This window comes from Schistocerca serialis, unplaced genomic scaffold (genome assembly GCF_023864345.2).
Source record: "Schistocerca serialis cubense isolate TAMUIC-IGC-003099 unplaced genomic scaffold, iqSchSeri2.2 HiC_scaffold_1251, whole genome shotgun sequence".
In the NCBI taxonomy this organism is placed as follows: Eukaryota; Metazoa; Arthropoda; class Insecta; order Orthoptera; family Acrididae; genus Schistocerca; species Schistocerca serialis.
Genome location: NW_026047460.1, coordinates 650947 through 716844, shown reverse-complemented (window position 1 = coordinate 716844; position 65898 = coordinate 650947). Strand labels below are relative to the sequence as shown.

At 38.5% G+C, this 65898-nt stretch overlaps 1 protein-coding gene across 1 annotated transcript; it reads right to left on the bottom strand.

Moving 5' to 3' along the window:
• Positions 1-7196: 7196 nt before the first annotated feature.
• Positions 7197-49043, bottom strand: LOC126436887 (membrane-associated protein Hem-like). Its single transcript, XM_050090477.1, has 7 exons — positions 48906-49043; positions 48685-48827; positions 46546-46707; positions 35764-35879; positions 21630-21840; positions 14116-14212; positions 7197-7316 (listed from the first exon to the last, which is right to left on the bottom strand). The coding sequence occupies exons 1-7, from the start codon at positions 48933-48935 to the stop codon at positions 7302-7304; spliced, it is 774 nt and encodes a 257-aa protein (XP_049946434.1). The 5' UTR covers positions 48936-49043; the 3' UTR covers positions 7197-7301.
• Positions 49044-65898: the final 16855 nt, after the last annotated feature.

Genomic DNA, 65898 nt, shown 5'->3' with positions numbered 1-65898 from the left:
AGTAACTCAGAGTATATCAAAAGGGAAAAACTGGATATGTCCATCAACTGCCTGAAATTATCTGGAAAATCAAGCAGTCTACTGGTGTGTAGGGTGCTCATATCAACAGTCACATGCAATGTGTAACTCAATTCTAGAGCAAGTGCAAATTTCAGGCATTAGCACCTTCTAAAAATCAGTTCTGTTTCTGGGATATTGGAGCCATTGTAACAAGCAACATCCAAGTGCACAGACATTTAATTCATTATTAGCAAGTTCACTACTTCTTATGTTGTTCTGTGTAATGCCATTGTGGGCAATTCTAAATCCTCCACTGAATATACCTTAATCCTTTCAGATTAAAAAATGCAACATACTATGCACAAAAGCTAATAGTATTCTTAATACATTAAGGACTTCCTGGGAGATGAAACATTTGTTTCTATCCTTTTCCATCCCCCCTGCCCCCCCCCCCCCCCCCCAGAAAAAAGTGTGTAACCATCAACGTCATTTTTCTCTTCATTAACAATCTGCTTTTGCTCCACATGTCCACCCGATTTCAAGCCATGATTTAAGCCTCACGTAACATCCATAAAAGATGCAATGCAGCCCTTATGTATGTAAACATTAAGCTTTAAAGTGTTACTACCACTATAAAAAAGTGGACAATGGTATTAAATGAAGCAGCACTAGAAGAGACCATGGAGCATTTTGGATAATACACTTTAGATGAATGAGCAGTTAATCATTTTTTTTAGGAGTCTTTTGTTTGACATCCTGCAGGCAGTGAGACTGGACACTCCTTTGTGGCTTTCCCAGCGGAATCATCCTGGCATCAATGATTATGAAAATCACAACACATGTACTTCAGGAAGGCATACATAGTTCATATCAAATAAGAAGCTAGTCTTTTCAGCACAGTAATCTAGTTGACAGTTTTCCATTCACAAAATTTGAGTTACATTACAAAAGATACTTAGAAAAGTACTAATTTTTTACTGTTTTGGAAGCAGGATTAAGATTGCATCTCAAAAAGTTGAAATTTCAAACAACATTAACCATTACACAAAAGTTTAGAATTAAGTTATTTTGGACACTAAGCTGAATCTTGTTTGAATTTCAGATACCACAGAGATATGGATCAGTGGTGTGTTTCTTGTTAGTCTGGGGAGCAAATGTGAACCTGGGCTTAAGATGTTGACACCATGTTGACACCAAGAATGTCTTCTGCAATGATCTGTACTATATCCTTGGAAACAGGAATTACGGCTCTCCCCCCCCCCCCCCCCCCCCCCTTCTCCAGGAATCTCTCTTACACACTTGTATACTACTTTCAGCAGTAAAGAACTCAAGCCAAGATATTCTACTGCACAATCCAAAAAGCCTCCAAGTTCAGAACTACTTTTAAACCTTCACATTAGTACTTCAAGTCCATCACAGCAGAACACCACTCATAAATCAATTACACTGTCACCACAGAAATTTCATTGTCTCATAGGAATGCTATAGTGATGTGGTCTACCATGAAACCAGTGCTACCACCTATATTAAAAGCATTCTAATGTTACATAGCTAATAATATAGCAACCAATTCAACTTGACGATCATACACTTTTGTAGCTTTCTCTTGGAAGAAAAATGATTGACAAATTGAATGTGGTGACTGGGACATAGTCATTTGTTACCTCCAATTAAGGAGATCTGCTAGGCAAAAAACACAGTGACTGATGATGATGATGATGATGATGAAGAAGAAGAAGAAGAAGAAGAAGAAGAAGAAGAAGAGGAACACCACAAAATTGCATTCCAACTGCACTTGGGAAAAATTCACAGCAGTAGTGAGAACTCCAATTGACACAAAAGTTGATCATTTTGTTGGTAGTGGCACATAAAATAATCACATGGAAACCGGAGGTCCTGCAATTCGCTTGGGTCATCTACTTATAGTAAAAAACTTCCATCTGCAGTAGTAAGACAGCATTTCTGTGGAAAGTTCCAGGCTCAGAGGCCATGGTCAATGTATAAAACAATTTACTAAGATTTCATCCCCATCTGTAGCAGATACCTTCAGAGACAGAACTGGCAATTGCATTGATAGCTTAAGAAAGCCCTGAATTTATACGTGCATTATAAATCACATTGCACTACCATTTATCGAGTGATGCTGAGCCTGTGATTATCTCCAATGACACCATTCTCAATTAATAGTGATCAATCATTTAAGCTGATTTCTTGGTGTGAAGTTGGTGCCCATATTTCATTTTATTTACCTATTTATTCCTTTCTGTTAAAATTATCATGTTGTTCATAAATTTCTATTGCCTCTGAACAGGTGCACGTGATAATGTGTTCTCTTGGCTATGATGCTTGACTTATAAAATTTTATTTTGTTGTCTCTACATAGCAAAGCACATCTTTTGCAGTTCTGAAGGATCACTTTAGTTTCCTAATAGGTTTCAAAATCATTTAAACCCCATTTTACCCAATTCCATCAGTAATCCTGACAGTGCAAGAGAAAAAAAAACTTTGAAGTTATTATTCCTCATTAGTCCTGTAATTGTCTTTTTGTAGTCACAGTGCTCATTCCACCTCCTCACTGGAGTAACCAATTTTTTAAATGCTAAATGTAAGTAAATGAGTTGTTCTTGTGAGTGAACTGGCTCATCAAGTGGCCAGATATGTAGCCTCATCAGTGCAACCTTATGAAAATAGAACTGACTGAATGACATTCACATGGACCAGAGTTGTTGGAAACTTCAGCATCGACTTCTTGTTTACAATTATTCCTCTGAATGCAGCTATTTTCAATATATAAAATACTTCTTTCCAGTGAATTTAGTAGCTCTGTTTGGACTAGAGGTGGGTGATCCACTCCTAAATTGACTAAAGGAGCTTGAGCCTTCTACAGAGTGAATGATCAAGGACTCAAAAAACAATGAGCTGTTGCCCTTCATGTCTAAAATACCACTCCTATGTAGCCAGTGAATGAAAATTCTAGGGCAGGCTGCTGCATCAGTGGGCCCAGACTTAGCCGCAGAAAAATATGCTACAGATGATGTGTATGTCTTTATTTATATACCTAACTGTTGTGAGTAGGTTTTGCCAGCCATGAAAATAACAAAGTTCTTTAGAACACTGCATTAATGCAGAAAACATTTTCTTTCCTCTTTTCTGCTATTGGTTTGAAGATACAGCTTGCACAGAGCTGCCATGGCAGCCCATTTGATGCTTCATGGTGAGATACAATACTTTGCAGAGAGGAAGTAGTTGGCAGCTTACTTAGGAGCTAGCAAGCTGCAAGGAACTGACTCCTCACTCCTGACTCAGGAGTCACTCTGTTCTTTGTGACTCACTCACTGATTTAGTTCCCAGCGGTGGCTCACTGCTCCCATACCATTCCCGACATCACAAAGAGCAGGTCACAAGGCAACTCTGAAGCCACCCCACCACTCTTTGTACTCTTGGCTGACTCACTGATTCACCTCACAGCATGTGCTCTCCATTCAATATTGGTCCTCCATATATGTTCATTAAATAATAATGTTATGTACATTACATCATTAAATTTTACACATATATTAGTGCATTTAGAGATTACAGAATACACTTAATGTACATTTGTTCTCATTTCAAGTTTTTGTTACTGAAAAAGTGCTTTTTAATAGTAAGCATTTTAATTTTTCCATCCAACATATTTTAATGTTTCAGGATATAAGTCAACCACAACTCCTTCGACTAGAAGAGATTCAAGCTGTATATGTATCATTTTACCAAACTGAGTAAAAAGAGGAATATGTCATTACTGCCAATAGATAACTTCCTGTTTTCCTGGCTTCTCATCAGACCTGAAGATATGTCCAAAGTCCAAGCAGTCAACAGTAACTTTCGAACAATGTGGGTTATGAAGCCAACGCAAATGATTTTTCTGCAGAAATCTGAGAAATTGTTCTAGTGAATTGTCCTCACTGAGGTCTGCTTCCACTTCAGATGAACTTTCCCTTACAGAAAACTGAAGTGACTCTCAATCTGTATTCAGTCTGCCATTTTCATTTGGTTCCCTATCAGATTATCATTTATTTTCTTTTGTGACACCCTCATCCTAAACTTATTTTCATTTGCAACAACCCATAAGTAAACCTGTCAAGTTTATTACATTAAATAAAATTATGATATTATATACATACAATTTTCAAAAATTCATAAATATGTTTTGCCCTCTCTCTCTAATGCCCAGTTATCCAACAAAATTAAAAACGACTTGACCACCGCAGGCAACAGTGGATGGGCAACTATAAATAATAGTTTCTATACATTCATGGCGCATTTTATCAATCACAAGGCTCAATTGAAGTTTTATTTTCTAGAGTGCTCCCAATATGAAGAAGGAAACACAACCCTTACCAAATTTGAAATGTTATCCCCAAATGTAACATCAAGTTTAAAATCACTGCCATAATAACGGAAAATGCTTCAAACATGAATTCACTGGATGAGATTTGAAAACCTGAGAGTTTTAAAATATCATCCAGTGCAGTCCCCAACAACCAGTCTTTCCTTTTCATCTTGTCTGGTAAGTCTCCCCTGACCTGCAGCACTTGGAAACTTTCCTGAAATCTACCTCTTAGTAGACATCTCCAGTCATTTTCCTTCACCCCTCTTCTTTCCCCTTCAACCCTTCTGCCTGAAGAAGAAGCCATTGTCTCCAAAAGCTTGTCTAATGCATTTTATTTATTTATTTATTTTTTTTATCAATCCAATTACCTTATACACTACACCTGTATGAACTTACACCTTCCTCTCTCTTCTGTTTTAGTTGGAGAAGTTTGGCCTTCCTCCAAAGTGATCATGAGTTTCTCATGAATGAGTTGAAAATGTTGCTTCAGGTGGTACACCTTCCATACCAGTAAAATAACATTAAAAAAGAGCCACTGAAGGCTGGTTTGTGTTAAAAAAAGAACTTAATATTCTTCTCACTGTGGGTTGAAGCGAATGGATTTGATTGACTTTTGTTTTGAGGATCTTAACTCCTCAGCCTCTCACTAACTTTGTCCTACAGCGAATACAAAAGAGACTTCGATACCGACAAGACTAAAGACATGAAGTGGTCAGGCCATCTTGACACACACACACACACACACACACACACACACACACACACACACACACACACACACCGGCAACAAATGAGTGGTGTTAGCAGAGAGGTGGAGGGGGAAGTGCTGGCTGATAGTGCCCATGAGCAAGCAGTGTGGGAACTAACGAGCGCCCACACCCGCAATATCGCGTTTGTCCACCCTTGATATAAAGCTTATAATGTGCCTATAAAATCAGGGCCCCTTGAATTACATATGTAGTTGCCAGTTTTTATCTCTAAAGATGCCTCCTGCAGATGGGAGTGAAATGCTATTACACAGTTCTATATATTGTCCATGGCCACACAGCTTGGCAGTTTTAACATGAGCAACATGGACAGTGAAAACCTGTGTTAATAGGACAATATTAGTGCAGTGAGAGAGATATAGCTGCTGGTGTAGTGAACTTAGTCACATGACACTGAGGTATCTTTTACTGAATGAATGGCAATTGGCAACCAAAGGCTATATTAATTAAGACAGATTTAGTCAGATGGTTATGCGTTCATCCTATGCTAAGAACTTCTAATCTTAGGTTTGGGATACAATAGATTCATCCAAAGATGCCTAAGAGCTATGACACCCACTGGTTGCTATACACTTGTAAATTACAAGCTGGCAATTGGTAGCTTGGTATTATCAAGCAGTAGGCACACAAGGTACCATTAAGTTGGTATGCATGTGACATGACCAGCCCATGTGTATCAGCCACAGAAGAGTGAGGAGGAAGAGAAGGAGAAAGCACAAGTCCCACATCCTGCTGCAATTCTTTACAATTTAACATCATTCTGGAGAAATGTCTGTAAATTCTCCTACTTCTTTGTCCAGAAAACTATCAATATGGTCTTAATAAGACATATTAATCCCACTTTGGATCACAGTGTGTCTGTAAATCTGTGGTTATCACCAAGACTCACACAGATCTATATTAGTAGCAATCAATGCTAACCATTAGCCAATGAAAATCACTATTGTCTTATATTCTTTTATTTTAATCTTACTGAATATCCTTCATATAACAGCTCTTTTGTTCCGTAAACTGTCTCCATTTCTTATCTTACTGATGATCATGTACCCTAGTCTGATTATTACAAATTTCACTTCATGTTCCTGTTACATGCTCTCATTTTAACATTGTCTGGATTCCTGAAGCATAAACTGGAACAGACATATAGTAGGCCCAACAGATTACATCACTGTTTTCCAGTCGAACACCTCTGTTTTCAGTTATGCACATGACATTTAGAAGTAATATTTTCTTTTTATTTCTATGTGACTTTTATTCCTTCCACTTCCCCACTACTTTTTTACAATATTCACATCTGCTCACACCCAGGAATTAATTTCCTGATGGTCACAGTTTCCTGACAGCTGCAGCAAAAAAATTCCTTTCCTTTCATCAAACTCCATTCTGAATTCTTAGATAACTACTTTTGATGTCTGTACCTTGTCACAGCACTTTAATTTCTCTATTCCCCTACATCAAAAAGTCAACAACAAATGTCATTATATGCACAGTTTCTGACACATTGGTTCTAACATCCATTTACAACAACAATGGTTGGTGTGTAAGAGCTTATTTCCTGGTTATAAACCATATATTTACTCTGATATCTGTTCCTTCTTTCACATTTGAAGCATAAAACCATGCTATTCTTTAGGACAGATACATAACACCCACAAAGCAATTAAGAACTATTTGACCTTTATGAAATACACTAAAGCTGAAACAGCCTGCTGAGTTACTTCCATAATATAATACACATCAAATTATAGACTTAAATACAATCTTGTGCTTTAACAATACTGAGTGAAAATTTTCAGGCAATATTTCAAACAGTCTAACTAAACCATGAATGACTTGTCTTACTCTCCTCTTCTCAAATATACAGAACAACAGGTTAAGGCATTTGTACAAACTATAAAGGAATGGGAAAGGGTGTGGGGAGCACAAATATAAAGCACACATCAGCAAATAACATTAGAAAATGCAAGATGCAATATTTCTTAGTGTGTTATTGCCACCACAGGTAAGACAACAAGAATGTGAGACAAGTAGGTGTTTGAACTACTTAACCTTTGACACCTGACTGCTCACTTTTTCTTCATAGGCTTCATCTCTAAGCCAATACAATAGGTAAAAGGGTTTGAATCAGTGAAGACTGATGTGCTTGATGCCCTTTCTTTCAGTCACACTGTAATAACCTAAAACGCATGATATTTTGCGTTATGTGCAACTCAATCTTGCATCAACTCATGATAAAATCCTTCTAAGACATTGCACTGCTACAAAATCTCATAGCTGTTTCTTAAAAAAGACATAAAATTACTCACACACAAAACACTGTATTTAAATTTTAATACAAAGATCTACACATTTTCTTCTACAAAATGTTAGTAATTTTTTTGTTGTTGTGCCAGTGTTTGTTTGTTTGTTTGTGTGTGTGTGTGTGTGTGTGTGTGTGTGTGTGTGTGTGTGTGTGTGTGTGTGTGTGAGAGAGAGAGAGAGAGAGAGAGAGAGAGAGAGGAGAGAGAGAGAGAGAGAGAGAGAGAGCGACGGGGGGGGGGGGGGGGAGGAGGGAAAAAGAGAGTGGTGAGGAGGATGGAGAGGATAAAGAGAGAGCGGATGAGAGAGTTTCACATAAGCAAAAATGCATATGTTTATGTACATGCAGCTCCACATACATTTGTGATACTTAATAAATTATGAGACAGAATTGCTGGCCTGTACTTACTTTCAGGAAGCTAAATGTTTAGTACTGCCAGTCAATACATATCAAAGCAAACAAGATGACACTATCCAAGCTTTTGGAACTATTAGTTTTTTCCTCTGGTAGGAGAGAGGGATAGATTGGGAAGTTTAACAAGGTAGGTCACTCAGACCTCAGGATGAGAGGGGCCCACCTATAGCAAGGATGAGGGTAGACAAAGATGAAGTGGGAGAGTAGGAGGCCAAAGAGGTCAAAAATGGTATACTGATAAGAACTGTGAGCTTCACTCCAGAGATGATAAGGACAGAGTGAAAAGTAATAATAGATTAGGAAGAAGAGAAATGCATAGTGCAATTAGGGCCTAGGATATTAGGAAAAAAGAGAAGGAGTTGAGGAAGGAGAACAAAGCTGAAAAAAATAAAGTAATAAAGAAAACAAATAAGACATAATATATAAGAAAACAAAAATGAAAGAATAAAAAGTAAAATGAAAAAAGATTTTTTATTGGGGGGGGGGGGGGGGGGGGGCAGATGGATGTGTTATTGCAGATAAAACGATAATTAAATGGACACCCTCGCTGCAAACAGGCGTTTATATACTTCATTGGGGACATGTTGAACATGTGTGTCCCGACCGGGACTCGAACCTGGGATCTCCTGCTTACATGGCAAACGCTCTATCCATCTGAGCCACCGAGGGCACAGAGGATAGTATGCCTGCAGGGACTTATCCCTTGCACACTCCCCGTGAGACCCACATTCCCAACATGTCCACACCACTACAAGTGGTATATCAGGGTATATACGTGGACAAGGAAAAAAAATTCCCGGATTTTTCCCGGATTTCCCGGTTAAAAATACATTTTCTCCCGGATCAAAATACACTTTTTCCGTGTTAAGTGACAGTATACTCTTCCTCGGTACTGTAAAAGTCATCAATCCTTTAAATGTTTATGGTTTTATATACCAACGTAGAATTTCCAGGCACTTCAGAAAATGAAACTCAGGGGGAAAAACACGTTTTGAAAGACTTTTGGTGTGCAGCAACATGTACGCTGCATATTTTCGTATTACGAAGGTATAAATTTAAATTCCACCAAATAACGCATGTCACTTTCTGAAGCACTGCAACTGAGATTGCGATGCACTTTTGTAAGCATCATAGCTCATTCACGTGATCTCGCCAGCTGATGACAGCAATAGGACATGTGATGTAGTCAACCAATAGCAAGATCACTCTTAAGTAGTGCGAATACACAAATAAGAAAAGTTAATGGCTTAAATTAATATACACAGCATTCACATATAATATTGGTCTCGAAGATTAATAAGTTGGAAGAGAAGCCACTCTTGATCTTTCTTGCACGTGTTGTACTTTAAGATACACACACAAATGTGCCAGTAAAATTTTTAATAACGACGCAAATGTTTCATCTTCTGGGCTCGAAATACTTCTAAATGGTCGTCCTCAAAGAGTTGATTTTTAAATGAGAGTCAAACGCTTGGTGATTTAAGAAATTCATTGTACATTCTCGCACATAATTCAACTTGCATAAAAGGAAACCTGTTTTGAATGTAACGCTTTTCAAACTACCATTAGCAATATTTTCCCACGACCTGTTAGAAATAGGTTCGTTTCAGCAGTTGCAAGAAAGTGCCAGATAATGCGTCACGGCGCTTGTGCAGCTAGGATGACTCAATAAGCCCATATGTTCGTATGTGTAAAACATTAAAAGATCTTACATTATGTCATAAAAGAAACAAGCCATCAGAGGATACTTCAAGAGTGTCGGGATTTCGTGAACCATACTAAAGTGCATAATTCAGCTTAAAATACACATCCGCATGTAAATTTTCTTGGAGTACCAGTACTCATGTTTGGTTCTTTATTATAGCATAATTCCATACGTGCACTTCAAATGCAGCGAACAGTTGAAACTAGCCAATAGTGCGAAATTAAACACTTTGTTTCAAATAAATTGACTGCCTTAGTAGAAAGGATTAATAAAAGCTAAATCTCTTTAGCAAACCGCAAAAATAACTTCATTGTTCTGTAAGGTGATTACTGCTTGATTGTGGAAACAAAATCTGAAACTATTAACATATTTTAGCCTGCCGTAATTATACGAACATATTTTAATTCATTTGATAGGCCCCCCCCGCCACAAAAATCCCTTTTGTTATCATTTAACGTGAGGGTAATAAATGAAGAGGAACAACAAAATCACTGAACGTAAACACAGGTCACGTGGAGGGGACCCACCTCCCCACCACAACTCGGACTGCTCTGTGCATCAGCCCCGGATCTACGATATTTCCGAACCAGGGCAATATTAAGTAGTAGTGCCCAGTCACACTTGCGTAACCGGAAGTGGAGACGGTACTACTCATACGCGACTCAACTGCGCATGCGCAAGAGCCCGCCTGCAACTGCTCAAACGAATCTAATTTAAACAGTTGTCACGTCACGCTCATCGGAGGCAATTTGTTATAAAGCATTGCATAGTGTTCCTAAAGCCTTTGACACGCTTTACTGTTGGCAGACACTTGTATGAGCACTGTTTTGTTGTTGTATATGACACATTTCCTTTGCAACTTCAGTTTTATTTTCGTTTTTTTTTTTTTTTTTTTCCTCCCATTCATGTTTTGTTGCTGCAGTATCATTCTGCAGTTGTGGGATACAATAATATCCTTTGTTAGAGTATTGGTTCTTACCAGTCAAAATCACAAAAATTTAACTGAAAACTAAAACAAAGAAAAATTCCCTGAATTCTAAACAATTCCCGAGTTTTTCCCGGTTTTCTCCCAGATGGAAAAATTCCCGCGTTTTTCCCGGATCTCCCGGGTCGTATACACTCTGTATATAAATGCCTGTTTGCAGCAAGGGTGTCCATTTAATTACCATTTCATTCTAGCAAAAGCTGCATGGTCATCAACGGTAACTGTTCTTTCGGGAACAGATACTACCGTCATATATAGTTAAAATACGGCTTCCCAGCCATTGGCCTTCTTGTGCAAACGCACACACTATGCCTGAACTCGTACAGGACTTGGTAGATTACTCTGCCATGAGTAATGAGTATGATGGGCAAACATCTATTAGGCGCACTACGAATGTAGTGGTGTGGACATGTTGAGAATGTGGGTCTCACGGGGAGCGTGCAAGGGATAAGTCCCTGCAGGCGCACTATCCCCTGTGCCCTTGGAGGCTCAGATGGATAGAGCGTCTGCCCTGTAAGCAGGAGATCCCGGGTTCCAGTCCCAGTCAGAGCACACATTTTCAACATGTCCCCAATGAAGTATATAAACACCTGTTTGCAGCTAGGGTGTCCATTTAATTATCATTTCATTCTAGCAAAAGCTGCATGGTCATCAACAGTAACTGTTCTTTCGGGAAGAGATATTACCGTCATATATTGCAGATAAAGTCCAGGAGGGTGTTGAGATGCAAGGATATGTTGGAGAACAAGTTCCCATCTCCAGAGTTCAGTGAAACAAGTATAGGGTGGGAGGATTCAAATACCCATGTAGTATAGGAAGCACTGAGATCCCTCGAGTCATGCTGCAGAGCATGCTCAGCACCTTGGTAACCAATCAGAAAGTTCTTGTATGGCCATTCATGTGCTCAGTGAGTTTAGTAGTGGTCATGCCTATACATAACACTGCACAGTTGACACAAGTTAGCTGATAGACAACATATGTAGTTTCACAAGTTACTCTGCCTTTGATATTGTAGGATTTATCATTTGTGGGGCAAGAGAAGGTGGTAGCAGGTGAGTGCATGGGGCAGATTTTACAGAGGAGACAATTGCAAGGGTAGGTATCTTTGGGTATTTATAATGTTTTGGGAATATCATATGGTTTGACTAGGCTGTTACAGAGTTTAGGAGGGCAGTGGATGGTTTGGGGAGAATATGAAAGAGAGAAGATCTCATTTCAGAATTTAACTTGACAAAGTTATAGGATTGACAGAGTAAAGTATTAAGTCATTCAAGGCCTGGAAGGTACTAAGTGACAAACAAGATGCGTCCAAGTTTTTTGGTTGTGGGTAATTGTATTAGTCGGAGGGAGAGAGGAGAATGTTGCAGAGGGAATTTGTTTGTGAATGGTATCTGAGGCATAACTGTAGTGAAGGAAAGCCTGAGAAGTAATTGCTGTTGGTGTAGATGGATTTATTGGTGGGGCAGACACATTTGCTGCAAATGTCTAGGCTGTAGGGAAATGACCATTTGCTGTGGAAGGAGGAGCGACTGAAGTTTGAAATGGTGGAGGTCAAAGTTAAGGAAGGTGGCTTTGGAAAAGTATTAGGTGAATTCAAGCTGTAGAAATAATTAAGTTTTTGCAGGATGCAGAGGAGTTCTTCCTCACTACATACAGACCACAAAGCTGTCATCAATAACTCTGAACCAAGTTAAGGAGCCAAGTTTCTGGGTGTTGGGGAATGGCTCAAGAAAAGATTGGCTTAGGAAGGGCAATCCTGCTTCCCACAGCAGTCCCTGATTTGTTTGTACATTTGCCACTCAAAAGTGAAATAGCTATGGATAATGACAAAATTGGCTTGGGTGACAATAAGATGATTTTCAGGTGGTTATTGGGAAAAGTAGTGTTCTAGGGCTGTGCATGTTGGAGGTTTGTGGAAAGTGAGGTCACATCGATGGTGACAATGAGGTACCAGGTGCCAGATGAATGGGAATGGATTTGAGACATTCCACGAAGTGACTGTTGTCTTTACGTAGGACAGGAGGCTCTGTGTGGTGAGTTAGGGGTGCTGGTCAACCCAGGACTGAGATGAGTTTGGTGGAAGGTTATGAGGCCAGCTACTTTGGGACAGCCAGGATGGTTGTTTTCGTGTATTTTGGGAAGTAGGTAGAAAGTGAGGGTTCATGGATCAGAAAAGGTAAGGAGTTCTATGGAAGTAGTTTAAGTCATTGTGTGGGGGCTAAGGTTTCAGTATTTTCTCTATCCTAGTCTGGATGGAAGGGGAATGGGACTATCATTAACAGTTTTGTATGATGAGGTGTCCAAGAGCTGATAATGTCCCTCTGCCACATAGTCCTCACACTCACGTACTACAGCAATGGAGGCTTTGTCCAGAGGGAAAAGTTGATGGAGCAGCATGCCTTCAGGACACGGATAGTTCAGGAGTCAGCTTGAGTGAGGTTTGAGATTTTGGTGGTATTTTTCAGGAAGGATTAAGAGGCAGTGCTGGAAGTGAGAAATTATGGTTTTGGGCAAGAGGAGAAGGATCACTCTTGGATGTGAGACAGGGCCTGTCTAGCCAGAATTCAATGCTCACTCTGTTCATTGTTAGTTTGGAGTGGGTGATGAAGTGGTATTGCCAGGTAAGGTTAGGGGTTCTTCAACTAGGGCAGTGTGTTTGAATTTTGTTGTGGGACTGAAAGTTAGGGCTCTGAAAAGAATGGATGTTTCAAGATCAGGGAGTGATCAGGATAAGAGATAAAGGACTGAATGGACATCAGGGTTATGAGGTGTTGATGATTGATAACAGTTACGGTTGGGGGTTGTGGGAGATGTGTTGGGACTGGGATGTGGGCTTGTTGGCTAGGACGGGGGATGTTGTTGGCAGTGTTGTGGATGGTAGTTGTGGAAGCAGGGGAAAGAGAAACCTTTGCTGAAATATTTGATCAACAGACTGGATAGCTTCTTTAAGTAGCATGAGGCATTTTGCTCATCTTTATTCCTGGCTTCAAGAAGATCTGCACTGAGTATGTTAGCACAACCAGGTGGAGGATTTGAAAGAGAGGCAGCAGTTGTTGGGAATAGTGGTTGGCAGAGGCAATATCTTGATCAGGGATAAGGTGCATAAGGAATAAGGATTGATCAATCTGGAATTTAATGAGGTTTGGTAGAACGATGGGTTGCAGCCACAGATGGGGACTTTTAATGCAAGGTCTTTGGGAGCAATGCCAAAGGTTCTCACTCAGTTCTTGCTATCTTTGGAGTGAAGTTGGCACAATGCTTACAGCCTCTAACCTCCTACTCTCTTTAACGCTTCCCCCTTCATCTTTTGTCTAGCCCTATCTTCACTAAAGGTGGTCACTCTCATCCTGGGGTCTAAGTGACCTGCCCTTCCTTTTTAAACTTTCCTAACCTCTCCCTCCCTCTTACCCGAGGAAGGAATTAACAGTTCCGAAAACTGGGATAGTGTTGTCACTTTGACTTTTATTTCTGCCTACAGTCAGTATTTAAAACTCTGTCTCCTAAAGGTAAGAATTGGTTAGCACATCTGGCTCATAATTTATCTGTGATAGTTATGCAGTTAAATAAATTTACCTTAGGACCAAGTAATCCTGGCTGGTCTGTAAGTATCAAGCCGAGTTCCTTTAAAGTTGTACGCAGAAACTTCCTTCTTTCTTGGTGTCGGTGTGCCCTGCATCACAACATTTTTATGTGAGGAAATAAAGTAATAATTTATTCCTATAAAATGTAAACCTACATATCAGAATGACAGCAGATTAAAACAACAGATGGATAACCCATTTAACAAAGCCTATAGTGAAATTAAAGTACATATATGAAACAATACTAAAGTACAATGATAATGGGTAAAGGCTATTTTAATGCACTACTATACAATATAAATTACATAACCATACAATAAGTTTAGATTTCAGTCTAGACAATTCACAAATTTTAAAATGCTTGCCCTGCAAATCCCATTATCAATTAAAATAGAGGGCATGTACCCAAATAAGTTTGGTTCTGTCCTCCATAAAATCTATTTCATTAAAATGGAGCATACGGAAATGTATATTCTACATACATGACCAGCAAATGGCTACTTTTGCCGGTGTAGAAAGCTATGCTTCAGAGAGCATTTCCTTATACTGATACAAGTCAGTGCCACTGCATCCCAAATCTGTGGCTGGAAGGAAGGAAGAATCAGGTTTAATGTCCCATTGATGACAACATCTATAGAGACAGACCATAAGCTCAGATTTGAGACTTTTGGGGAAGGAAATAAGCCATGTCCTTGCTCCTGTCTTCCAGTCACAGATATATATGCGGCCTGTTTCCATACAAGGCACTGACCTCTGAAACACAGCTTTTTACACAGGCCAGAGCACCCACTTGCTTTTTGTGAATGTGGAATATGCACTTCAGCATACCACATCTTAACAGAACACATTTTAGATTCTGATGAGAAGGCAGAACCAATCTTATTTGGGTATGTGCCTTCTATTTTAGCTGATGATAAGACATGTGTAATATGTATTTTAAAATTTATGATCTCTATGCATTTATCAGCTTGTTTACTAGTACAGCTCTTATTGTCTGTATTAAGCAATTTTTTGAGCAACTGTCTGATTTATAAGAACTTGCAAGCCTCTCCAATGTTTAGTGTATTTAAAATGATGACAGTTTGTCAAAGGTTCCATCATTTATTTTAATATCAATAAGTACACTGCATGTCATGCATAAAATGATTTGTTATTACTAAGTAGCACAGCAAGTATGGCCATATCTTTACAGGTAGGCTAAAGCACATGGACTTGTTTATTTGGCATGGCGTGAATAATCTCTAATGGATCAAATGAGCCACTGGGAGAATTTTTGTTAAAAACCGAAAATTGAAACAATGGTAAGTCCAGATTGGAATATCAACAATTATGAAAAAGATAAGATTGCTATTCACCATAAAGACAACACATGGAGTTGAAGACAGGCACAACCTACGATGACCTACTGTCCCCACACCCACCACCAAACAGTCTCTGCCCGCTCTGTCCTATCACCTTCTCCCAATTCAAATTTCCTCACCCTCATTATGCACTACTCTCTGCCAGCGAACCCACCAGTCTTTGCCCCTGGCAGCCTTATTCTGCCGTATTCTAGTCACAGCACACTCCACCAGAGATATCTCTTCTCTACCCCAACTGCGCCTTGCTATCCCTCCCCCTTCCCTGCCCCATTACAGATAGCTGCTTTTGCTCAACGCAACACTTGCAGTCTGGTCATGGTGATTGGAGACAGCACTCATGTGTAATTAAGGTGTGCATGCTTGTGTTCATCTGTGTGTGTTTTTCTTTCTTTTCTGACGAAGGCTTTTTCCGAAAACTTAAGATTCCACATTCTCACAAGTGGCTAGGGAAATGAATATCAATTCAAACAAAGACTAGCCCTAACTAGAACGCACTTTTTGCCCAAACAGTCATACCCCACTGGTACACCTTGAAACTGACTCATCCCCCCTCCCCTCCCCGATTACACTTAATAAAGAGGAGCTTTTACCAACATCTTAATCCAAACGGTTACGCAAAATCACTGTTCTCTGTGACATAACAATACACTGCCATGCCACAATGTATGGTGGTTCCTAAAACATTTACAGATCCTACAGTTACAAGAAATGTTGGAGCTGATCAGTTCTATAGCCCAGGAACCCCATGTTCACAAAATCCATACCCATCCAAAACTTGTTGAGTTCCCTGCAATGATCACCATTTGGCATGACCCAGGGAACACATATAATTAAAGAAAAGCATTTTTTCAGTACTAATCATTTTATGTTTTCTCTAAAGATTCCCTTTGAAAATTTACACACTTTTGCAAGCATTCAAATCAATTTTTGAAACATTTTTTCACTCCGATGTTAGTACCCAAAAACATGGTTATCAAAGGATACAATGACTTCTTGAGGTGCATTTTTTGTTTGCCATAAGAGAATGAAAAGAATGAGTTAAGTGACACATCAGGTGAATATGAGCATCATTGCTCATATTCACCTGATGTGTCACTTAACTCATTCTTTTCATTCCCTTATGTCAAACAAAAAATGCACCTCAATGGCAACTTTTCCCCATCAAACAATAAATTGTTTGACATGCCATAGTTTTTTCCGATTTCAATGATGACTTTTGCCAAACAAATTTTATACCATTCAGCATTAACTATTCTTCAATTCCCTAAAGCTATGGTCATGACATGTGCCTTTGTAAGCAAAGAAACAAGTTATAATTTTCTTGGAACTGCTTCACAAACAAATCACTTTTATTGGTTTCAGTTTATCTTGAAACACCCAAACTGCTGATTACTGCTTATTCTCCAATTCTTATGAATAGAGCAAGGTTTCATCTCCTATTGCTATATTGTTCACATATTTTGCATTTCCTAAGAAGATTTTTTTGAATATTTCCTAACACTAAATGACATGAGCATATTTCAAGATTCATTTAGATTGTATGGCATTCAATTTCACTTAAACTGTGTGGAATTCATCAGGGACAGCTCTTTTTCACAGCTAAATGTTCATGCAAATGTATTGCAGTCTTCAGTATGTCTAAGGATACCTTTTTCACATCAATTATGCTGCATTCAGCATCAATGTCTTCTGGAACAACAACCAATTTTTGTTGGCCTTCACACAATTCATTACTGATGAAAGCAAGGCCACAACAAAATTCTGAAAGTCAGTTGGAAACTGTCTTTTCTTAAGGTGATTGATTACACTGTTCTACATACAAAAAGAACTTTTTTTTATATTTTTGAGAGAAATGCTGTGATTCTTATAGTATTTTCCCATGGTAGGTATGTCTTTGTGGAACCTTTCTCAGTGTTTATTTGATACATCACTGCAACTCTCTAAGAAGAAGTCAATGTAAGAGTACAGGAAATGCACTTTCAAAGACATGTTGCAGCCAAGATCCTGACAAGTGTTGGTCACTTGATTCACTTCCTTGTTATTTGCAGCTCATCTTCTTCTAAGGAAGTTTTCTGATACTTCATTGAACTTGAACTTATCCCGAGGATTGGGCTGGGTTATTTTGGGGAGGAGACCAGACAGTGAGGTCATCGGTCTCATCAGATTAGGGAAGGATACAGAAGGAAGTCAGTGGTGCCCTTTCAAATGAACCATCCCAGCATTTGCCTGGAGCGATTTAGGGAAATCACAGAAAACCTAAATCAGGATGGCCGGACATGGGATTGAAGCATCATCCTCCCAAATGCGGATTCTTCATTGAAACAGTGCTATGCTTGCAATTCTTCATCAGTCGGGCATGTCTCAAAATTTTGATCTAGCTGAAGCTCCCTGATCTGAGAGCCCACAAATACAGTTTTTATTATTGCTGAGGCCAGATGAGGAAATTTTTCAGCAAAGTATGCAAACCCACTGCCAGTTTGATCCCTCACCTTTAAAAATCGTTTAATTAATCTGATTTTAATGTGAAGAGGTGGAAGAACAATAGCTTTATGAGCTACCCAATTTTGACACTGAACATTTTCTTCACCCACTTCCCAATTTCATGCGGGCCATTTCTTTTTTAGAATTCTCTCTAAATTTCAGGTGAAAGTGGTTTTCTGCCCACCATCTAAGACTGCAGACCTTCTGGGATCAGAGATGGACAACTTGTCAGTGCAGACAGGTGGAATTTACAAAATACCTTGCCAATGTGGCATGGTTTATGTAAGCCAGACCAAGCGTACTGTGGAGAAACATTGTACTAAACATCAGCACCGCACTCACCTTTTGCAGTCAAGCATTCAATGGAATATGATAAAACAATAATTCTGGCCACAGTAACATCTTTTTTGGATTCCATTATTCAGAAATGCATGGAAATATGCCTGAAAGAAAATCTGATGAAGCATGACAGCAGCTACAAGTTGGATAGTACAGAGAAGACTATTATATCCACGATCTGCTTTAATCAAAGACAACAGAGAGCACAGATGACCACAGTGAGTGGCAACCCTGAGTCAGTTGAGTTCCACAATCCTGCCAGTAAGGATGCTGCCTCCCAAGTAGTTTGGTCAGTCTGCCACCACGATCTTAATGCATGTGCAGAATACTCACAAGCACAATAATAAATTGTGTTGCGGGGGGGGGGGGGGGGGGGGGGGTGTACGTCTTTATGTGTCTTCAGTGACTAACCTTAGGATGAGTGGCAGATGCCCAACCGAAATATCATGGAATGTATTTCATGACAACTGGCTTCAAGCCCAAAATTTCTTTGAACATATTTTATATGGGTATCTTATACTGCAATAGTTATAGCAATATTATTTTGCTCCTTTGTGTGTAATGCAAACTGAGAAAAAAATATTTACAGTAAAAATTAAGACCAAAAAAGCAAAATAGTGAGGGAACTGAATGCTGTCTATATACACCATCTTTAAGTACACCCAATTACAATTTGCTAATTGTAAGTCCCTAAAATTCAGAAGTATACAAAAATGACACTTTTAAGTATAATTCAAACTCATGTACCTGATCCTGCCATCTTGATTCAATTTTCAAGATTTTCCAGAATGCTGAGGTGGTTCCTCCTAACAGGCTTTGGTAAAGTCTTTCCCATTCCTTGTCCATTATTATTATTATTATTATTATTATTAAAAGCAAAATTGGATAAATTCTTAAATTCTGTGTCATTATAAGATTACTAGCATTCTTTTCATTGTTATTTTCACTTGGTATTTAAATAATTCAACATTCACGTTATGACTGTAATAAGTTGTGGATATGATGCAACTTCATCTAAGACTACATGTAATTGACATTACCCCACTTAAATAAACATAAACGAAGATTTTACAGTGGTCTAAGGTGCACAAGAGATTTTGTTACAATGTACCCAAAAGGTAAGACTAGACCAGCTCACACTTTTAATGCCCAGAATGAAACTGTTCACTGCATTAACAATGACAGGTTTGCTCACTCTCAAATCCACATATAGTTTTAGGTGGTTCACCACACCAGTATAGGTATATTTTGCCTGGTTTACCAAATAAACTAGCACACCCTTCAACGCCTTCTCTGATTACCAAAACTAATGCATGTTAAAACAATAATTTGTATGAGGAAAGTTATACAGACAAAGAAATGTGTACCACATAGAGAGATACAGAAATATTCATCACTGCGAAGCAATATTTATTGACTCACAGAAAGTCTCCTATTTAGTTCCACTTCATTAGATAAAACATCCACTAATGGAATATCAGAACAGGTTGCAATTGAATTGAAACAAATATATCTTTCTTAATGGGAAGACATTATAAGAAGTGTGACTGGCCTATTACTGTTCAGTACATGATATATATCGCCCGGCAGACAATGTTAGCAGTTCTTTGAGGCTGTTGGAAATAATGCAGTTGTATACAGTAAGGTCAAGTCATTTGAAATTTGTTGTAAAATGTGTGAATGTTTATAAATAATCAGTGCTGATATGAAATTTGACACCTGACTTTCAACATTAAACAAATGTAATATAATGTGGGAAAATTTTAAGGAAATGTAATTTACTCCTGACAGAGTTTGATTGAAAACCCTTGTTTGAACAATTCTTAAGTATTGCTCATTATCCTGGGACCCAAAGAAAGAAAGAAAGAAAAAGAAAGTAAGAGAGAGAGGTGCACAGTTCTTCACGGATTTGTGGAACCTGCATAAAAAAGTCACAGAAGTGCTCAACAAACTGTAATGGGAGACAGTGTAAAGAAGCCACTGTGCATCATGGAGAACCTTATTCTCAGAATTCCAACAGTTCTTGTTCCAATATGAGTCAAGAAGTATACTATTATCTCCAACACATATCTGGCATAATGATCATGATGGTAAACTTAGAGAAATTGCGGTTTACATAAGAAGTGCTGACAATTAGTCTATGAACTTCCATCATGCTGGAATAATTGTAGGTCAGAAACTTCTGTTAATCAGTACAACGAAAAACCAGCCAGAGTTGCAAATTTCACTTTTTTTATTCACTTGATGACTACTTTTGGGTTGGGACCCATTTTTAGATCATCATAACAGATAGTCAAATTTTTATTTCTGAAAATGCAAAAACCATGTCAAAAATGTGAATACGAACAGTTACAGTGCATAGTTATCTATATGTGCTGCAACTGTTCATTTGCACAATTTTGACACGTTTTTTGCATTTTTGGACATACCAATTTGACTATCTGTTACAGTGATTTGAAAATGGGTTCCAGTCCAAAACTAGTAATTTAGTGAATAAAAAAAAGTGAAATTTGCAACTTTGGCTGGTTTTTCATTGTACTGACGATTATTCTTCCTGCACATCATTTGCAATTGAACAGAAATGGAGCAAAATGGTTTTGGTGCACTATTTAATGTCCGCCACACACCATACAGTACAGATGAGGAAATCAGCTGTGCCCTTTCTAAAGAAACCATCCCTACATCAAAAACTGAGTAGGACAGCTCTCCAACAGCTTCTGTGAAACTGCAAATAACCACTTGTCATAGACAACACCCCAGTTTGCTACCAGCAGTTATAAATGAAAATTCTTTAAAATATCAATTACTCACACAAGAAAAACATTATTACATCACTCAAACAAAAATTGTCAACAACAAGAGATTCAGTCTCACCACTGATGGTCCATGTAATGTTCAACAATTTCACGATTTCTGCCAGTAGAATACTTCACACTAATTCAGCAGGTTACAGTCAATCAAATTTATGGGAAGAATATTAAGGAAGTGTAATTTACTCACGAAGGAGATGAATTACAAAATCCTTATTTGATCCAGCCTTGAGAATATGTCAGTGGCCTAGACCCCCACATAGCTTTAAACATGCTGTATGCATTCACATATGAATAAGACTGTCTTGAAATTTATCTGACAGGAAATGTTTAATAGCAGTAAAGAATGGAAAGTGAGTAAACCCCAAATTTGAGTACTAAAATAAGAAATTACAGTAGCAAAGTTACCAACAGCTATGTAATACTGTTACCAACTCATAACTTCAATGATATGAAAAACAACAATTGTTTAATAAGTGCCATCAAAACACATTTAAGTGACTTATGAAACTCACGCTTTCTGGACAGCTTGATTATAGCACTCTTTTACTTCTGATATTTTCTTCCCATATCCTTTAAGAGTGTCAAAATAGCTCTGAATGTAGGAATGAATGTACAAAACCTCATCTCGGAATAAAGCTATTACCCAGCTTGACTCCAGAGCACTCAGCCATAGCTTATTTGCCTTTTCTTGGTTGAGGGCTGAATGGCATAACATGAAGCCAACTGAAAAAAAAGCAGTACATTACTGAAAAATATAAATTTCAAGTGTGTATTATAAACTAATAACTTTAACCTGATAATATACAGCAGATTTCTGTTTCATGATACACATTATATTCTTTTTCTACAGAAATTTAAAGGTATACTTCCCAGTACTTTACATAGAAAACAAAAGTTTTGAACCACACTGCCAACATAAGAACTATATTTATATTTACAGTTGGCGGCAACTTCAATCTATGCTCGAGATATTGGCAAAAATACATGTTAAAAGTCAGTGGTAGGCATCAAATATCACCCAAAATTGTACTAAATGCCTTCTCAAAAATTATTTTGAATAATTAGTTCAGGTGCAAACTCAAGTGTAAATGGTTGTGAAAACATACTTGACCCCTTAGCAATACATAATCATGAGATTTATAGATGGCTCTTGACACTGTTCCTCACAAGCAACTTCTAATCAAACTGCATGTCTCTGGAACATCATTTCAGTTGTGCAAGTGGATTCATGATTTCCTGTCAGAAAGGTCACAGTTTGCAGTAACTGACGGAAAGTTGCAGAGTAAAACAGATGTGATACCTGGTGTTCCCCAAGGAAGTGTTACAGGCTCCCTGCTGTTCCTAATCCATATAAATGATTTAGGAGACAATCTGAGCAGCCCTCTTATATTGTTTACAGATGATGCTGTTATCTACCATCTAGTAGTCACCAGAAGATCAAAACCAATTGCAAAATGATTTAGATAAGATATCTGCATCATGCAAAAAGTGGAAATTGAATCTAAAAAATAGGAAGTGTGAAGTCACCCATATGATTACTGAAAAGAATTTGTTAAATTTTGAGTGCATGATAAATCACACAAATCTAAAGGCTGTCAATTAACTAAATACTTAGGCTTTATAATCACAAACAACTTAAATTGGAGCGATCACGCAGAAAATGGAGTGGGGAAAGTGAACCAAAGAAGGTGTTTTATTGGCAGAACATATAGATGATAGAACAGCTCTATTAACAAGACTGCCTGCACTATGTTTGTCTGTCATCTTCTGGAGTACTGCTGCATGGTATGTGGTCCTTACCAGACAGGATTGTAACAGACATCAAAAAAATTCAGAGGACGACAGCTCATTTTGCAGAGTAGCCATGTAGATGTAGCTGTATTTAATTATATGTAGAAAATGAACCTCCATCCATTTCAAGTGACAGATCCAGATGAATTTTATCTTGTAGCTCTCAACCTAGTTGGATCCTGCTTGTAGCAGTATACAGCAATTCTGATTGTTTTTACCTCTACAAGCATTTCATTAACCCACCCGCTCAATTCCATTATACAAATTAGTAAAGTAGGTAAACTCAACATAAGTGATTATTTTTATACGTATTGTTTATACACATACAGGGTAGATCAAAAGATGCATAAATACTTTGATAAAAATAAGCTTACATATTATCATCAGTATTACAATGGCTCAAATTTAAATAATTACAATAAGTGTTGAAATTGCAAAGCACCCGCCCTCAAACACTTCTGAGCATGATGCCGTACATTCAAGGACACATCTGTAGTAGCTACAGGAATTGCCTGACAAGCTGTTTCAATTTCATGGCGCAATTCTGCAAGAGTGTGTGGCTTCCTGATGTACACTACATTCTTGAGGGTACTCCACAAGCAAAATTCTAATGGTGTCAAACCAGGAGAATACGCGGGGAACTCAACGAGAACCCTTCATCCAATACAATGACCCAGTGCATTGTTATTCAGCTAAGCATGCACGTCCCTTTGAAAGTGGGCTGGATCGTCATCCTGTTGTAAGAAAAAACGTTTACCAGCAAACAAAGCACGAATGGATTGTAAAATTAGTGAGTCCAGCATCTTCAGGTAACTTCTACCAGTACCATACCTACAAAAAAGAAAGGTTCAATCAGTCCCCTTAAGGATAACTCCTGGAACACTGGCCGCTCGCTTGACATAAACATGTGGATTTCGTGGGCCCCAGTACTCAAAGTTATTCCCGTTTGCGTGCTGTTTAATTTAAACTGTGCCTCATCAGACCACACCACTTTGGAAACAAAATTAACGTCACATTCAACCTACACAAGGAACCATTTAAAAAACTAATTACTTCTATCTTGTTCATCCTCAGTCAATGCATGTAACAACTGCAGGATGTAAACCCTAAATTTTAATCTGTGCTAAATATGACTTACGCTTGCCCTACTCATGCCTGCTTCATGTGCACATTGTGGTGCCGATTTTTGTGCAAAGTGTGTGAATGTCCTTCACCTGCTGCTGTGCGTGGCTGGCCTGATCTTCCCTTATGCATATCTATAATTGTTCCAGGAGTTTCAGATTTATCATGAAGTGAGCAATACTTATGTGTGTTGGTAGTTCAGTTCCATATTCTTGCCTCTAATGTCATCGTGCTTCACAGATGCTCTCGAACTTCCGATACCATTTGAGAATGCTATTTCGCTGCTTGAATATCAGTTGTGTTTGTACTGTGGCCTCACTGTGTACACTGACACTGACGCATCACAACACTACAGCCATCTGTTGCTCAACCACTGTACTACCTGTTCAACCCATGTCGATTGTGATTTCAAAGCATATGGTTTGAATAGCCAGTCTTAAAAGTGTGTATTTTTTTTATCTTGTAAATAAACTCAAACAAAATTTTAAAGTTACTGATAATACACAGAAAGTCACTTTCAAACATTTCTCCTTATATCGGCAGCATCTATCACACAAAAATAGTTTCAGCTGGTTTTTACAATTATTTTCAGTATCTTTCAGTACATTTAATTCACATTGGAAGTGGTCAAACATCATCACAGCAGTCTAATTTACTCCTTCCTGCTGACTGAATGTACAAGGCAGGCAATACCTAAGGGCCAAGATTAAGGTTGAACACCTAATTGGAAAATATATTGCTGATCACAAATGGTCGGCTACAAACCCTGTTTCACAGTTCATATCTGCACCTTACTCATCCTAACTTCAATTTTTCTTTATAATTTTAGTTTGCTTTATAATTCTGTACGTCTATCCTCCCACATAGAACTCTCTCATCAAGTCTCCCTCTATTCCAGCCTGCTCCATCCCTCCTCCCCCCCCCCCCCCCTCCTCCTCTGAATTTCCATCTCTTACAACACCACCATATAATACAAAATAAAACATATGCCTGCACCAGGGCAGGCTTTCTCTGGTGTCACACACCTATCACCTCTCCTCGGTGCCCCCCCCCCCCCCCAATCTCTCTCTCTCTCTCTCTCTCTTTCCCCTTGTCTCTTCCTTGTTCACATCATCTGCACCAAATAACACAACCCTTCCCTTCTGAAGGACCACTACAGCAGGACTATGTAGCCTTGCATACACGTGCTATCTCTATGCTCTCGGGATGATTTCTACCTTTTTTGGCTGTAATATGAAGTCCGATTTCTTATTTGTGTGTCTATCTACTGCTCAACACCTCCAAAATACAGTGAGTGGTTTCTCTACTCCTTTCATTGTTTATGTTTCACCTAGGATTTTATAATATTATATTACTCATTTCTGAGCCAGCCATGGTTACTGGCACTTACTTTCATTTGGAGTGTTATATTTATAATTGATACTGTTGTTTAACAATTTTAAGTGGTTGTTGATGACAAGTTTTAAAAATAAGAAATCCCTTGTGATGATGTTTTCAGTTTTCCAAGTTGTTATCTATGAATGGAAGGGTGTACATCGCATTTTAGACTCACTATATGTTTTTATGAGGGAAAAGCTTTGTCTTTTATAAAGAACTGTCCCAGAGCAGCATTCTTTATAACATTTAAGGGCGACAGTATACACATCAATATAACTATCTAATATTTTGCTTGACAAAAATCAGCAAATGCAACAATAGTTGGTGAACCTAAGTCTATAAGATGATGATAACAGTTCTAAAATTCATGATAATACACATACCCAGGAATTTTAAACATTCAATTTTGCTTATTGCTTTCCCCCTGGCCTACTATTCACAATTAAGTAAGTCCTTCTTTGTAAACTATTCAGTGTAGCAAATTTTTCACTTAATTGATAATATATTTTGTAGTATATATAGTATTATTAAAAAATGGAAAGTCCAATATGGAATAATAACAATATTATGAAAAGGATAGACTGCTATTCACCATGTAGAGGAGATGTTGAGTCGTAGACACATACAACAAAAAGACTACTATGTATTTTAGCTTTCAGCCAAAAAGACTACTATATATTTTAGCTTTCAGCCCCACTGTCTCTACTGGCCACTGTGGCCACAGCAACCAGAGACTTGGCCGAACGCTATAACGTATAGAAGTATTTTTGTTGTGCCCATCTCTTCTATATGTTGAGTATCAATCTATCCTTTTCACACTATTGTAGTATATATTACGATAGATACAGATATCTCTCCCTCTGTTCTCTTATATTCACAGAGATTCAGAGAGGTAGATACAGATACCTCTCCCTCTGTTCTCTTATATTCACAGAGAATCTTAATTCTGTTGATTGTGATCTGTCCATTGGATGAGGATGTTAAGCCCAGTGGTCCCCTTGATGCTATTCGAGAGGAATAGGCTACATACCAGCCCTGTGTTTTACCCTCTTCCTCCTCTTATCATCATCTCATCATCATCATCATCATCATCATCATCATCACATAACACAAACAGAACACCACACTATACACACATCCATTACACTCACCTGCATAATATACACAAATATGATGCAATACTCACATATCCACAAGGAAAAAGGCCATTGTGTGCAGATGAAGGAAACCCTTTCTAACTGCGCAGCTGTGGCTCTCAGCCAACAATACCATGTGACTCGACTTTAGCTAGCCCAATAGATTTGCATAGCACTCACCAGTTGTCACCTTAACCTCTGCTAGGTAATCATTAGGAAGAAATCCTTTCACATCACAGAAAACAATGACCATCCTTTCCATCAGATGACTTACCCTTTACCTTTTCTTTTACAGGCTCACTTGTTTCGTCAACTAGTTTGACTGCTGCTACTTTTCTGTTGTGACCTACATATAGTTCATAGCAACTAACTGGAACACAAAACCTGTTGGATCCTGTTTAAATGGTCCGACCATTACAGAGGATGTCATTTTCGCATTTGACATTGGTCAGTATTCAATGACTGCAACACCAGTCTTGCACAAAGCTTTCTCTTAACTCTTTGTGTAAAACGAACTGTACTGTCTCTTCTCATATTAATGAGCACCTATTATTTCAAGCACTTTTAATCACTAATTATGCTCTACAACTTCTTGATGTGTTCATCAGAGATAGCAGTGTTGGGAGATCCTACATGTTGACTGTCTTGAAGGCCACATTTAAACTTGTCACTTACTTCTTAACTGTTCAAGACAAATCTGCAGACTTCTGATAATCACTAGCTTTGTGTAAATTTCTGTTTATGAGAAACAATTAAAAACAAAGAATTTTATGATCACAGTATATTCCACTCTGTCATACTGAATATAGCTCAGATATCATGATTACTTCAAAAAGTCATATAAACGAAACTACAATGGTGTCCAAAATAAAAGCAACAAATGGAAATTTTGCAAGATAGCATTTATTTTGCCACAAAACAGTATAAACAGATGATAGCAAAGTAGAAACAACATAAAGAATACGAAACATAAACAAGTGCAACATACATAATAGCAGACGAAAATGTTGTTCATTTTTTTTCCCAACTTAACAGATTTGCACACACATTTTGACAACTGGTTAATGTGCTCACTATGGCGTGTGACCACCTGTGGCACCAATATAGGCCTGACATTGATGGGGCATGCTGTGGATAATGACATCAGTGCCATGTTGAGGTAATAATGCCCAGTCTTCCTGCACAGCTGCTCGCAAGTTTTGGAGAGTGGTTGGTGGATGTTGACATGATACAACCTGTCTCTCTGGTGCATCCCAGACGTTCCCTATGGGATTCAGATAGTGAGAGTCAGCAGACCATAAAATGCATGCAGTATATTCTGTTTCCAAGAAAACATCAACCAATTATTCTCTACAAGGTCGAGCACTATCGTCCATCAATACAAAGTCTGGGCCCACAGCACCTTGCAACACCTGTACATGAGGTCCCAAGACCTCGTCATGATGTCTGACAGCAGTTAAACCTTTCCAATTCACCCGTATAATTTGATGAAGAGGTGTTCGAGTGGTCAACACAATGCCTGCTCACACCATTAGCGATCCTCCTCAATATCAGTCTCTTTCCACAATGTTCGGGTCTCGAAATCGTGTTCAGATGTAAATCTGTCGAGAATCACTCTCCAGACCAAATCAGGACTCACCTGTGAAAAGAACATCAGCCCACTGTTCGACAGTCCAGGTGGCATGTTGACAACTCCACTCCAGACATTCTCCTCTGTGAAGACGCATCAGAGGCACACACAGAGCAGGTCTTCCGCAATAAAGGCCACTCTGTCAGGGCCTTCACTACACTGTTTGCCTCAATGCAACACATACAGTGGATGCTGTGAGGTCAGATGCCAGATGCTGCGCAGTACCTTAAGACAGTACTATCGTGCACTTACAGCCAGATAACAGTCCTCTCTTCCTGATGTCCCATGTACCCTGGTCTTTGGGATACAGTTTTGGTCTCTATAAACTGCCACCACATCCGAGAAATGACTGAACAATTCACGTTAAGCCATCAGGCCACATGAGTCTGCGACTGTCCTGCTTCCATTCTTCTCATGACCCTCCATTGCAGAGACTCTGGTAGGCATCTTCTCTGTGCCATACTGCACCAACTGTGACTGTGCACACAGTGAATGTGGATGTGGGACTATGCAGCAAACACTACTCCTTTTGATAGACGCCTGATGTCATTGTTTGTGCGGTTTCCACAGACTGAAATGCCATCTTCTATGCAGATTAGGTACGAATATCTGTTGACAGTTTCTATAATTATATCGTGAATTAGATACAAGGTAGGGAAATAGTGGTTTGTTGCTTTAATTTTGGACACCAGTGTATTTCCCAGATCAAGTTCACATGAGTCATGTTACTGCACAACATGTGTCTTCTCCTCCCTCCTACACCCACCCTGACAACACCCACACAAATCATTGATATCGGTGTCATCTCTGCAACAAAATGTGAAATCTTCTTCTGGCCTTTGTACCTTTGGAAAGCATCATTAAACCTGCTCATTCCAGTTCGTAAATTTTGTAAACTATTGTTTCCTCTGAAACAATGTTATTTGAATTTGCTGTTTTTGTTAACAGAAATGTATTCATGATGGTCATTCAGTTATACACAAACAATCAACATTGGAGTTTGTTTTTTATACTTTTCCAACCTTTTGATTTTGCATTTATTGCTTAATGTAACTCAAATGAATATTAATGCAGCAAACACTATTAATTATTATTAACCTACATTTGTTTGAATTCACTAACATAAACATATTTACTTCACTTTATCCTTACATTACATATTTTGAAGAATAAAAAACAAAGTTTTAATCTCTGTCACAACAAACTACTACTCCCAATACATATTTGGTATGTAGCAATCTCTGCCACTTATTTGAAGTTTCAGAGGTGAAAAGAACACTAAAACCAAATATTTTCATCCTCATAATATGAAACAGTGCTATAAAATGAAATGATTCAGTGTACAGCAAACTACGGAACTAACAATGTAAAATACGCATTAAGACTGACACCACAGCACTACTCGTATCGTACAGCTACTAATATAGAACTAAGAACTAAATCTGAAGTTAATGTTCACTACAGCTACAGAAGTATAGACATGTCTAACTGTATGTGTGCCACAGAATTTGATACCACAGCACAGGGTAGCAACTTCAGTAGCAAAAGAACATAGGGCATACTGAGGTAGTGCACCTGCTACGCGGTGGTTTGTACTCCAACACCATGTTTTCTGGACAACCCATTGTGCAACAAGTGCACCATGGTGGTAACATATGTTACACTTTCTCTACAGTAATTTTAGGGGCACTGTTCTCCATTAGGATATCTTGCTGCATAATCTGTCTAGAGAACAGTGTTCACCAAGTACACGGAAGTACCCCAGGGAGAGGGCGCTGTGCATGTACAATGTTCTTGTAACCATCAACAGCCGTAAAAGAATTCAACATTTAGCAAATCTTCCTGAGCCATCTCTGAGCAAGTCTCAGCCACAGCTCTTGTGGATGTACCATCATGTATTTGCCCCCAGTACAGGATTCCCATGAGGGTCCAGGCAAGTTCAGGAGGAGGAGGAAATTAGTGTTTAACGTCCCGTCAATAACGAATGAGGTCATTAGAGACAAAGCACACGCTCAGATTAGGAAAGGATGAGGAAGGAAATTGCCCATGTCCTTTCAAAGGAACCGTCCCGGCATTTGCCTGATTCGATTTAGGGAAATCATGGAAAATCTAAATCAGGATGGCAGGATGTGGGTTCTCCAGAATGTCAGTCCTGTGCGCTAACCACTGCTCCCCCTCACTCGGTAGGCCATTTCACTTAGCATTATTGTCCTAGAGGCAACATAAAACCTCTTGGTGGAATCCCCCATAGGCTGGTAATGCTACTGACCATAACAGACTCACAACAAATAAAAGCAATGGTAACACAACTTTAGTAAATGACAAATTGATATAGAATTGTACGATATAAATTAGCATGCCACTACAACACTTGGCTTGAATCACTGACACATTATGAGCCAATTTAACATCTATAAATCCACTTCTAATTAATAGGAAGCAATTTATACACGTTATGATGTTACAAATTCACTGGCTCAGTGACACATGTTTTATACAACATTTTACTGAAGAAGTGTGTTTATTATCTATTCCATTACTCCACATCATAGAACACAAAACTTGACATTGTAACTCTGTAGTATAGAAATGCATGTAGCTTGGCACATATCAAGAGCCTGAACTTGGCTGTAGATTTCAACTTTAAGTAAACTCTTCGAGTCTATAATTATTACTTTTTACAAATACTGACATATCCTAGTGAAGAAAATTAGCATGAGTTACACTGCTAACTGAAACAACTGACTCTATGACTGCAATATCAAAATCACATGGAATTTCAGTTTGCTTTATGTTTGACTACCTGTATGCAACCTACAGTTTGAGCAGCAGTCACTTTTTAGAAACTTCACATTATGAAGTCACCAGCTACAAAAACTGACAATTATTGCCAGCAACAAAATAAGAACCAAGACAGGTATATATGTCAACAGTCACACACTAATATGCACGTTTCTTCACTGCAGCCATCTGTTATTAAATCAACTGTAATGGTTACACAAGAAGCCAACATAGATGTTTGTATAACACATGACAGCATTTCTCTTATTTCCTATTTTAATGCTGTCAGTCTGTTGAAGTCACAAAGTAAAGCAATTTATTTATAAAATAACTCAAAATTTCATTTCAGTCAGTAAATAATAGGCACTGACCATGAAATGTATAAAATAAAGACTGAGTAATACCAAATAGTTACTGTAAAACAAGAATCAGGCACAGGAATTCAATATCTGATTCTTGCCTTAAAAACAATAATTGCTTCAGATGCATAAGAATTAGGCAATGCAATTATGTTAATTCTTACCCCTCCAACTGACAGTTTTACACTGTTGAGAGGTGGACTGACATTCTCAAATTCTGTTTCGACTTTAAAATGCTGTTTGAACTCTGTAATGATAACAAATACTTTTCTGGTTATTAATAGCATACTGCTGCACTTGAGAGCTGTGTCTAAGGTTTTATCACATTGGACATGGCATACTGTAAGTTATAAGCATATTTATGTATAAAATTGATTAAGACAATAACTTAGAACCTTCCAGAATTGAAACACAAAATGGATAATGAGTAAGCAAAAGGAGGAGGGACAAGCACATGGTACATCTACATCTACATACATACTCCGCAATCCACCATACGGTGCGTGGCAGAGGGTACCTCGTACCACAACTAGCATCGTCTCTCCCTGTTCTACTCCCACACAGAACAAGGGAAAAATGACTGCCTATATGCCTCTGTACGAGCCCTAATCTCTCTTATCTTATCTTTGTGGTCTTTCTGCGAAATATAAGTTGGCAGCAGTAAAATTGTACTGCAGTCAGCCTCAAATACTCGTTCTCTAAATTTCCTCAGAAGCAATTCATGAAAAGGATGCCTCCTTTCCTCCAGAGACTTCCATCCGAGTTCCTGAAGCCTTTCCGTAACACTCGCATGATGATCGAACCTACCAGTAACAAATCTAGCAGCCTGCCTCTGAATTGCTTCTATGTCCTCCCTCAATCCGACCTGATAGGGATACCAAACGCTCGAGCAGTACTCAAGAATGGGTCTTATTAGTGTTTTATAAGTGGTCTCCTTTACAGATGAACCATATCTTCCCAAAATTCTATCAATGAACCGAAGAGGACTATCCGCCTTCCCCACAACTGCCATTTCATGCTTGTCCCACTTCATATCGCTCTGCAACGTTACGCCCAAATATTTAATCGACGTGACTGTGTCAAGCGCTACACTACTAATGGAGTATTCAAACATTATGGGATTCCTTTTCCTATTCATCTGCATTAATTTACATTTATCTATATTTAGAGTTAGCTGCCATTCTTTACACCAATCACAAATCCTGTCCAAGTCATCTTGTATCCTCCTACAGTCACTCAACGACGACACCTTCCCGTACACCACAGCATCATCAGCAAACAGCCACACATTGCTATCCACCCTATCCAAAAGATCATTTAGGTAGATATAAAACAACAGCGGACCTACCACACTTCCCTGGGGCACTCCAGATGATACCCTCACCTCCGATGAACACTCACCATCAAGGACAACATACTGGGTTCTATTACTTAAGAAGTCTTTGAACCACTCACATATTTGGGAACCAATCCCATATGCTCGTACCTTAGTTAGAAGTCTGCAGTGGGGCACCGAGTCAAACACTTTCCGGAAGTCAAGGAATATGGCACCCGTCTGATAACCTTCATCCATGGTTCGCAAGATATCATGTGAAAAAAGGGTGAGTTGCATTTTGCAGTAGCGATGCTTTCTAAAGCCGTGCTGATGCATAGACAGCAACTTTCTGTCTCACGGAAATTCATTATATTCTAACTGAGAATATGTTAGAGAATCCTGCAACAAACCGATGTTAAGGATATTGGTCTGTAATTTTGAGGATCTGTCCTTCTACCCTTCTTATATACAGGTGTCACCTGCACTTTTTTCCAGTCACTCGGGAGTTTACGTTGGGCAAGAGGTTCGCGATAAATACAAGCTAAGTAAGGAGCCAATGCAATACAGCACTCTCTGTAAAACCGAATTGGAATCCCATCAGGACCTGGCGATTTATTTATTTTCAACCCATTCAGCTGCTTCAATGACTTAAGTGAAGACAGTGACTATTATCTCAGGGTAAACACCAATTGTGAGGGAATAACTGCTGCAAAATCTATAAAGACACAAGCAGCTCAACAATTACAAATACCTAACATAACCACAATATCATATCATGGCACTTCATTACAGCTATTACGCCATCATAGAAAAAAAATAAAAATAAAACAAACACATACACAAAAAATGGTATTTTCTTTTAGAATTGGGCACAAACAGCAGAGGAGCTGGTGTCAAAAACACAAAATTAGCATTTTACAAATGTTTTAAGGAAGCTTTTAAGACTAGCAGAATTAAGACATCACTACAGAAATGGAAAGTCCTGATGGAATGTAAACAATACTAGTAGAGGTAACAACTCACCAAATAGTAGGCATGTTGCATCATCAAAAAGCACATAAATGAGACAGAGAACTTCTCACACACACACACACACACACACACACACACACCTGTATAGTTACATTGCTGCAAATTAAGACATCTTTAAAGAGGGCCTATTATTTTCATTGTTGTTGAAAAATTCATCACAGGAGATTTCGCAACTGTGTTGAAATTTAAAATTTACCCTTTATTTTAGCATCTCATTTTGATCAATATTTGATCATCTTCAGATCTATGTAGTTCCACAAGCAACGAACTATCACCATTCAGCATTGTTGGGATATTTTATGTGTGATATTGTAATGTGTACTTCTGTATGGATAGGACAGTTTGCTTAAGTGTATACATAGGTCTGAAGATGGTCAAATATTGATCAAAACTAGTCATCGTAAAAATAAAAGTGCAATTGAGAAACCGAAATAAAGGCTGAATTTTTAAAGGGTGTACTATTTTTTTAATGTCTTCTGCAATTCAAACTGAACTAAATACTAATTCCAATCAAACCCACCTCCAAGAAATAGTCTACATGGGTTATAAATCAGAATAAATGACATTGGAAATGTACCAGTGTGCTAACTTATATTTGATGCAGCCACCCGTGCGTTGGCTGCTAAAGCTGCAACATGTCACGAATGTTTCCAACAGCAATCCATGGAGACAAAACTTATGCAGTATCATAATCAAATCATTTCATCCATCATCATCTCAATCAACACTTCCTGGTAATTCCTTTTCTGCATGGTCTTACAGCATCTCATGCAAGAAGTGACTTGGTATAATGTCCACTGGACAACATCGGAGTTGATGGTAGTGGGCTCAATTCTGTTCATTATGTGGCAGACAAAGGCAAGTCTCCAGATTAGTAGAACTCAAAAAGTAGTATCATAAATTGATGTTTTGGGGAAAGGAAAGTATTACTATTTATCACAAAGTTTCTTGTTCAGTACACAAAATCAAATACTCATGATATTAAACTCGATTTCAACATAATCTCTGTCCAAAGTCAATGTTACTTATTTTCAGGCTACACCAATAAGAAATGGTATTTTGTTTAAGTATATAGATATCATACATTCTTCATTTCATAAGGACACTATAAGCAAGGCGAATGCACTTAAATACAGGTACAACAGCCTTTGGGGAGAAAATGAATTTACCATATATGAATCAATCAGATATACCAATCTTCCTACAATGTATCAGGTCCCCCACAGCATTAGAATAATTACAACACAGTCCATATTATAATCAGTTTTCAGAAAAGCAGCCACCGGCTATTAAGTGCAGTATGAACATGAGACCAATTTCACTGTCAACATGACAGCCATAGAATACCACAAATACACATTAACATGTTTGATGTCAAAAACTTATGTTGTCGGTCTCACACTATACATAGCAGACAGTTCTAAGATAACAGGCTACTACAACATATGGATTAAAAGAATTCTGGAAATATTGCCCTACATTATTGCCCAGAATACCAAAGCATGTCATTCAACAATGTGACATGGCAGCACATACAGAATGATTTTTACGCAGCAGACACATAGCTAGCTCACATGCCCAAATTCTCATTTATCTTCCACAGTTGCCTTTCCAGATGAGATGTGAATGATGAAATCTAAATTTCTGCATCACAGTCGAATATTACAAACAAACAACGAAGTGTAAAATCATGGCCTGTGCAAGGCAAATCATACGATGAGGATTTGAACTTACTCCGACTCCTGAATGATTTTCATATTGTTTCCTTCCTCTGTATTTTCCATGATCAGGAAAGTAATGAAACTACTTTCTCTTTATCACTGCTAACAATAAAATTAAATAGACTCTGAAAATAAGGACACTACATACAATGTTAGAGCACAGATTACATTGGAACTGCAGTATGTAATGATTTTCAGTTTCAAACTGATATAGAAGCCACATCAGAAAGAACAAGGAATGCAGAGAGGTGTTCCTTTTGTTCCTTTTTGTCTTCTTCTTCTTCTTCTTCTTCTCCTCCTCCTCCTCCTCCTCCTCCTCCTCCTCTATCACACACACAAATGGTTTGCTTTTATTCAAATATTGCTCCTAAATATTACTTACATATTATCCATCTTTCCATTGTGTCGAGAGACAGATATTCACAGGACATTGACTCAGTTTGTGCAGGTTTTAAAAGTTGTCCAGGATTTACTACAAGGCTCAGTTTTTGATCAGCCCTGAAACACCACAGTAATGTATGCACAATAATGACAAAGCAATCCCTCCAGATCATTTGACTACTACAAACAGCCACTTAGGCATAAAATAAAATACAAAATATGATAAGTGTGAGTAAAATGTAAAGAGAGCATTTGAAGTAGCAGGTTTCCGAAACAATAAAGTGAATATAAAACAGCAGAAAACTTGCTTCATATTCACTACAAACAAATGTATATTTCTTTGAAATGCATGACACAGAGCTGTATTAACACTTCTTTATTAATACTGGTTTCAGTATTGTACCATCTTCTCATATCTGTATCAACCAAAACAGAGCAAAATCAACTACAGAAAAATATGGATACACACTGATGGAAAAAAATCTCAATGCCAAGGAGTTGTGCAACACAAACAAAAACCGGTAGGTGTGTGTCGAAATCTGAAAGATGATGTGTATTCATATTCCGTGCCAGTCACACACGAGTGGCACTGTTGCGCTGTCTAGTACCACTATGGGGATGCAAATCAGGTTTGCTTTAAATACATGCTGTAACACTTGTGAGCATTAGTTACCTTTAACATTGGACATGGTGAGTTCATGTCAGTCAAGAATGCCTTTGAGGTGACAAAGATGCCATTATCAACAACTCACTGAGTTTGAACGATGTTGTGTAATAGGGCTACAAGAAACTGGATGTTCCTTCTGTGATGCTGCAGAAAGACTTGACAGCAATGTAGCCACTGTACACATTTGCTGGCAGCGGTGACCGTGAGAATGTACGGTCACAAGACAACCGGGCTCCAGACAGCAATGTGGCACTACTGAGAGGGAAGAGCATCGTGTTCGGCCTATGGCTCTAGTGCATCATACTGCATCTGCAGCAGCAACTTGAGCAACAGTTGGCACCACAGTGACAGAATGAACTGTTACAAATCAGTACCTTCAAGGAAAGCACTGAGCCAGACACATCTACATCTACATTTTTACTCCGCAAGCCACCCAACGGTGTGTGGCGGAGGGCACTTACGTGCCACTGTCATTACCTCCCATTCCTGTTCCAGTCGCGTATGGTTCGCGGGAAGAACGACCGTCTGAAAGCATCCGTGCGCGCTCTAATCTCTCTAATTTTACATTCGTGATCTCCTTGGGAGGTATAAGTAGGGGAAAGCAATATATTCGATACCTCATCCAGAAATGCACCCTCTCGAAACCTGGCGAGCAAGCTACACCGCGATGCAGAGCACCTCTCTTGCAGAGTCTGCCACTTGTGTTTATTAAACATCTCCGTAACACTATCACGGTTACCAAATAACCCTGTGACGAAACGTGCCGCTCTTCTTTGGATCTTCTCTATCTCCTCCGTCAAACCGATCTGGTACGGATCCCACACTGATGAGCAATACTCAAGTATAGGTCGAACGAGTGTTTTGTAAGCCACCTCCTTTGTTGATGGACTACATTTTCTAAGCACTCTCCCAATGAATCTCAACCTGGTAAACGCCTTACCAACAATTAATTTTATATGATCACTCCACTTCAAATCGTTCCGCACGCATAATCCCAGATATTTTACAGAAGTAACTGCTACCAGTGTTTGTTCCGCTATCATATAATCATACAATAAAGGATCCTTCTTTCTATGTATTCGCAATACATTACATTTGTCTATGTTAAGGGTCAGTTGCCACTCCCTGCACCAAGTGTCTATCCGCTGCAGATCTTCCTGCATTTCGCTACAATTTTCTAATGCTGCAACTTCTCTGTATACTACAGCATCATCCGCGAAAAGCCGCATGGAACTTCCGACACTATCTACTAGGTCATTTATATATATTGTGAAAAGCAATGGTCCCATAACATTCCCCTGTGGCACGCCAGAGGTTACTTTAACGTCTGTAGATGTCTCTCCATTGATAACAACATGCTGTGTTCTGTTTGCTAAAAACTCTTCAATCCAGCCACACAGCTGGTCTGATATTCCGTAGGCTCTTACTTTGTTTATCAGGCGACAGTGCGGAACTGTATCGTACGCCTTCCGGAAGTCAAGAAAAATAGCATCTACCTGGGAGCCTGTATCTAATATTTTCTGGGTCTCATGAACAAATAAAGCGAGTTGTGTCTCACACGATCGCTGTTTCCGGAATCCATGTTGATTCCTACATAGTAGATTCTGGGTTTCCAAAAACGACATGATACTCGAGCAAAAAACATGCTCTAAAATTCTACAACAGATCGACGTCAGAGATATAGGTCTATAGTTTTGCGCATCTGCTCGACGACCCTTCTTGAAGACTGGGACTACCTGTGCTCTTTTCCAATCATTTGGAACCCTCTGTTCCTCTAGCGACTTGTGGTACACGGCTGTTAGAAGGGGGGCAAGTTCTTTCGTGTACTCTGTGTAGAATCGAATTGGTATCCTGTCAGGTCCAGTGGACTTTCCTCTATTGAGTGATTCCCATTGCTTTTCTATTCCTTGGACACTTATTTTGATGTCAGCCATTTTTTCGTTTGTGCGAGGATTTAGAGAAGGAACTGCAGTGCAGTCTTCCTCTGTGAAACAGCTTTGGAAAAAGGTGTTTAGTATTTCAGCTTTATGCGTGTCATCCTCTGTTTCAATGCCATCATCATCCCAGAGTGTCTGGATATGCTGTTTCAAGCCACTTACTGATTTAACGTAAGACCATAACTTCCTAGGATTTTCTGTCAAGTCGGTACATAGAATTTTACTTTTGAATTCTCTGAACGCTTCACGCATAGCCCACCTTACGCTAACTTTGACATCGTTTAGCTTCTGTTTGTCTGAGAGGTTTTGGCTGTGTTTAAACTTGGAGTGAAGCTCTCTTTGCTTTTGCAGTAGTTTCCTAACTTTGTTGTTGTACCACGGTGGGTTTTTCCCGTCCCTCACAGTTTTACTCGGCACGTACCTGTCTAAAATGCATTTTACGATTGCCTTGAACTTTTTCGATAAACACTCAACATTGTCAGTGTCGGAACAGAAATTTTCGTTTTGATCTGTTAGGTAGTCTGAAATCTGCCTTCTATTACTCTTGCTAAACATATAAACCTTCCTCCCTTTTTTTATATTCCTATTAACTTCCATATTCAGGGATGCTGCAACGGCCTTATGATCACTGATTCCCTGTTCTGCACTTAAAGAGTCGAAAAGTTTGGGTCTGTTTGTTATCAGTAGGTCCAAGATGTTATCTCCACCAGTCGGTTCTCTGTTCAATTGCTCGAGGTAATTTTCGGATAGTGCACTCAGTATAATGTCACTCGATGCTCTGTCCCTACCACCCGTCCTAAACATCTGAGTGTCCCAGTCTATATCTGGTAAATTGAAATCTCCACCTAAGACTATAACATGCTGAGAAAATTTATGTGAAATGTATTCCAAACTTTCTCTCAGTTGTTCTGCCACTAATGCTGCTGAGTCGGGAGGTCGGTAAAAGGAGCCCATTATTAACCTAGCTCGGTTGTTGAGTGTAACCTCCACCCATAATAATTCACAGGAACTATCCACTTCTACTTCACTACAGGATAAACTACTACTAACAGCGACGAACACTCCACCACCGGTTGCATGCAATCTATCCTTTCTAAACACCATCTGTACCTTTGTAAAAATTTTGGCAGAATTTATCTCTGGCTTAAGGCAGCTTTCTGTACCTATAACGATTTCAGCTTCGGTGCTTTCTATCAGCGCTTGAAGTTCTGGTACTTTACCAACGCATCTTCGGCAGTTGACAATTACAATACCGATTGCTGCTTGGTTCCCGCATGTCCTGTGTTTGCCCCGCACCCATTCAGGCTGTTGCCCTTTCTGTACTTGCCCAAGGCCATCTAACCTAAAACACACTGCAGCATGCATTCCACTCACCCCAAATCACCACCCTTTGCTACTACAATGGTGTCAAGTGAAACCTAATTGGAGGGCAGGGTGGAGGTCTGTTGTGATGGCCTTGTGTCGGTTAGGGGATGGCCAGTTGAGGGCCTGCAACCAACCTGTCTGCACACTAGACACAGTTGACCTACACCTGGGGTTATGGTCTGGGGTACAATTTTGTATGAAAGTAGGGGCACTTTCATGATTACCCCATGCACCCTGACTGCAAAACTGTATGTCAATCTGGTGGTTCTACGTGTTGCACTGTCTTTCATGAACAGCGCTCTAGCGGTAGTTTTAAAACAGGATAACACCTCAGGCACATATCGCTGCTGAAATCAACATGCTCTAGAAACTGTTGACATGTTGCCTTGGCCTGCTTGATCACCAGATCTGTCTCCAATCGAGTACATGTGCAACACCATTGAATGACAACTCCAGCATCATCCACAAATAGCATTAACCACCCCTGTATTAACTGGCCATGTGCAACAGGCGCACAACACCATCTGACAAACTGACATTCAGCACCTGTACAACACAATGCATGCACATTTGCATGCTTGCATTCAACATTCTGGCAGTTACAACAGTTTTTAGTGTACTGGCACTTCACATTTGCAATGGCGTATCTTGCACTTTCATTGACCTGTGATCTGGCAATTTACCTAGACACATGTGCACCCGAAATTTCATTATTTATGAAAGACAATATTATCTCACATGTCATAATAATTTATGTCATGGAAAACCACATATTACATACAAAATCTTCACAGTTATGGATGTACAGATTGGTAATGATTGCTTTAATGCAAAAAGAGTATGAACCATTAGAATAGTAGATAACAACTGTCATGTAGTAAACACACGTACATAATAGGTATCGACAATGGTTAATACAAGCAGTCAATGAAGCAGAGATGTATCTCAAGCTAACTTCATATAGTCGATTTTACAATATTCTTGGGCTCTTTAAAGGATATAAATGAGACTTGGAACCAGCAGAGGAATGCCGTGACAAAACCAAGCCACTGCCAAATCCGTTGCAGTTGGCGAGGGTAACATGGTGTCAGCAGCGTCACAATGGCTCTATGACTACAGACCGCACTTGCCACCAACGTGTGACACATGCTGCAGGAGTACTGCAGCCCAATTACAACAGCTGGTGGTAACTGGCACATTCCAGACAATTCAGCACGTAACATTAACCAATGTAAACAGCAGAAATCAGTAGGAAAAAGTAGTATTTAATCACAGCCAAACCAGTTCGTTTGGCCAACTAGGCACTATGTAACAGTCTGTGTCAATTGTACCCATCACCGTAGCTCTGCTGCCACTGGTTTGCAAATCAATGACCGTCACTTTTCTGCCAAGCCCAGGTGGTCAGCACTCCACTAGGTGCCGGTCCTGCTCTCTCATCACTGGTTCACGGTCAACCCTCGTCAACACCATCAATGTGCCAGTGGGATGCCCCAGCCTGCCGTAAAGACAGGAGATGATCCTGGCTGGCATTGTTCCACACTGCAGAGATATGAAGCTTTGTACCACGTCTGTATCACCACTGCTGAGTCGGTACACCAGCTCAACATTCCACTGAGTAAGCAGCTCACATCTCTGCAACACTGGCCATTAATGTAGCGGCCATGCTGTGGGAAACAGTATGTGAAGGAGGGAATGCACTGCAATGACTTTATTAACCAGAGGGAATAATTAAACACTTGTTCATGTTCATGGAGGAGTCAAATTGAATGATCAAATAAAGGACTGTGTGTATGTGCACAGCTGGTCTGACTGACACTTTACCACATATCTCCCCTGTCTCACAAACCATCTATGGATCCTACTGCACTCACAGGCAGACACAAACCTATCCTGTCCTGCAAGAATGGCTTGTGTTTTGCACCAGTTTTCCCCACCTGCTATAACATACATAATTACTGCTGTGCTTCGTCTACTAAAAAATAAAAATATGCTATAACTTATCCATTTCATTGGTTGTTGAGCTCCACGGCTGTGGATTAATTTATTTTAAGAAGTGCAGAAACCAGTCATATTTTTACATATTCTTATTCATACCAATACTTGTATCAGTCTTTCACCCATTTCCAGTTGACGTAATACTTATTCAGTCTTCAGATGTAAACTGTTAAAACGTTGACAGCTGCAGCATCCAAATTGCTCTCAGTGTTTTAACAATGTACAACTAAAGAGTGAATATAATTGGATAGATAAAAAAATCTACTCATGAAGCAACAGCAAGAGAAAACTCTTATAAAAATGTTACGAAATGTGCAAGCTTTTGGAGCCAGTGGCTTTTCTTCTGGCAGAAGGGTTGAAGGGGAAGGAGGAAGGGTGAAGGAAGAGGACTGGCGAGGTTTAGGAAATGGGCAGAATTATGGGAAAAGTAAACCAGAACCACAGGTCAGGGGAGAGTTGTAGGATGGGATGAGTAGGAAAGACGGGTTGTTAGGGGCTGCCCTGCACGAGATTTGAAAACCTGAGAGCTTAAGGGTGGAACATTGTGCTGTGTCATCCAAACAAGACACAGCCAGGGAAAAAGCACCACAAGTGCAAAGGTGCGAGCTGGTGTCAGTGCCATAGAGACTCGCCATTTGCGTGAATTCCACCGGCACCACGGGCAGCGCTGACAATGAAGATATCGGCTTCACCTTGGCCAATTTGTGGCCGAGTACAAACCGCCAATGGTTGGGTGACAACAGAAGGTAGAAGAGCAGCTCTCGCCCACTTGGTTACAGATCATCACCCAGGGCTGACAGACAGGAAATGTCATTTAGCGAGTTCTTAGAAGTGATCAGATAGTTGTTGTAAATTGCATTTGCTATATACTGTGAAGTTTACCTATGATTATTTGTACTTAGCCATTGAGGGCCTTTTTTGTGTTATATTACATGCAGTGTTGAAGACTTCACTATTCAACAAGTCACAAAGGTAAGTAAACTTTTTTAACTCATTTGGTCCGCCCCGGTAGCTGAGTGGTCAGCGTGACAGACTGTCAATCCTAAGGGCCCGGGTTCGAGTCCCGGCTGGGTCGGAGATTTTCTCCGCTCAGGGACTGGGTGTTGTGTTGTCCTAATCATCATCATTTCATCCCCATCGACGCGCAGGTTGCCGAAGTGGCGTCAAATCGAAAGACCTGCACCAGGCGAACGGTCTACCCGACGGGAGGCCCTAGCCACACGACATTTCCATTTCCAATTCATTTGTGTGACTTAGTTACAAATTTGTTGGAGTGTTGTAAAACCATTCTCCTATCCTGTTATCTGACATGGGGCACAGCTGTGTGAGAGTGGCACGGAGAAATTATCTTAGCGGTGTACTGCACCAGACGCCATATCACGAACTCACAAACTCAGCCTACCATAACAACAGTGGCAACTCAGCGTCCACAGCAGTATCAACGAGGCCTTTACAAAACTGGCGACAAGGTTTACAACAGATAGGGTGATAAACAAGACAGAGATTACTGACAAAACAACATGTGGGAGTTAATAAGAGTGGAAATCTAAATGCATTATATGAGGTAGTGGTGGAGGGGGAGGGGGAGGGATGGGGGGGGGGGGGGGGGGCAGGGAGAAGTAGACAGGTCAGGAAATGATAGATATGGAAAATTAAAAAGGAATGAAGAAATGAATAGACACAGAGAGGAAATGCTGAGACCAAAGAAAGTAACATAAATTAAGGTCAGATATGTGTGAAGGACCAAGGACATGTTATAACACTAGTTCCCACCTGCAGAGTTCTGAGAAGCCAATGTCAGAGGGAAGAATCCAGATGGCACGAGTGGTGAAACACGCATCAAGGTCACAACTCTCGTGTTGTACAGTATGTTCTGCAACAGGATATTGTTTGTTGCCAGTATACATGCTCTGTCTATGTCCATCCATCTTAACTGATAACTTGGTAGTAGTCACACCAAAGTAGAAAGCCAAACAGTCTGCTGCTGAACATTACCTCAACCAGCACCCACCCGATTCTAAACCTGGCGTCCTTCCTGACCACCTTAATCAACTTTACACTTACAAACAACTACTTTACCTTTGAGAGCCAGGCATACAAACAGATCAGGGACATAGCCATGGGAAACAGGATGGCTCCTTCCTATGCCTTTTCATAGGTTGCTTGGAGAGGGCTTCTATAGCATCTGGGTTTGGTTTAGATACATTTATGACATCTTTGCCAAATGGACTCATGGTGAGGTGACCTGTTAAAATTTCTGAACTCTCCAAATACCTTCTCCGAAATAAACTCCACACGGTCCAATCCAAATCCCATGCTCACCGAGGGTCAGCTAAAACCTTCTGTTCACATTAAACCTACTAACAAAAACAGTACTTGCATTTTGACAGTAGTCATCCTTTCTATGTCAAATGTTTCCTCCCATACAGCCTCGGCACTTGAGGCAAGCATATTTGTTCAGATGCAGACTCTTTACATCAATACACCACCATTCTAACCTCAGCCTTCATTGGACTTAACTACCCCACCAGCCTAGTACAAAACTACTTTTTCCCAGGCATCACATCCAATCCTGGTACTGCTTATCCTTCCAAAAAAGAACTTAGGAGTACATCTCCTGTCACTTAATACCAATCTCCACAATATCATGGTCAGGTCGTAAGCTCCTTTTGCAACCATTTCTCTAGCCCATACCAGCTGTGTGTCTGGTAAAACGTATACTGTCAAAGGGGGAACCACCTGTGAAATGACACATTGTGTATCAGCTGTTATGTAAACACTGTTCAGTCTTCTACATTGGTATAACTCCACCAAGTTATCATTTAGAATGATTGGGCATAGGCAGTGGGTGTATACTGGCAGCAAACAATACCCTGTAGCACAGCATGCTCTACAACATGACAGTTGTGACCTCAGTGTGTGTTTGACCACATGTGCCATCTCGATCCTTCCCCTTGACATCTGTTTCTCAGAACTCCACAGGTGAAAACTGGCATTATAAAATGTCCTTGGTTCTCACCACACACCTGATCTTAATTTACGTTAATTTCTTTGGTCTTAACATTTCTTGTCAGTGATTACTCTTTACTTCATTCCCTTTTAGTTTTGTATATATATTTTATTTTCTGACCAGTCAATCTCCCCTCTCCCCTCTCCCCTCTCCCCTCCCTCCCCCCCCCCCCCCCCCCCTCTACCACATATAATGCACTTAGCTTTCCACTTTTATTAACTCATACACACTGTTTTGTCAGTAAACTATGTCTTGCGTATCACCCTATCTTCCACCCTTAAGCTCTCAGGTTTTCAAATCTTGTCCAGTGCAGTCTCCAACAATCAGTCTTCCCTTCTCATTGCATCTGATAAGTCTCCCCTGACCCGAGGTTCTGGGTGACTTTTTGTAACTCTTCCTATTTCCTAAACCTCACCAGTCCTCTTCCTCATCTCTCTTCCTTTCCCTTCACCCCTTCTGCCACAAGAAGAAGCCACTAGCTCTGCAACCTTGCACATTTCTTAACTTTTTTTTTATATGAGTGTTCTCTTGCCATTGCTTGGTGAGGATTTTTTTTTTTTTATCTATCCAGTTATATTCACTCTTCAGTTATACGCCAGTAAAACATTGAGAGCAGTTTGGATGCTGCAGCTGTCAATGTTTTAACAATTTAATCTGAAAATTGAATAAGTATCACGCCAATTGAAGATGGGTGAAAGCCCGATACATATATTGGCATAAACAAAAATACATAAAAATGTGGCTGGTTGCAGCATTTCTCAAAATAACTAAAATATTTTGAGACATTTTGTACAATGGATTCAATGTATTAAAAATGATCTGCAATAACAACAAGTTTGGCTCACGGTTAACAAATTCCAGGTTTATAGATTTCATGTAGCAGGAAATCCAAGAATTTTATATAAAAAGATGCCATCATGAGAAACTTTGATCTCGTGTTTGATCACCATTTTCTTTCAAACTTTCATTGTGCTGCACACCACACAAGCTAGACGCTACATTTCTGATGCCTCATTTTATATCTAATGTGTATCTCAGTTACTTTTTAAGTCAAATACAGCGCAACTGCAAGTGGGAGATGATCAACCTACAACGCTGCAACATTAGTCAAAGCAAACTCTCTCATACACATTCTAATGCCATATGTGAAAGACATACAACACAAAACATCTTGGGCCAAATCCTAAAGTAATGGATATTAATCTACCACTTAGCCAATTAAGCTGTAATGCACACAACATAGTTAATAACAAGGAATATTCACATATTCGCTTATCAGAATCAAAAATAAAACTGTTAAAAATTTAGAGGAGATGAAAATATGAAGAAACAGTGACAGTGATGGTACTGATCAATTGTAATGAGCAAGAAAATACTTATTTTCTAATGTGACAATACAAAGACAGCAATAATCAGAAACACAATAGGCATAACACAAATTAATACAATGTAAAAATTTCTACTGTTGAAACGAAACTAATGTACCATCCAGTAATGAAAACTGTGAGTAATCTTTATCCAATCTGCATGCACAATTCACACTCACACGTAGAGAACTGAAGCCACAACTCATAAAAAATGCTTCAGCTAAACAAAAAGTAATCAAAATTTGTGCATCTGTTCAGTACATTTGCAGTGAAAATAGATATTACTGTTACACAGACTTTTAAAGTTAAAAAAATGAGAAGTAGTAAGAAACACAAAGAAACAAAGGAATTTAAGTGGTGCCAGACCCAATTCCTGTAAAACTGAATAAATTGCAAGATGTGTTAGAAAAAGAGTTAGCTCTTTTCATACAAAGTTACTAACCTCCACTTCTCTGCAGTCACATTTCGATTCATATAAACTGCCGACAGCGACATAAGAGCACTGCAAAGCAGTTTTGAATGAGGCACAAATTCTTCAGAAAGTTTCTTAATAGGTGGATCGTAGTCCATTATCATTTGCCCTAGATGAGGAAAACTGGCATCACTGTTGATAAAATAAAAGATATTAAGAAAAATTATATTAAGCGAATACACAACATTTCACTCTCCATAAAATTCATACACTTAAGACAAAATGCAAATGCTGACAGAACATAAAATAAAATTACATCTCTCTTAGCCTTTCCCCTCCCATTGTGGATCTTACATGTGGTTCGCCATCAGGTATTCTCTTTTTGATTTAGCTGTGAACGCAATTATGGAGTGAACACGATTTCCAATGCCACATGTAAGACAAATCTCTTAGCACACTTTCTCAGGATAATCCTAAAATGGTTAGCACTGACTGAATTCGGAAGAGCTGCAGGGAACAAACTATTGATTTACCATGTATCGGTATGTTTATGAATTACAACCAAACAGAAGCCTAATAACTGACTAATCTGGAGCAACTTATATGACTGGACTGAGCTACTTGGTAAAGCAAAAAGTCTATTAACACAAGCATCATTAAGTAACATACACACTATTCAGTTCTTAAAATAAACACACTTAAAATAAATACACTTGTGCACAATCTAACACTATACACAATGAGATGTGAAGCTTTTTCTTTCTGGTTAAGAGGTCACTCACAGATTAGAGACCAGTTACCACTATTTCAGCTTTCATTTCTGTAAGTACACACTGCACTTATTTAATTTTACCAGTATCATTATATCAAAAACTCTTTGTATTAGCAAGTATGTGAAATTTTAATATTTGATTAATTTCAACTGAAATATGTACTTTTTGAAATAGCAGAAACTCCAAATAGGGTATCAACTATGTAGGAAAAGATAAATTGCTACTTATCATAAAAAAGACATGTTAAGTTGCAGACAGGCACGATTAAAAGACACTTACACAAAGCCTTTGACCTTCACCAGCAAAACAAAAAAAATTGCTGATGAAGGCTGTGGCCATAAGCTTTGCATTAGTGTCTTTTAATTGTGTCTGGCTGCAAATTAATATGTATTTTTTGCGATTTTTACCTCATCATCATATTCTACAAGTAACCTGACAGTAAACACTTCTTCATATGTCTCTTTCTTCCCTACCCTCCTCATTTCACTTTGAAGGTGGTTTGCCCTCTCAAATATTTTGAACACTTTATGCATTTGACAATATACAAATAATATGCAAACACTTTCAAACTGCAAAAATCAGTGAGTGGTATCATTATACCATGAAAGTTTCGCATGAAAGTCTAAATGAAAACAAGAAATCATGGTCAACATTTAAAATGACGGAAGTCATCCATCTTTTAAAACTTCTGTTCCTTACAAGAGTAGCACTCATATGACAACACTGAACCTCTAATTTACATAGTAGGGAGTTCCTTCTTTGGATACTAAGGAGAATGTGTTAGAAGAATGGAAAACTGGAGAAAAATATGGATAAGATATTTCTACCTTCTTCTCCCAGAGAAGAGACACAGTATAGGTCACTATTTGCATTTGTAAAGCATGAATGTCCTAAGTAATTTTGTCTGCCTGTCCAATCAACTGTAGCTTTACACTTAATTCATAGTGAGATTATTCTGGCTAGTATATTCTCATTGTTCTGTTTGTTGTACCAGGATTTCATCTTTTGATCAAAATTCTGTTGGAGTGTGAATTTTTCTGAATTAAGAAACAATATCACAATTAGCACAGAACTCAGTCATGCTGTGTGGTTAAGGTTTGGTAAGTGTTCACCTTTTCAGCACTGTCTTAATACCCAACATTGCCATAATGCAGTCGAACATAACAGAATCTTCATGTACAGTATCTTACAACCAACATCTCTCAATGACTTTCGAGATGTCCTGGGATTTCAAATACTAAAAAATGATGTTATTTTACACTGGCTGATTCTTGTAGCACTTTAATCAATGTAGTATGGAAAACAAATAGGAAATTTCATTTCACATAGAAAGTCATCAAAATGTCTGTTTGTACTGTAGAAAATTACTTGAGAAGTGTAAAAACAATAAATCAACCTTTGCTGGTGAAGCATTTCATGGGCAGCATTAAACAATCCAAGAAAAGCTCTTCTGTCTTCCACTCTTGACAAGAGCACCATTAACGTCACGTACGTAACAACTAGTTCCAGGTATGCACGTGTCAGCTCAAAGTTCAGAGTCTGTAAAATAATTCAAATTTCAGTTATAAAATATCTTTTTATAAGTAGCTTTAATATTTTTAATGAGCATATACTTACAATATCAAGGTGCACCTGGCACGCATCCATCGTTGTCAACAAATCACAAACATTATCTCTGAAGTCCAGCAGATCCACAAATGTATAATAATACAATGAAAGGGATTTTATTATATCATTTCGAAGCTGGTTGATAGCTTGGAGCTGAAAATTATTTTAATTTTGCATTTAAAAGGAAAGCATACATTATTTATACAATATAACATTGATGAAAAGTAATTACTATCCAAAGTGGCATTTACACAGTGAAATTACGATGAACTACAAAAACAGTAATGAATGCTGAAAAAGTATGTATGTAACTTTGTTATGCTACAGTACGATGATACATGTACATGTATACAGTTCTCACAATATTAAAAATGGTAAATGTAAGTACACAAATATTTGCATTATAGAGTAGCAGTATTCTGTAATAAGATTATGGAAATGAAATTAAGATACAGACGAATTATAAAAATAATGGTACAAGAACTGTGACCAAACAAAATTGGACTGGATTATTATACCGAAGATAGTGTGAAAGTTACACTCCATCTTCATTTATGCAGTCCAAAAACTACAAATAGTGGCTGACAAGTACATGCCAAGTTTCTTGCCGTTTGGAAGTTTCTTGACACTAACAATTAATTAATAAGACACACTTATAGGTCTGCTATTAGACATGTGACTGAGTCAAAAGATTTATTGTCAGGTAAAACACAGTACGCACTTTTAGATGAATAATCATCAGTGTGATGGAATAATGGCCATGCCTAAGGGAAATTTCAAAGCACCCTTGCAACTGATGTAATTTACAGAACATCAGAAATATTTTTACAACGTTTGGGATGTAGCCCTCATACCCAGACATGGGAAAAATCCGCATAAACAAATATATCTAAAAGTGCCTAATTATTTTAGTTAATAACAAAATAATAATTTACAAAGTTCTCAGATCACAACAAATCTCCTCCACTTTCTTCTATACACATGTGCATTCATTAATTAACTATCCCACCCTTCAAATACCCCCGGAAAGTGTCAAATGGTTCTGCAAGCTCTCATGGCACACTGATAAAACGTTTCTGCATTTGGAATGTCTGCTATAAAAACCAAGTGTTTTAGGGGGAGAGGGGGCCAGAAACAAGAATCCAAAGAAATGCAGTCAGTGGAACTGGACCTCCACAATGTGTCCATTTGTCATATAATCCATTGTATATCAAACAACATGACTATAATGTAGTGGCGCTACATCAGACAAAAAAAAAAAAAAAAAAGTACTTGCTTTTGTGAGCAGGGGCAAAAATAAGGAAGGCAGTTATGAATAAAGTCCTTGTAGATAGCACCTGAAAGACATGCCTGGAGAACACAGGGGCCTATTATTCCAGTCCCCACAATATGGATACATCAATTGCCTGTATGGTTACATAATATTTATCACATGCTGCAGCTATGTGTTATGCACTGATGCGTGGATCTACTGTGTCAGCCTACAGAAATGTTCTTTTTGGTCAGTCATGTGATTGATTCATGGTTTATCTCGATCCACAGTTTGGGGTATTAAAGAAACTGTGTCAGTAATAAGACAATAAAAACTAGTAAAAGTTGGATAATTTGGCTTCCTTCTGCCTGGAAACCCATTTTGATGCAGCAGTGTAGCCTCACACTCATTACCATTTGCATAGCTGTACATAATAACCACATATCTCATCTCACAAAATAAATATCCTGCTACAGTTTGAATGAAAACTTATTAAATAATTCAATACAACTACGCAAGTGAACTATTCAAGCCAGATTAGCAACGAATGTACCAAACGTCAAAATATCACAGCAACAACACATTGCCATCAAAAATACACTGAGTGTATCAGCAGACTTACTTGTACCAATATTATGACTTGATTATTGAACAAGATTGCTGGATTTTTCCTTGAAATGCACTTAACATATACTTACATTAACAATACAAAAATGAAGGATTTTCAGACTTTTCTTGGTATTTTGGCAAGGAGAATTTGTGTGCAAAGTTTGCAAACGTATTTATGATACACTCTGTATGCACAGAAATTGCTAGACAATGTCATTAGCTAATTAAGATTTTTCAAAGATGATGCCACCATTCATAGTATTGTTCCCCTGTGAAATCAGGAAGATCTTCAGAAAATATATACCTTGTGAATCAACTGACATGTGACTCTCAACAGATTCAGTGAAATTTAAGTTAGCAAATAAATAATAACACCATGAACTTTCTTAGTATGGTATCACTGAGTTACCCCTAAGACACATGGTGTGGCTAATCAGAACAATAAGAGCCTCAATAAAGTTTGACTGACTGGAGAACTTAGAAATGTTTAGCTGAAAAGGGAAATATTACAGTGCAATAATTTTTCCAATACTAACCACAAAGTTACATGTAAGGTTCTCTGCTAACTTGTCTTTGCTGGATATTATAAAAATGTTTTGTTTTCCTCTCATACCTTTCTCTACACAAATATCTCACAATAGGAAACATTACAGCTTATGCAGAAGTACAGACAATTGTCAACCATATGCAAAAGACATGAATGTAACAGTAAGGACAATAAATAGCATGTATACAATTGACAGCAAAATAATTGGACCACTGTACTCAAAATGTCAGAAAATTTGGACCATATGGCAATAGCAGCAGAAAAACTGGTTGGTCTGCTGTGTGTCACCAGACAGAGGAAGAAAGTCACTGATATGGGAAATGCGAGATATCTCATGCTCACTTTGGAATCCCCTATGCAATGTGTGCTATGGATTTAGCTAACTGTCAGAGGGTGCTCCAGAACTTCTAGTGGTTGCGAGACAGTTATGGACCTGACGGGATCACTGCGACAACAACTGGATACAAACATGTATGAGCCAAAAAGGCTATAAAACTTTTACAAGTGTGTTTATAAGGGCTCACTGTCTACCATTCAAGCTTAACAGTGTGATTGGAGATAAATAAGAATGAAAGTCTCATTACACCTACACTTTTTTCCCCTAAAACTAACTACTCTAGCCTTTTGCAAGCTGATATTCTAACTTTGTACATTTTGGAATGAGGAATAAAGCCACAAAATCACCTTTGATGAGATTTACGGAATCTTAGTTCAAGGAAATGACTTGCATCAATTTCTTGGGGTGAAAATACAAAATGCAGTGTTCAGATCTCGATGTCCTCATTTATTTTATAGTTTCCATGAACGAATTCACTAGAAAGTAAAGGATGGCAAAATTGTGGAGTTTGTTTAGCCCAATTATGCAATCAGACATAAGAGTAACGAAATACCTGACCATAGTGAATATCAGCAGTGCTGTAATTCAAATACGTTTCTTCTTCAGAAAGTAGCAATAGATATGGAGTCCTATGTCAGAGTAAGGATTCAACCACAAAAGAAATTTTTGATAGTGATTCTTAAAACAAAGAATCAAAAATGAAAATCATTACCAGTTCAGCATAAGAAATGTTATAAATTTGTACAGCTACACCTAATAGTTATTATCTGTAAGTGTTTAGAAGCAGAGATTACAATTTTCCTATAAATTAACGATGGCCTTCTCCAACCAACAGTGAACTCATAAAGGTATAATGAGTGCTTTTGGACCTACAAACAGCTATTAAATGCATAATGAACGGGCAATATTATCAATTTAGTAACACTGTCTTGCTGAATCACTTAGTTGCCAGGAAATAGTAACTGTAAGAAATGAAGTCTCTTATGGACTTCTAGAAATAAATTACGCCTACAATGAAAGACTTTGTAGCAGAGTTAAATGTTTGTACCTCGAGTTATGACGTGGTTACAATTAATGTGTTTTCATATTCAGTATATTTCACTAAATACAAACCAAAAATTAGGGTAAATGATTAAAGCAGTAAAAATCTGGTCTAGTTAAGTAAAATGTATCAAAATTTATTATTAACACCTGCTAATCTCATCCATCACATGTGCCAAACTATTATTTCACTTTCCATGCCTATTACTAACATGCATGGGTACCATCTAGAATGATGTCAAAGCTGTGAAATTCTACCACTGCTATGATGAAGTCCCCAATTTCTTCATGGAGTTTATATTATTACTCTAGTTTTCATCATACACAGTTTAAGCGTTTGACTTGAATTCTGGAGCACGGTATATCATGTGGATGTTCCTGGGATTAGTTATAAACACATTAACAGACTAACTGCACCTCAAAGGATAAAAAAGGGGAAGACGAGGAAGAAGATCGTGAGATGAGCTACTATCACATGGTGGACCACTGTAACAACGTTCGCACGGACACAGTAAATCAGGAGAAGTCAGGAGAGGCCTCTAAACAGCAGAAGAATATTAACTGCACGTAACAAGTGTAACAAATACACACAGACACACAAATAAAACACTGGATGTCATCTCTCATGCTCTGCATTCAACTCAAACTGGTGACCTCCAGTTAAGAGTAATATGCTTGTGGTGGTGATGGTGGATGGATGGCCGTAATGAGATGTTGTCGAAGAGGATTATCACTTTGTCAGGCATAGGGTTGTGTTTGTATCACTTATTGAAGATGTTTAAAGCAATTTTCTTTGATCGCACAGTCTGTTCTCTATTGCTTGGCTATCTGAAGTCACATAAGAATAAGCCGACACCTGTGGTGGGCAGACAAAGTGATTTACCACATACATTGTCACATTTCTTGCAAGTTTATGCATTTTTAAGTATTCTAGATTCACACAACAGTCATTAAGCAGCAATAACGTTTACTGCCAAAGGCTAAACAAATTCACCTGAAGGGTTACGGTGGAAATGGAAATTGCCTTCATATCACGAACTGTGGATTAAATATAACTCCACATGAAAGTAAGAATCTCAGTATATGCAGGGCCTATTCCTAGATTTGATCTCCAGACCCCATGAACACATGGTACTCAGGCTAAACCAACAACATCCTCACACACATTACATATATGTTTATTGTGGCTATTTCCAGTACACAGGAGTCATTCTTCTTTTGTTTAAGAATTCAATGTCGGAAACACATGTGTGACAATGGTTCATATTCTCAATATGGGTATTTGACAATTAGACCAAACATTCATTCACTGGGTTTTATCATTACTATTATCATTCACTAAATATGCAAAGAGACAAAACAAATATTCTAAGAAAATGCCGCGAACCAAATTCAAACAAATAACTTCCATCTCAGTTTCATTTTTTGCAACAGGAGGTTGGACAGACAGGCTTTTCTTACTCGCCCTTGGGCGGCATCCCCCCCCCCCCCCCCCCCCCCCCACCGCCACCCGCACACACACAATACATGATATCCATTTGGCATTTTGTTGTGTTATAAATATGTGACCCTCAGTTTTTCAGTTAAGCAAAAGTTGATGTGTAATAGTATCAAGAGAAAGAGACAGTTTGATGTTCCCGGGGGATAATTTGAAGGCGTTATTCTACATTTACAATAGCCTCCCATCTCTTCTGACTGGTTTTGGACATGCTGTAAAGGGCTGAAATCAAGTGACTTCATTTCCAGAAAGAGATTTTCACTCCGCAGCAGTGTGTGCACTGATATGAAACTTCCTGACAGATTAAAACTGTGTACCAGACTGTGACTCAGACTCGGGACCTTTGCCTTTTGCGGGCAAGTGCTCTATCATCTGGGCTACCCAAGCATGACTCATGACCCGTCCTCACAGCTTCAGTTCTGCCAGTACCTCATCTCCAACATTCCAAACTTCACAGAAGCTCTTCTGCGGACCTCGTGGAACTAGCACTCCTGCAAGAAAGGACACTGTGGAGACATGGCTTAGCCACAGCCTAGGGGATGTTTCCAGAATGAGATTTTCACTCTGCAGTGAAGTGTGCGCTGACATGAAACTTCTTGATCTGTCTCCGCAATATCCTTTCTTCCAGGAGTGTTAGTTCTGCAAGGTTTACAGAAGAGTTTCTGTGAAGTTTGGAAGGTAGGAGACAAGGTACTGGCAGAATTGAAGCTGTGAGAACAGGTCGCGAGTTGTGCGAAAGGCAAAGGTCCTGAGTTCAAGTCTCAATCGAGCACACAGTTTTCATCTGCCAGGAAGTTTCATATCAGTGCGCTCTCCGCTAAAGAGTGAAAATCTCATTATGGAAACATCCCCTAGGCTGTGGCTAAACCATGTCTCAGCAATGTCCTTTCTTCCAGGAGTGCTAATTCTGCAAGGTTCGCAGAAGAGCTTCTGTGAGGTTTGGAAGGTAGGAGATGAGGTACTGGCAGAACTGAAGCTGGGAGGATGGGTTGTGCGCCATGCTTGGGTAGCTTAGATAGCAGAGCACTTGCTCGTGTAAGGCAAACGGTAGCTTAGATAGCAGAGCACTTGACCGCGAAAGACAAAGGACCAAAGTTCAAGTCTCAGTCCGGCACACAGTTTTAATCTGCCAGGAAGTTTGATTTCATTTGTCTATCACTAATTTCAGTGTCAGTGTTACGCATTTCTTTTACATCTCTCTGTAAAACAAAGAATGATATTCATAAAACAAAACATTAGATTAAATCTAGGGACATAATTTACATGCTCTTCACAAGTTGTGGGGTTCAGGATTGGGTGATTGTCTGAAAATCTTGTTAATTGCCTCCTCTAGTCTGCTACAGATGAAATTAAGTCATCTTTATATTTAACAAATTATTCAGTGCCTCTGAGTAAGAAATCAAATTGTGTATTAAAAAAATTAAAAATTTGTTAGCTGAAACAAAAACTGTTGGTATTTACAAGTGCATAGTGCAGCAATTTCATAAGTATTTAAACTTTAGATCTATGGGGTACTGAACAAGGGTTATGAGACAACTGCAATGTAGAGGTTTTCTTAAGATTTCCTTGAAAATTTTCTACTGGCTGTTTGCAGTTCGGTTACAGAGAAGGAAGAAAAAAAAAAAAAAAAAATACATAATATACCAGTGTTCTGGCCAGACTGGAATAGAGACCTAATGCAGCCTTTGGATCTGATGGTGGCCACATTACCACTGAGCTAGTGAGCAACCACTGTATTTACTACTCTCTCATCATCACAGTGATGGCTAAGATAGATAATTCACAATGTAGCAGACGAGATTAATTGTATCTTCCATGTAGAACAACCTTCCTGGACTCAAAATCATAATTTTGATAACATCACTCAAATTCTTTAATGAAAATGACAACAAAATACCAAGTGAATTTAGCACAATAATTCTGTGCTATTCCAGGAAGTAACTTGATGACTGAAGAATGCCAGACATATTCCATAATGTTGTTAATTGTACTAGTGGCAAGAAGAATACATTTCCACAGCCAATGCATTTCCTGAGCTGGCTTGGAAGTGAGGAGCACAGCTTGTGTGTCTAAGACACAACCACTGAGTTGACTGAGGGCCAAAATACGAAGCGTAAAAGACAATGACTTTTACTCCCATTTCTGTAACTAGGCTTGACAACTAGAGCCTAGTTACCGTTAGTATTCAAATACACAGACTGCAAGCCGAAAATCATACATCAATACCTGTCAGAATTATTTCTGTTTTCCTTCTTTATGTGGACTGTAAATATAAAAGCTTATGTGCTGGACACGATTCACTTTTTGAAGCATCTGCAGTAGCTTAAAGGTAAACATTTTGTTTAGGTAACAATCTTTTGACCATTATAGACATAATACAGGTTTTTCTCAAGAATGCTGTCATTAGCACTGCACCCAAAACAGAGGAACACAAATGAAAAATAACAACACAGCACTGACTGCAAAACACAAACATTCACAGATAAATTCGTTAGCTACAAATAATATAAAGCCTTAAATCAACAAAGTGTGAACTGTGAAAAGAAACAATGTGCACGACTGAGAAAGCCTACTGCAAAGGTATAACAGGAAGGGGGGAGGGAAGAAGGGGGGAGGGGGGGGATTTAAAAAGGTACACAATGTGCTGACAGTAGAGTCTTTAATCTGCCCTTCTAAACTAGAACTGTCATTCAGTCTATAATAATTGAAAGAATGGAAGTAACCTCTACCCCTAATAATTAAAAAACAATCCCTCCAGATTCTTTATGCATAAAAGTAGGGCGTGATGAAAGAGCTACTCAATTTGCAGTATGCTTATGACAGGGGGAAACCAAAACAGCAATAAGATGTTCAACTAATTGATAATGGGGAACATCTTCAATGCAAAACTTCGCAGCAGGTAAAGTTTGTTCTTAATTCACTGGTTGATAGATTCACAATAACGATGATGAAAAGGTTGAACATTGGAGTAGTATTTCTGCCCAGCACCTTGCAGCAAAATTAGGGAGTATGAATGGAATTGTACAGATTGGCATTGGGTGCTGGAATGTGTAGACCCTATCCAGATGGTATTAACTCATTATGCCAAACTGCAAAAAGTCTGTACATTCAGTCACTGTGAGCCAGATTATAACCCACACTTAATTTCTGTCAGTGAAAGAATTGCCCAGCAGTGTGTGAAGAGCATCTACATTTCTGTACCTCTTACACAACACAGACCAATCATGTGCTAATTATTCACCTTTCCGTAGACACATTAAAGATATTGCTTACCACTGGTAGCTAAATTCCAACCCTTGAGGTGTTTGACATGTCCCAAACCAATCAAAAAGGCAGCACATAGCTTTTGAGCACATTTAGTTTTCTTCAGATATTATTGCTCATAATCGTATTTAACTGAAAAATTTAGAGTCATACAAATAGAGCAAAACCAGACCGACAAGTAGACATGGAAACTAGTGATTTCACAGCTGACACCACAATGGACAAACTTGAAAAACATATTAATAAATCAAAATAATGGTGGAGCAACAGATTTCGATGATATTGGACAAGAATAAAGTAAATATTTCAGCAGTGAAACAAAATTAATTGCTTCTGAAAGTTATTTGATGATGATTTGGGCCATATTAGCGATAAGTTCACTAACCACTGATGTGTGTCTTGTGATTATTGTAACTGTATGAAGTTTTAGTTAAAAATGACATACTGAAAACATTATTCTCAGCATATTGTGTTCCTGTTTACATTTCTTACTTTCATTGCTTTATGCCTTTTCAGTAGGCTTTTTCAATCTTGCTCACTGTTTGTTTGCACAGTTCACATTTTATTGGTTAAAGGCTTTATGTTATTTGTATCTTATGAATGAATTTCTTGTGGATGTTGTGTTCCACTATTTTGGGTATGATACTAATGACAGCATTCTTAAGTAAAACCCGTATTAGGTCTATAATGATGAAAAGATATGTTACTAGCACATAATGTTTCCACTATAACTACTGCAGATGTTCCACAAAAATGAATTGTGTCTGGTGAATGAGCCTTCCCCTTTATAGAACATGTAAAAAATGAAAATAAAAATAATTGTGGCAGCAACTGGTGTACGATTTTCAGCATTTAGTTGGTGCATCTGAGTACTGTTGGTAACTACGCTCTAGCCTATGCCTAGTTACAGAAATAAGATTAAGAGTCACTGTTTATATTTTTGGTATTTCGACCTTCAGTCAACGCAGCAGATGTGTCTCAGGGACTTAAGCAGTGCGCTTCAGTTCCAAGCCTGCTCAGGAAACAAATTGGTTGTGGAAACATCCTTCCTGCCTCTAGTTCAAATGGTTCAAATGGCTCTCAGCACTACGGGACTTAACATCAGAGGTCATCAGTCCCCTAGAACTTAGAACTACTTAAACCTAGCTAACCTAAGGACATCACACACATCCATGCCCGAGGCAGGATGGGAACCTGCGACCGTAGCAGTTGCGCAGTTCCGGATTGAAGCACCTAGAACCGCTCATCCACCGCGGCCAGCTCTGCCTCTACTATCATTGGCAACATTGCAGCATATGTTTGGCAACTCTGTGATTGTCATGACACTTCCTGGATGACACAGAATTATCATGCTAAATTCACTTGACATTTTATTGTCATTTCCATTAAATACTCTGAGCAATTCTCACTTAAGGTGTGACACCGAGTTATCAAAATTATGATTCTGAGTCCAGGAAGCTTTTGCCTCGAAGACAATACTTCTAATCTCGTCTCTTATAATGTGAATTGTCCGTCTTGGACACCACTATGACAATGAGGGAAAGATGAATAACACAGTTGTTCACTAGCTCTGTGGTAACGATGTTTTTCTTTAAAGCGAAGCCTGCATTACCTCTGGTTCCAGTCTTGGTGGAGATCAGATTTTTACCTTTCCAGTGACAGAGCTACGTGTAGCCAGATTGAAGATCAATATGGAACTCTTAATAAAACTTCTCCACTATCAGTTTCCTCACTACTTTCGGTATGGTACTCCATAGTCTAAATAATGGAAAGAGTGAACTGGAACCTGTGACTTGTCATCTTCAGTGCACAATATTTACCACAAGACCAGCATATTATAACAGCTCAAGTGGGAAAAAACACTTCGTCTATTGTTGCCAGTTCATGCACTTGGTACTTACTTTGAGGGTTAGGTAATTTCATTGACACTATAAGTGAGTGACTCGAACTTAGTTTCTGTGGCAGCCAAGTTTTACGTCAAAAACTATACATAATCTGTCTCGCAGCCATCAGAAGATATGAATTACACTCTGTCAATCAGTCAAATAAGCAATCTTTAGCACACAGGGCATAGGTGATTATAGAGGGGATATTGGCTATCATTCATTTTCCGAATCAACAACATGCTTTCTCTGCCTGATGTCATACCTTGGTCCAGTTTTTCTGCTGCTGGTACCAAATGGTCCAAATTTTCTGCCATTTTGTCTACAGTGGTCCACAAATTTTTTGCTGTCAAATGTACAAGGCACCCTTTACAATACTTCTAAGGATGGCTGGTTACATTTTAACGTAGATTAAGATAAACTGTAGTTGCCAGATCAAAATAATTTCTCTGAAGGGTGAAGTGGGGAGTAGCGAAACAGTCCTTCCCCTTACTTCCCTCTGGCCAGTGGCAGCCTATGCTCGGTTCTATTGGCCGTTCAAAAAAATTTCCTTGCAAGTAGACTTTATTGTCTGTCTTGCTGGGTTGTTTTTCACTGCTTGCTGTTTGTTCTTAGATTACAAGTGTTTCAGTAGTTCCTTGCATAGCCCTCATCATTTACCAGATCCAGTTCCCCATATGTGATATACTAGTTCTTGCTTGCTTACATGGTACCTGTGTTAATAAACAATTTATGCAGCAGCAGCTAATGTTACCATGGCCACACAAATTAAGAATTCCATTGATGTTATTAACAAAGTATCAGTGTGCTTGAAAGGCATGACAAATTTAATATATTTATGTCACTTGAATCTCATCTCCTTAGTCATACTTCCAATACTGATATGAGTACAATTCATGAAATCATTTTTTGAGCAGCACATACCATTCTGCTCTAGACCACATCACGATACACACCTGACTGGCTGCAGAATTCCTGTTGTGTATATTCTTCTTATAAGCAAACAGTGCCTATATCTATAAATTGTACCCCTTTGTCCAAAGTTGGGTGTAAGGCATTTATTAGCTACATAATTTATCTCATTTCTATGTGTTTTGTGAATTACATGTGGTACAAAAATCAGCTACTATGTGTGTGTGTATAAAAAGGTTCTAATTCTAAGGTCTTTCGCTGAAAGATAAGAACACCACTCAAAGCAGTTTGGGAACCTGAGGACATAATACCTCTCGTGAAATTTCCCTTTATAGTGCATCCAATGTTGCCTATGATTCTACTGAACACTGGTAATATAGTAAACTGTTCCTACAGTCCATATGACAAGATAAGATCCCTGACAGTTAAAATGGGTTTGGCAGGCTGCGTGTCTGCCATGATCAATCACATAACACAATTTTGTTTACAATTTTATGGCAACGCCTTGGTGTTGCTGCATTGTTAGGCAGCTATGGTTTTCAGTCAGTGTTGCAGCAGTTGTTTGCATGTCACACACGAAAGCTTGCAACAGAACTTTTGAGTGTCATGGGTCTCCTCCCGCCATACAGATTATAGCCATGAAGATTTTATTTAGCTATCTAGAGGATACATATTTGAGAGCATTTTAACAAAACAGCCATTGTAATGCTTTCACATTATATGAGAAAGGAATGTTTACATTAGCGATGCAGTGGACTGAGTCAACAAAGTTAAACAGAAAGAATAATGACATGAAAACTATTAATAATATTGCATATCACATATGGTCAAACAGACTGCTGAAATTCTAATACAACGACAAAAAATGAGCAAATGTTTCTGCAGCTAGAGACAACAATGCAGTTATACTGTCCATTTGGGTGAACACTCCCAAAAAATCTTACGTAAAATAATATGTCTGGCATTTAATATTCTTATAACAAGTTGTTAAAGAATAAATTTAATGAAATAACAGATATATTAACACAGGCAGGTTATCAGAAATGAGCTATACACATTTCTGTAAAAGCATCTACTGTGTAGAGTATGTGACTGTATAATTATTTCATTATAAAAAGTACTTAAAAATAATTTAGTTTTATGTACTACTCTTCTGAAGTTCATGCTTTATGCAAGGTATACACATACATTGTAGACTAGGCAGATAAGCATGTTAAGTGATTAATCGTCGGCCATGTGCTCATGATCACAAAAGTGAACAATGATAAGGAAAATAGTAGCAATATTGTTGTGTTTCCTATACTTCACAGAAAATGCTTATTTTCTTCCTGTCACCTATCACAAATCTTGCCCCCCCCCCCTCCTCTACCATTTTTCAACACTTCCCTACCCCCTCTTCTTCCACACATCTTTCCCCCACCCCACCATACTGAAACAATTCTTCCCATTCCTCCACCCCTCTATTTTTTTATCAGACAAACCACTGGACAGTGGTTTACATTTAAAGAAATGTGCACAATTCTAAAAATATCTTATGTTACTAGCCAACATCTGGAAGGTGGGAAAGAGCAAACTTGTTGGTCCCAAAAATAGGCAGATAATGTTCATTAATTAGCTGGAAAAACTTACAAGTCAAGTATTTTCATTAGGCTGGGTGGGAAAAAGCCCTCCAATTTAAATTACACCTAGTAAAGCCTACATAACCTGGAGTGTTTAATCAGGCACTAAAATGGAACACTTATTCCTGAAATTCTAGTCTTCACATAAACAGTTAGGTGCAATTTTATTATTATTATTATTATTATTGCTATTATTATTTGAATTTGGAACTCAGGACCACATAAAACATATGATTTATTTCCTTTTGTCTGCTTCACAACATTACTTTGCTATTACTTTCTGTTGTTGTCTTCTTGCTTCTGTCAATGTCCCTCCTCTTTTGTATTTTCTTTGGGACACACTTTATTTTTTGGACCTTTTCCCTTAATTCATGTCTGTTCTCTATGTCTTTGTTTGTTATTCCCAACTTCTGTAGATATTTCTTCACTTCTATAAACCATGAAATTTGAGTTTTGCCAATAAATTTGAATACTTTTTTGTCAGCCTCTTGTCAGCCATTCTTTTTAAGTATCCATAATATGTATCCTTCACTTTCTCATTGTATCTACCATATCCTCAGTTTTTTCATGCACCAATCTGTTGCTTCTCAAGTTCCACATCCCATTTTCATACTTTGGACCCAAAATTTTTCAATTTATTCTTCTTTGTTTCTTCTTCAAATTATTTAAATGTCTGACTGTGTATATTGTGAGGTATTCTGAGTCACAAATACATGCAATTTCAACCGTAACACTGTAATGCTTTAATTTTGTGTTAATCTATAAGGATTTTTATTATATTTGTTCATTTTAAAATTGAAGAGCATTACTATTTTTCTGGCTTCTTTGTCCATAGCATTTAGCTGAGTTACTTTTCCCAAGTATTTAAATTCTGAGACTTCCTTCATTTTTCCATAATTTGTCTTTGTATATTTTGTGCACTTTTAGCATTGGTCATGTACACAGTTTCTCAAACAAAATTTGTAATTCAGTTTTTCTGCTTCTTTGCATACTGTAGGTCGTCTGCTAAGACTGCGAAATCATCAGCTAAAGCTAAGCAGTCAATTTCAAGATTCTATCTCTTTTCTCCTACTTTTTGACTTTATTCATTCCCTCTTCTTCCATTCTTTTTCTCCAACCTCATACCACTTTCTACAACACACAACTGAATAATAAAGGATACAGTCCATCCTCCTATATCACACCTGCTTTAAAAATGTTTTGATAATTCATATAATATAATCCATACAATAATGTCAGATTATGCACATTACATTTACTTTTATTGTTTTATAAAAGATTGTTTTGATAAACAACGATTTTCCAACTGTAACTTCAGTCAATAATCTTGAAACTTTGTTCTCCCCTCTACCAGATCATTAGCTATCATTTTAAGGAACAGTACCATGGCCACAAAACTATTCAGAGCTGATTTTCATAAAACACATCAACATTTTATAAAAACACTTATTGACCTCCATGATTTTATGGATAGGTATCTTTACAAAATCTTGTAAAAGGCGTATTGTGTTGTTGTTGTTGTGGTCTTCAGTCCTGAGACTGGTTTGATGCAGCTCTCCATGCTACTCTATCCTGTGCAAGCTTCTTCATCTCCCAGTACCTACTGCAACCTACATCCTTCTGAATCTGCTTAGTGTATTGATCTCTTGGTCTCCCTCTACGATTTTTACCCTCCATGCTGCCCTCCAACGCTAAATTTGTGGTCCATTGATGCCTCAAAACATGTCCTACCAACCGATCCCTTCTTCTAGTCAAGTTCTGCCACAAACTTCTCTTCTCCCCAATCCTATTCAATACCTCCTCATTAGTTACGTGATCTACCCACATTATCTTCAGCATTCTTCTGTAGCACCACATTTCGAAAGCTTCTATTCTCTTCTTGTCCAAACTGGTTATCATCCATGTTTCACTTCCATACATGGCTACACTCCATACAAATACTTTCAGAAACGACTTCCTGACACTTAAATCTATACTCGATGTTAACAAATTTCTCTTCTTCAGAAACGATTTCCTTGCCATTGCCAGTCTACATTTTATATCCTCTCTACTTCGACCATCATCAGTTATTTTACTCCCTAAATAGCAAAACTCCTTTACTACTTTAAGTGTCTCATTTCCTAATCTGATACCCTCAGCATCACCCAATTTCATTTGACTACATTCCATTATCCTCGTTTTGCTTTTGTTGATGTTCAACTTATATCCTCCTTTCAAGACACTGTCCATTCCGTTCAACTGCTCTTCCAAGTCCTTTCCTGTCTCTGACAGAATTACAATGTCATTGGTGAAGCTCAAAGTTTTTACTACTTCTCCATGAATTTTAATACCTACTCCAAATTTTTCTTTTGTTTCCTTTACTGCTTGCTCAATATACAGATTGAATAACATCGGGGAGAGGTTACAACCCTGTCTCACACCTTTCCCAACCACTGCTTCCCTTTCATGCCCCTCGACTCTTATAACTGCCATCTGGTTTCTGTACAAATTGTAAATATCCTTTCGCTCCCTGTATTTTACCCCTGCCACCTTTAGAATTTGAAAGAGAGTATTCCGGTTAATGTTGTCAAAAGCTTTCTCTAAGTCTACAAATGCTAGAAACGTAGGTTTACCTTTTCTTAATCTTTCTTCTAAGATAAGTCGTAAGGTTAGTATTGCCTCACGTGTTCCAACATTTCTACGGAATCCAAACTGATCTTCCCCGAGGTCCGCTTCTACCAGTTTTTCCATTCATCTGTGAAGAATTCACGTTAGTATTTTGCAGCTGTGACTTATTAAACTGATAGTTCGGTAATTTTCACATCTGTCAACACCTGCTTTCTTTGGGATTGGAATTATTATATTCTTCTTGAAGTCTGTGGGTATTTCGCCTGTCTCATACATCTTGCTCACCAGATGGTAGAGTTTTGTCATGACTGGCTCTCCCAAGGCCATCAGTAGTTCTAATGGAATGTTGTCTACTCCCGGGGCCTTGTTTCGACTCAGGTCTTTCAGTGCTCTGTCAAACTCTTCACGCAATATCTTATCTCCCATTTCATCTTCATCTACATCCTCTTCCATTTCCATAATATTGTCCTCAAGTACATCGCCCTTGTATAAACCCTCTATATACTCCTTCCACCTTTCTGCCTTCCCTTCTTTGCTTACAACTGGGTTGCCATCTGAGCTCTTGATATTCATACAAGTGGTTCTCTTCTCTCCAAAGGTCTCTTTAATTTTCCTGTAGGCAGTATCTATCTTATCCCTAGTGAGACAAGCCTCTACATCCTTACATTTGTCCTCTAGCCATCCCTGCTTAGTCATTTTGCACTTCCTGTCGATCTCATTTTTGAGACGTTTGTATTCCTTTTTGCCTGCTTCATTTACTGCATTTTTATATTTTCTCCTTTCATCAATTAAATTCAATATTTCTTCTGTTACCCAAGGATTTCTATTAGCCCTCGTCTTTTTACCTACTTGATCCTCTGCTGTCTTCACTACTTCATCCCTCAGAGCTACCCATTCTTCTTCTACTGTATTTCTTTCCCCCATTCCTGTCAATTGTTCCCTTATGCTCTCCCTGAAACTCTGTACAACCTCTGGTTCTTTCAGTTTATCCAGGTCCCATCTCCTTAAATTCGTGCCTTTTTGCAGTTTCTTCAGTTTCAATCTGCAGTTCATAACCAATAGATTGTGGTCAGAATCCACATCTGCCCCTGGAAATGTCTTACAATTTAAAACCTGGTTCCTAAATCTCTGTCTTACCATAATGTAATCTATCTGATACCTTTTAGTATCTCCAGGATTCTTCCAGGTATACAACCTTCTTTCATGATTCTTGAACCAAGTGTTAGCTATGATTAAGTTATGCTCTGTGCAAAATTCTACAAGGCGGCTTCCTCTTTCATTTCTTACCCACAATCCATATTCACCTACTATGTTTCCTTCTCTCCCTTTTCCTACTGACGAATTCCAGTCACCCATGACTATTAAATTTTCGTCTCCCTTCACTACCTGAATAATTTCTTTTATCTCGTCATACATTTCATCAATTTCTTCAT

Bases quoted from the DNA above. Each gene is read 5' to 3' on its own strand.
- LOC126436887 (XM_050090477.1), bottom strand. From the start codon at position 48,935: ATGGATGCGTGCCAGGTGCACCTTGATATT. The intron at 35,880-46,545 runs GTTAGTAACTTT...GTGGTGTTTCAG, and splicing joins GTGACTGCAGAGAAGTGGAG to GGCTGATCAAAAACTGAGCC. The intron at 21,841-35,763 runs GTAAGTAATATT...CTTTTTTTTCAG, and splicing joins AATGGAAAGATGGATAATAT to TTGGCTTCATGTTATGCCAT.